Source organism: Chironomus tepperi, unplaced genomic scaffold, assembly GCF_022539635.2.
Source record: "Chironomus tepperi strain 1889 unplaced genomic scaffold, CSIRO-AGI_Ctep_v1 contig_456, whole genome shotgun sequence".
NCBI lineage: Eukaryota > Metazoa > Arthropoda > Insecta > Diptera > Chironomidae > Chironomus > Chironomus tepperi.
In genome coordinates this window covers 877,473-948,530 of record NW_027226578.1, presented here as the reverse complement: position 1 = coordinate 948,530, position 71,058 = coordinate 877,473, and the positions used below count along the sequence as shown (strand labels likewise).

At 33.8% G+C, this 71,058-nt stretch overlaps 5 protein-coding genes across 5 annotated transcripts; 3 read left to right on the top strand and 2 right to left on the bottom strand.

Annotated features, from left to right (window-relative positions):
* The first annotated feature begins 10,879 nt into the window (after positions 1-10,879).
* On the top strand, positions 10,880-30,703 carry LOC139098994 (putative receptor-type tyrosine-protein phosphatase mosPTP-1). Its single transcript, XM_070651386.1, has 13 exons — positions 10,880-11,039; positions 12,309-12,435; positions 12,638-12,761; positions 16,522-16,703; positions 17,367-17,396; positions 17,538-17,695; positions 17,978-18,046; positions 19,080-19,125; positions 24,283-24,489; positions 24,589-24,869; positions 26,244-26,360; positions 27,573-27,709; positions 27,901-30,703. The coding sequence occupies exons 1-13, from the start codon at positions 10,887-10,889 to the stop codon at positions 28,061-28,063; spliced, it is 1,794 nt and encodes a 597-aa protein (XP_070507487.1). The 5' UTR covers positions 10,880-10,886; the 3' UTR covers positions 28,064-30,703.
* A 675-nt stretch (positions 30,704-31,378) lies between these two features.
* On the bottom strand, positions 31,379-31,928 carry LOC139098961 (globin CTT-IV-like). The gene has a single exon (XM_070651352.1). It carries the CDS (start codon positions 31,895-31,897, stop codon positions 31,442-31,444), a length of 456 nt encoding a protein of 151 aa, XP_070507453.1. The 5' UTR covers positions 31,898-31,928; the 3' UTR covers positions 31,379-31,441.
* A 604-nt stretch (positions 31,929-32,532) lies between these two features.
* Positions 32,533-33,098, bottom strand: LOC139098992 (globin CTT-III). Its single transcript, XM_070651383.1, has one exon. The coding sequence runs from the start codon at positions 33,061-33,063 to the stop codon at positions 32,608-32,610; it is 456 nt and encodes a 151-aa protein (XP_070507484.1). The 5' UTR covers positions 33,064-33,098; the 3' UTR covers positions 32,533-32,607.
* A 2,972-nt stretch (positions 33,099-36,070) lies between these two features.
* On the top strand, positions 36,071-36,665 carry LOC139098972 (globin CTT-IV). Its single transcript, XM_070651362.1, has one exon. It carries the CDS (start codon positions 36,107-36,109, stop codon positions 36,560-36,562), a length of 456 nt encoding a protein of 151 aa, XP_070507463.1. The 5' UTR covers positions 36,071-36,106; the 3' UTR covers positions 36,563-36,665.
* A 1,019-nt stretch (positions 36,666-37,684) lies between these two features.
* LOC139098979 (globin CTT-E/E'-like) lies at positions 37,685-38,366 on the top strand. The gene has a single exon (XM_070651368.1). It carries the CDS (start codon positions 37,725-37,727, stop codon positions 38,181-38,183), a length of 459 nt encoding a protein of 152 aa, XP_070507469.1. The 5' UTR covers positions 37,685-37,724; the 3' UTR covers positions 38,184-38,366.
* Positions 38,367-71,058: the final 32,692 nt, after the last annotated feature.

Sequence of the window (71,058 nt, the reverse complement as noted above, 5' to 3'; positions counted from 1 at the left end):
TATTTTTTCTCGCTTTTATTTTGTTACTCTAGAAAAAAAATATTTTTATACTCACTCAATTGTCGACAAAAAAAATTCATCTGACGATGACGATGGTGAATACCTTAAAAATGAAAATAATATTTGTTACGCTGTTAAAGAATGAAAAACAAGTTCTTTTTGGAGTGAAATCTAGGAGCATTAAACTTTGAAAAAGGATCAAAATATATTTTTCATGGGGTTGTTTGGATGTTATGTGATGTGCTTTGGAGTACGTCAGAGCTGATGTCGTCTGGGGTTTTGTATGGAATGGTTCATTCAAGTTGACTTGTCTCAAAGTCCAGTAAGAGCGTTGAACTACAAAAAGGATGAACTTGGTATGAATTATTGAATCAGAGTTGGCAGGACTCCATTTTGAGTCCGGATTCCAATGGAGGCAAGCTCAAGGACTCAGAACTTCAATAGACACGAACTTTGCTGTTGAAATTAGGAGTTGAGTCCGACTCCTGGAGTCTTATCTACTCTATATTGAATATATTAAAATGAGAGAATGACCTCTCTAGCCCATATCATCACAAAATTCGTACAACCCCTCACAGCTAAAAAAAAGTCAACAAAAAATGTTTATGATGATGGGTTTGCATTGAATATTTCAAGAGAAAAATATACAAAATGATAATGGCATTTTATGATGGGTTATTTTTCTGAGAAGGTTAATAATAAGTCTGTGCACTATTCACAGGACAATATGAAGGTTAGTCCTGTCTACACTATTAATAGATCCTTTTACAGTTCAATTTAAATACTTTTCAATTAAGTCTCATAAATAAATATTTAAAAATGGATTTACCTTTAATCACATCACAATTTTTTACCTTTTATATCAAATAAAATCAATTCAAGCAGAAAATAATCGGTTAATGACTCAATGGCGTAAATCCATTAATATTGAAAAGGTTTAATTAAACATTTGGATTCAATGGGATGCTGAAAATTGGATTCAAAAAATCAGATTAACATCCACATCAATTTAAAATGTGAATGGAGATTTTTTACGTAAAAATATGGTTCCAATTTTCACCCACATTGGGTAAATAACTCTTTTTGGATCATTTAATAAGGTAGATAGGAGTTTGAGGCTAGGTTTGGCCAAGAATCGAAGATCTTCATTGTCTGCATCTTAAATTCGTTTTCGACTGTATCTTGTAGTTTTTCAAGGCTACAGACCTATATTATTGGACGAATCCTTCCTTTTGTCTTAATACATGATAAACGATGGACTAGGTAGTTGTTGCGTACCCAGAACCCTCAAACCAATCAATCCTCCTCCTTCTGATTACGTCCCTCATCAGTAGACTCTTATATTTCTAAAATTCATACTCATATTGTGCATCAAAATTGAAATCCTCTCAAAAATAGAACCGATTGACAACAATAAACATATTGTCACTAGAAACTTTTGAAGACTGTCGTCAAAACCGACTCCAAGGCAATAAAATCTCAAAAACATACCAAAATTTTATTGTTACAACAACCCATATCGAATATTTATGGCTTCAATGTTCTGTTGCCTTATGAAAAATCAGAAATATTTTGGCTTCTTCATTCAATGATTTCAAGAATAACGTTAAATGTTTGAAAACATAGATTTATCAATTTCATTTCACTCCGTTGAACCCCTTGGAAACATGACACATGGAAATATAAAATCGCGACAATTTTTCAAAATAAAATAAATTTGTTAAGATAAAAAAAATGCTTTCGATGTAAATTTTCAAACGTATTTATCAATCCAACCTAAACATTTTCTAAGTATACAACCATTAACCACAATTTAATATGCCTACACTTTTAAGTAGAATATGTGGGATCTATTGCGATACTAATGTATGTATGTATGTATGTTTCTGGAATGGGTTTAATGGATGAAGAATGATTCTATTTTGGTATTATTGGATGTATTAACCCGAGCGACATAGGTGAGGAAGGCTTCTTTAAGTAGAAAGTCACTCTAAGTAGCTGTCCTTTGCCATTTGTCAATACAAAGTGCTATATTGTCTCTACTAGTCTCTATAGTAAGTCTCATGGCTCATTTACTAACAGATGCGGTTTCTTTCTAATTGACAGCCATATGGTTAGCAGGTAGAAGTCATATGGATCTGTTTTACAGACATGGCTTCCAAATGGAGTTGGTTTCGACGTGGGATTGATAAATTAGCTTGAACGGGGCTTTAAATGATCCGTGGTTGAACTTTCTTCACTTCCCACTCAGAAAAGTCCTTAAACATCTACCAAGTAATGTTGTTTATCGCATTTCCATACATACTCAAGCACCAATCAAAATTCACAGCCTTTAAAGTATATTATTTTCAAATTATCTCCTCAAAATATATTCACTTAGTCAACAAAAGTCAAAACATTTATTTTATTTTTCTGCGTATGGAGGGATTCATCACATAAAAAAATTAACGAGTAACCCATCAAAAAAAAAAATATTTGAATATCAATTTCTTTATTTACTCACATAAATGCGGCAGCAAAAAAAATCCACATTTGATCGTTAAATTTTCTACGAAAAATCCACAAACAAATAAAAAATTTTCTAGACTCACTTTAATTTTAAAGCAACTCATTTTTCAGCTCTTGACATGATGAAATAAATCATGTGCGTCACACATTATAAATTCCTTCTTTCTTCATTCCTTTTTCCTTTTTAATCCGGCATTTCGGTAACATTGCTCGAGAACAGAAATGGAAACTTTTGCCATTTTTCTTTCATTTCTTCCGCTTACACGAGAAAAACGGAAAAAACGAAGAAAAATTCTCTTCACAGCTACGGTGGAGGCTTTTGTGAGGTGGCTTAATTGCAAAACGAAAAGAAAGTTTTCAACGCGATTGTTTTTTAAAATGGAACATAAAGATTTGTATCTGTGCTATGAATGTAAACACTTTTTACTGACTTGGTGGGCTGATTGGGGTTATATTGGGAGATAGGCCGTTGGAGCTGAAGTAGGTAGGGTTATTGAAGGAATAAGTAATTCTATTGTGAAATTCGCAACTTCTAATAGGCAATGAGACCAGCATTAGGTACCTTAGAGGTCTTTCTGCACCATGAGGTCGGCGTGACTCTGGCATCGTCCCTGATTCAGACAAATTCTGGCACCAAACCAGTGCCACGCCAGTATGTATCGACACATGGCTGTTGTTAGAGGAAATTTCTGTACCTTCCGATTTTTTAATGTCCAGATTAGTCCTCACATTGATAAATCTACGTGAGTGTGCCCTAATGACAACTGAACGACTGGTTGTAGCTTATATTTGCAGCGAAAAATGAAATGCTGTTGGAGTAGCTAGAGGAATCGACATTAGGAAGCATTATCCAGATTTTCGCTGCCTGAATATTGACATTAACAATTATCTGGTTTCTCACAAAACAATACCATGAGAACGCCATAAATCATAATTGATCTCTACATCCAACGTAATCATATCAACTGACACAATATTGTTTATTAATATTCTCAAACACTCCATCGTATCTTAAGCACCTACCATACTCATCCTAAGAGAAAAATCCTCTTTTTCTAGGTATTAAAAACCATAGTGTCATGAAAAATGAATTGAATACGTATAAGAGGATTTTGAGGTTTTATATCACTCCGTTTCTAGGCTCAAATGTACTTAGCACTAAAATGCGTTGCTATCCCCAAAATCTGAGCTTTTTATATCTTCTTCATTTAAAGAGTTTTTAATGATTTTTTTGTTCTGATTTGCCTCTTTGCACGCCTTAAATGTTCGTTGTATTTTTATCATGAGAGGCACACAGAAACAAAAAAAAATTAAATAAATTTAATGTGCTAAGAATAATTAGAATGAGACAGTGAATGAGGGATAAGCACAAAAAAAAGGGGTTAAATGGTAAAATCGCAATCTGAAAATTTCCGTAAATTAAACTCTTTTCTGATTTAATTAAGGCAATTCTAAACATTTAATTGTTAGATTTGAGGAAATAAGTAGTAAAGTATGAGCAAAATTGGGGAGGTTTAACTACCAATTTAAGAAATTAAAATAAATTAATTCTTTATTTAGGAAAGTTTTTCAATCGATTTTTTCATACCTTTGGCTGGATTTTATGGTGTTGAGAATTTAGACAGTAGATAGATAATTTGATTAGAGCTTTGAGGATTAAGCTTAACAGAGCAGTTCGTTGTAGCTGGTAGGAAAGTGTTACGTCGCTGAGTTGGCATCCAGAAGTGGAATAATGTCTGTTATTGACGACAACAAAGAGGAATTTAGATTCCTGCCAGCCAATTTTCACATAATAAATTGTCACTTGCCCACTTACTTTGCTGGCCGTTCAGATCAATTGTGATCCATAACTACCGTTCCATTGCTGACTACCGCTTGCCATTTTCTGATTACAAGTGCAATACTCTCTCGATCAAAAGCTTCTTTCCGCCCACATGATCCCTTGCCATTTTCAAAGTCAGACCTAAACACCTTACCTAATGGAGCTTCCACAAGTTTAATAGCCCATTCCTTCTTCATTAAACATTAGATGTTAGGATCTCAAATGAAACTAGACACTTCTTTCTTACTGTTCTGATTCTCTGACACAAGCTTACAAACAAAACTTTCTCAGAAATTCTTTTTTTAGATCAAGTTTCTTGAAGCAAGTCTTCCAAAAAAAGAAAAGAAATGAAAAAGAATTTGCCAAATTGAAATTCAAGAATTAAAAGAACAAGAATTAGATTTCTGTCAACAACAATAGGGTTGATTCATGGATGATGTTCTTTCTCCCACAAAACTAGTGTTTGGACAAGAACCGCAATCCTGAATATTAGGTAAGCAGACCTTCAGTTTAAGGCTTGTAGTTCGTCTAAGACCGCATTCTTAGAACTTTGAGGGTGCTGAAAACAAGCTATAGAACGACAACAAGTAGAACGACCTCAATTGAATACTCAATAGTCCAAAAGTCGTAACTTCAGTACTAATCCATTCCAAAACATCAAAAAAGAGCACTCAAGTTGAAATTCATAACCTTCGATGAATTTCATTGCTAAAAATAAAAACTTAAAAGTAAAGGTCAAGTGTCCCTTTTTTTGTCGCAATCAATATAAATCAGCATTACAAAGTCAGAACAGAAGTATTAAAAAATTCTTTTACGTTATTCAATCTTGTTGGATTTCTCTTTGTGATTTATAAGAATATTTTTTATGATATTTGAGCATTTTTGTTGCTTACAGATGCGATTATAATGTCAGATTTTGTTATAAACGACTTTGTTGGAAATTTATTAAAATTATTAAATCGCCTCTGTTAAGCCCAGATGGCACACGTCGTAGAAAAGGCCAAAAAAAAGTGATTCTAGCACGGACCGTGTTTCACCGTATTCGGATTCAAATATTCGAAAAAAATTACATAATAAAAATCCGCCTACAACAAGTCACAACATCTTTGTCTCTCTGAAAGTCACAATAAAATATGGAAAAAAATACATTTTTATATACCCTTGAACCTTCTTAGAATATTTGCATACCTTTATGATTTTTTATTGTAGATGTATTTTTATTACTTAAAAATGGAAGCCCACAAAACATGAAAAAAAAAAATATGCCACAAGTCAAAAGGCAAATTCATCCTTCCGAGAAATTTTTTTGACTAATGCTGTTAATGTCATTAGAATTGGTAGCCAAAAAAATTTTATTTTCTATTCAATTAAGAAGGGTTGAATGTTTAGGAATTTGTCAAATCAGATGGAAAATATTTGGTTAACAGGGAAAAGGTAGGACGATTTGATTTTGCATCATTTAAAGATTTATGGAAATTTTAGATGAATAAATTCTCAGCTTGTTATGCTTGAGGGGGGCATTTGGCTAGGATGTAATTCGACAAATCGGTCTTTTGACGCTCTTAGGAAGGATTAAGGCAGTGATGGACAACCCTTTTTTTCGCGATACACCTTAGTGACAAGCCTCGACCGATGCCGTCATGTGACCCACAAATTGTTTTTTGACACACAGATTGTCCAAAACTGGTTGAAAACCTAAGGACCGCGGCACATTTATAGAATTATCATGAACTGAAGATCGTGTTTGGCTTTTGGTCGAGATTTACAACCAAGGTATGCTGTGGAAAAAAGAATGTCCACAACTGGATTAACCACCCTGCCCCATCCACCCTTAAAAGCATTCCGTGAATCTATTTTTGGATTTTCAAGTCTTTTTCTGTAATCCCGGCGTATTTCGCAACATCATCCGACAATATGCTTCTATTTACTTTAAAAATCCCATTCAGCTTTACATCCAAAAACGTTCATGGTTGATAAAAAAATGCCTCCTTATATAGGCAAAGCACAAAAGCTCCAAAACTCAAATTTTTGCTTATTCGTTCTCGAAACTCAATTATTTTTAGAACAATAATCCTCCATATTTTTTTGGTCTATATAACAAGATTAGCTGAACAAACAGAAATGAACATTAATTAAAAAATTTCGCCAACTTCAAAATTTTTGGAAGCAACAAAAGTTTCTAATTCCAAAACTCTTTTTAATTTCAATTAATTTTGCTAATTCAAAAGTTCCAGAAAAAAATCACAAAAACAAACAGCAATAGAAGCAATAAATGGATTACAAAAAGTACGGCAAAAAATCCCTCATTTGTTTTTCTTTTTAAAATTTTTTTGTTCCTTTCTTGTGCCTTTCTTTTCATTCTCATTTCATTAAAGTACTAATGAATGGAATCATAAATTTCAAATGTTATGCAAATAAACCTGTCAAAAATCAAGGTAGAATGTTGTTCGCATCTATGTTTGAGGAGTTGCTTGATACAAATAACAATATTTTTTCCCTTTTTATGTTCCTCTTCCTGTGAATTGAGGAAGTTGCCAAGTCTTAAGCAAATAAATTGTTAAATGTGGATGAATTTGACGCAGGAAATTGTGTTTTTTGGGGGATAGGATAAGGGGTCGTTGGCAGTTGTTGTCCGGTTTTTTGAGTTGCGGATGGAATTTAAAGCTGTATGAGAATCAAGAAAGTTGAAGGTTTGCTCCAAAAGTCCCATAATTAAGGGTTTTAGATTCCGGACATTGTGGGTTTGGGGAAACCGTAGCCTGACTCGGTTGCTGACCAAATGTCAAGTTCGAGTTGATTGCCGGGATAGGGAACCAAAGGAACTAAACCTCCTTGACATGATCAACCGCTAACCCCTCCTTAAATACACCCCTCAAGTGACTAAACCATTCCAAAACATCCCAATTCCGTCCTCAGAACTCATATCCACAATCTGATACACATCACTTCCAAACAATCCCCCATTACATATTGACTAAGCCTAAGCTCTTTAACCTTGACAACTGACGAATTCCATATTGTTATTATATCCATCAAAACCATCATACACCCATCGCACTGACAGCTCCCAAGTCAGTAAGTCAGTCAGCCAGTCATATTAAAATTCACATGTTATCATTTTTTTCCTCTTTCAAATCCTGTCATGGGAATGCTTTATCATTGTCACAGCCGAGCAAAAAAAAATGAAAATATCATATAATAAAAAATTTATGTTAGGAAAAATGGATGGAATATCATCGTAGAGTACACAAACAAGTTCGAGAATGGAAATGAACGGAATTAACAGTTCTCATCAGCATTTTGATGATATCGCTAATTTACTTTCCACTTTTCATACTGAAAGTTGCTCCTATGAGAAGTTCCTTAAAGCAATAAAGCTTATTTGAAGTACAATATTAATATTAGCAAAGCTAACAACTCGATGATTGTGCTGGTGTGAATGCTGTACTTTAAGAATAAAAATTTGATTAAAAATATTCCTTGTTGGCGTGAAATAAGCATTCAGAAACACAAGAGTAGTATGGAGATGAATCTTGATTTTTTGGGCTTATAGCGCATTGCTGCATAATTGAATTCCTAATGGTATTAGGTATATTTTAGAATAAACTGTTTATGAAGTTGTCCCTTATTATGGTCAGTTGTGCTAAAAACAGCATGAGAAAATCTCACACAAAGCTTGGCAGGGTTGAAATGCAGTCGTTTTTGGAATAAAGATTGACATAAAGCAAAGAACTTGAAGAAGACTCGATTTTTGTATGAAAATGTCGACGTCACTCGGCTCGGCTTTATCTACAACTCAAGTAGACATCAACACGGAAGGTATAGGGCGTAGAAACGGCTGAATATGCAGCCTCAGACTAGCGTGATCTTGACTCCAGACTAGATTCGATGATATCCGGCCTCAGAAACTATTCTTGCATGTCAAGCTTAATTAAGGCAAAACAATTCAAATTGTTCCCAAAATTCTTTGCAGTTTGAGTTACTGTCAATTAGATTAGACTTTGCCATCCTTAAATGTCTCATCTTTAAGAATTTGTCGACACAGATACATCAGTGACCTATTTCTTGAACGATACCTGGATTATACCCTCCCCAGAAATCCATAATTCATTAGACCACGTCTTCCAACAACTCTGCTGCCTGCTCCACATAAAAACCCAATGAAACATGAGCAAGCTCTTTCATACAGATTAAGCTTTTTTGTTGTTAAGTAGCTTTTCATAGACTACACCTTGAAATTCTCTCACTTCAATATTATTATTCTTCTTTTTTTTGTTGTATCCATGAGTATAACCATGAAATGCAATTTGTGCTGATACTGCTGATGTTATCCATTCTGTAGGAGGTAGAAGCTTAATGAAATGATAATGACGTAAGGAAAAAGTTTTCTTTTTTGAAGTGAAAGAATTAAGGAATGTGAAAGGTGGGGAATGGAAAAAAATTTTTATGCTCCTTCACATTTTATTTTGAGTACCTGTAAATTGGGTTGTGAGGAGATGTGTGTGTTGCGAATTGTGAGGATGAGTTGAAGTAAATTGTAGTGAAAATTTTGTCATTAATTTATTAATTTGTTGTGTGTGAATGATAAGGTAAGGTATGCTTGATTGTGCAATGTGTCAGTCTTGTGTTTGGTGCAAGTTTGATGGTAATTTGTGGCTTTTGAGATGCTATAGAGATATTGAGTTTAATTATGATGTTATTTGTGACACCTAATGTGGCATTAGTGGCATCAAGGTCAATTACAAGACGTAAAGTGCAGGTTTTAACGATGAATCCACCTAAATGCGACATAGACGCTTTTAAGGCTATTCAGAGGGAGAAGGACGGGGTCGCTGGTTGATGCCCCCCTACGTCCCTGTTTTCTGGTATCAGGCTTCTACAAGAACAGAATTTGCATGATTTTTTGCATAAATTTCACATTTTAATCTCCAAAAACATTACTTTACATGACATCTTACAAAAAGACTAAGCTCTGACAGATTAAAAAATTGTTAGAATTTCTAAAAAAAATTCTTAATAAATTTCAACAAGCATTAAACTAAGCTGAAACAATTTTGAATCTAAATTCAAAACTTATTCAAGAAAATATTTCATTTAAATCCGAAAAATCTCTGCAGAAAATGAAGACAATACAATGTTAAGATTAAAATACACAAAAGCCCTTTCTACATAAAAATTAAACTCTTTTGAAAGAAGCAAAATAAAAACTTTTTTTTTATATTCTTGAATGCCATGAAAGCTCTCCAATTCATATTTATGCAAAAGACAGCGCTCATGTGAGCACACATGTTGTCGAAAGATTTTTTTCTGAAATAAGAATCATGAATAGAAAAAAAAATTCAACTTGAACAAACAAAAGAAAAAATTCAAAAAGCTTAAAAAATCTTATATTTGTTTGGCTAACGATGAAGAACAAGCAAGTTGAGAATGAAGCTTGAAAGAAGTTCTGGAGGCGTATTGTTAAAGGTTATCTTAAAATTTTCATTAAATTGAGTTAATTCAAGAGCCTTTCTAATAAGAAGTTGATTAAAATGGACACTTTTGACTCTTATTCCTAAACTCAGATGTCTCATCTGAAGTCTGACAATTGTATGGACTAATATGGTCGAACACGATCGGGATTGTAGTGAAATTCTACAAACAGCCTGGAATTTTCGATTGCAAATCGATGGACGTGGGTCCAAGTTCCTTTTGGAATCTGTTCGACGTAGTTATACCACGGAAAACATATGGCACATGGCCGAATTTCATTGAATCAATCTAGGAAAAGAGAATCATTCTGACCTGGGATCAGATTTTTGTCCATTTTTACGCCGTGTGCCTTTTGGGTACTATTCTGTTAAATATCCTATAACGACGACTTGTCATAAAAATTAGCTCAATTCTGTAAATTCAGTTTTACATTAACTTCCACAATTCAATGAAATATTAAACTGACGTTTGCATTATCGCATTAAACCCTCCCCCATTTTGTCTACCTAACTGAACATCACACCAATAAAAACACAAAAATAGCAATAAAGTCAATCAGACAGCACATCAAATCACCAGACATCCAATTAATTAATCAGTCCAACAATTAATTATAATTGCTATTTAACTCACACTTCAGTCAATAAATCGAAACAGTCAATCAATTAATTAAGTCAACCTGATATACAGACAGCCAGACAAATCACTGGACAAACTCGTTAACCAGTCAGTCATGTAGAAAGAAAAAATTAATAAGAAAAACACATTGTTCGAATATAAAAAAAAAAATCTTTAAATAATGTTATTCAATAAGCACAAAAATTTTCTGAATCAGCAAGCAATTTTGATTCCTCTTGAAGGGAAATGATGACTGTCTTCAACAGAATCTCAAATTATATTTATTTATAAAGCATTTCATGGAGCAAAAAAAGAAGGAAAACGAGAGAAATACAAACACAATTTATATTTAGTGTTTGCGATAAGCAGCATCAACCATGCCAACCCAGAACTCTCATTTACACTTTATGCTGATGCTAATACTTCTGTTTTTATGCTGTTTATTTTAGATGAAGAAAACATACCTATGAAGCAAATCTCTGTTACGGCGGGATATAATCTTACATTACCGTGTCCGGGAGTAAATGAGCACTCGCTAATCGACACACTTGTATGGAAGAAATCTCAGCAGACAATATTAAAGTTTGTAAATGGATTGCCAATGGTTCATAACCAAAAAGTGAGTAGACTTAAGATTTTCGTTGTAAAATGATAGATTTTGATTGAAATGAGCAGGGAAATGTACAAAATTTCTCAAGTTAAGCACATCTTCTTGACTATTGAAACCGAAGAGGACACCGTATTCACTAGGACATCGCTGCATCGCCTCATTTACAGTAAGATGCAAAGTTCCTCTAACAGCACCATGACGGAAGATTTTTACCCATTTTTAAGGCAAATAGTGTGTTTTGCCGATTGTCTCTCCTGGATTTATTCAAAAGATCATGTAAAATTCATTTCGAATTGCTGCGAGGGGAGACGGTCAACTGCTAATTTTTTTTTAAATGTTGACTTTTTAACCTCCTGTTAAAGGGGCGTAGGTGAATTTAGAGAAGCGTATAGGGATGAAGAGAGACGTATAGTAGTATAGAGGGTGCATAGAGGAGGTAGAGGAACGTTGAAGCACGTAGAGAGACGTAGAAAGATATAGAGGGACGTAAAGGGATGTAGAGGGATGTATAAGGACGTAGAGGAGCATATAAAGGCGTAGAGCAGCGTATAAGAACTCAGAGAGACGTAGAGCGTAACATAATAAGTGAACAATCCCAAAGCATGTTATCCCTCTTTAAGTAATTTAACAAGGTGAAAACTTTAAACGATGAGAAAAAATTTCGATAAAAAACGAAGAAAAATGAGGTAAATTTTTTTGAGATCTTGAAGAATGATATGGCAATGTGATGGGGGTTGAAATGTTAAATTGTGCTTCTCTTAACGAAGATTGAAAAGTTGAATTTTATTCCTGGAACATCCATTAAAACATAGCTGTAGGATAATATAAATTGTAATATTTTATTAAAATATTTCTAAGAAAAATTTCAATAAAAATTAAAATCAACGTTGATGACGAGGTTGAACGTTCTAAGTGATTGAAGGTTGATAGCTTGGCATCTGATTAGTAGAAAAATTGAAAAATATCTTGAAGCTAAAGTTCTATAAATGACACATTTTGCAATTGAACCTCAAAAACCCAAAACGACAAAATTTTCTACAAACAAACCCCAAGAGGCAGCATCAATACCATCCCAAAAATAGATTGTCATGTCTGTCAATAATCACTACAAATAAATGATTCTCAAGTAGATTTACCTGCTCAATTCAATACTTTATCCTCATTTATCTTTAATCTCTGAACTTTATCAAACAAACAAACAAGACAGAAAGAAATAAAGGAAAAATCAATGATACTTGATCCAACTGACATAGAAACACCTTATTTATTTCATTACAGATAAGCCTGTTGACTGATAATTATAGTTTATATTTCAACAAAACCGTATCAACAGATACGGGTGAATATAGTTGTATTATAAATGATAGACACAGTCCTGAGTCAATAATTGACCTACTGATTCAAGGTAAACACTTGAAATGAACGATTTATTTACTAAAGAATAGAGTTTGCTTTACTGCTATGCTTTTACGTCCATTGTGTATTATCCAACTCTTGCTATCATCATCACATACATACAATAAATGGACACAAAGCACGCAGTTAAGGAATTCTGTTGTATTGATAGCATTTCTAATGCTTATTCTTTTTTTCTTTTATGTTTACAGACGTACCTGCTCCACCAGAACGTCCATTAATCACGTATTTTACATCTCGTCAAGTGAATTTATCGTGGGCTCATTTACAAGACTCAAGAAACGATCCTGTCATAGATTTCATCATACAGATAAGGTAACATTTATTACCATTCCATTTATACTTCCATATACAAGCCAACACGGGCACATAACAAGGCAAAATTGCTATCATTATTTCTGTTTAATTACCTTTCCATTCTTCCTCTATTTCTCCTCATTCAAATAATAATAATAATCATTATAATTATTACAGCTAGTAAATAATGTTGTTGTTTGTTGCCCGTCCGTTTTACGAAATAATTTTTCTTTTTCTCACTTTGCCTACATTTATGTTTTACTGACGAGTCTGGCGAAGGAAGCGAGTTTTTTGTATTTTGTTTTTCGTATCCTGATATGATTAAAAATGTGTAATGAAATGTGCGTTAAAAAGTTTTTTTTTGTACGTTTAAAGGGGAAATTTTTATGAGTGATGTGATCCCTGCTGAGTCTTTTTTGTGTCATGCACTTTTTACGACATGGTAATTAGAGATTCTTATCATGGAGTTTTTGGTGTAATTTTTTTAAAAGTTGGCTTTAATGAAAGATTGGGACTGTTGATAGCTAGACAGGGATAGCTTATGATTTAGAGCAGTGGTAAGCAACCTGTGTGTTGCGACACATCTTGATGCCTAGCTGCAAACCGAAGAGAACATCGCATGCGGTTAATGGCACTTGCAGGAAATGTTGATGGCACTCTAGAGTGCCGTGGCACACAGTTTGAACAACACTTTAATTGGATTGGATTTAAATTCGAAAGTATGTCATATATGGCACTAGAGACAGCAAAAAAGCACCTAAATCCGACTAGACTTGAGACTTGGAATCAAGCCTGGGTGGTTTAGTCAAAGCTCTTACTACTACGCTAATGCTGCTTTTCCGCTGTCATCCTAGATCCAAATAATCTCAACAAAATCATCATTCAAAAAGCCCAAAAGACTTCAGAATCACTCAACTACCATTATATCATAACAAGTCCTTTATTCCTAGTGCTGATTGTTTCCAAGCAAAAAAAAATGAAAATCCTCTCTAAAAATCACAAAGCTACTTTGGGACATTTCATAATTCTACTGTTTATCTACATTGTAGCCATAATAATTCCTTTTATTCATCCATAGCTGCAGACCACTTTTACAAAAGGATTATTGTTGCACCTAGCCAACAACAAAGTTTCATTCATTCCATAAAAAAAGCATAAAAATAAGCTTAAAATAGGAGGAAATAAAAAGAATCACTTAATACATTCGTGACAAAAGACTTGAAATAACAAAGAGCAGGCGAGGAATAATCACGAGTGAAAAAAAAGGAATTTAAATTTTTTATATCCGTCATATTTCTCATTTTTCTCTCATTTGACATCATTTGTGCATTGCCTTTATTACGTAAATATTTTAATTGCTCAATAAAAGAAGCAAAAAAAAAAAAGCAGTACGAGGAATGAATGAAAAGTGTTTTCTTTCCATTTCCTTTCTTTTCTCTTGCTCATTGCTATACAAATAATTTAATATAACACACGCATTAAATTTTATAAGTGCGTACGCATGACAGGATCATTAGCGAGTGATGTGAATATGTGTTATATGTGCGGTATAATTTTCATGCATAAAGTGTCGAATGTGGTTGGGAATGTAAATTGAGGATTTCTTCATGTTGAGGTCAACTTTAGTTTTGATGTAAGATTCGGAAGTACTTGAACTGTCTGAATGTCTGGGTGACTTAGACACCACAAAGACACAACATAGACACGGCATAGACACGACATAGACACGACATAGACACCACATAGACACGACATAGACACGACATAGACCCGACATAGACACGTCATAGACACGACGTATGCACTACATAGACTGTCTATGTACTTAGACAGGACATATACAAGAAACTATGACCAAGAAATGCGCCATGTCCCTCAAAACCCTGCCAAGCCTCGCACCTGACATAACTTCTACAACTTCTTCTGATGCTGTTGTATGTATGTTTGATAGCGAAGGTCGCGCTTCATAAATACAATACCTCTTCTGCCATGTCCTTTCTATACCTTTCTCATTTTCATTTCTATACCTTTTCTGAATGAATGAGGTGATGTTGGATGAGGAAGAAGCAAAGACGGCTTTTGTACCGTACCTACTTTCATAACACTCGAATGTGCTTTTTGCCTTTTTCTTCATATTTTTTTCTCAATTTCCACACCACCTCACACGTTCTCGCAGTTTTTTATGGTTCACATATAATTTATGATTTATGCGTTTTTCGGCTGTTTACTTCAGCAGGGGCACCAGAAAATAAAGATATTAAGAGAGATTTTTCATTAGACTTTTGTTCCTTTTCACCTTTTCATTCCACTTCCTCCTTTTTTGTTGGCAGTTTTCCACTTTTCTCGTCGTCATTCATTATAAATTGACTACTTGCCTTTAATACAGGCACACTTATTATGTAGTTATACTGAATAAGCTGAATAATGTCAAGAAGATAATTTTATTTAATTTTCGCATTTGAGGATTTAAATTCTTAAGATGAAAAGACTTTAGAGGGTGCTGGAGGCAATGGTGTCTATAGACAGGCTTATTTAGAGTCGTCAGCACACACAAGGGCGTAGACAGCTCGACCTACTCCCCCTAAACTAGTCCCTGGTGCATCACTGGATACCCTAACTGCAAGTAACTTTTTCCAGGCTCACAGCACCTGAAAAATTCAGCTTCAAACACTTCCAATGCAAAATTTGGAATGTTTTGGTGATTGTAAACATTGAGTGATGCAATTTAGGGTTATTCGATTTTGATATCACTTTTTTGGAAACAAGCTGTAATGTGATGATTCAGAGGATGAAGTCGAGTTGAGCTTTGCATCTCGAGTGACAGAAATGGACAAGGATTCACTATTTAGCTTTAAATGGTATGTTAGACCACTTTTATGGATATAAAATGGAAGCTGCCACTTTATTGAATTTAAATGTATGGTATAGGGCATCTACATTAAGGCAGCCCCTATATAAAGTCAGCTCCTTATTGATGTTAACAAGAGAGGTTTATCGGAGGCTTAAAAGCGCGATTAGGGAGTCTTCTTCATTTGTGCCGCTCGGATATGAAGTCGATTCGACTTTTCCATACAAACTCAATCCGACTTAGAGCTGTGAATATCCAAATAGTTTGATGGACGTCCATTACAGCCATTTTACCATCTCTTTGTTAACTAAACTTGATAAATGTAGACAACACTGGATTACAATTCAAAATACCCGACAATGAGCATTGACATTGATTTTCCAACTACCACATATCCTTATCAATCAGGTCACACGACTGTGCATTCCATTCATCATACCAATAGTGTCGAATATAATTTTGAAGCTTAATGCTCACACCCATATCGATAAAATGCGTTCATGTCTGCAAATTCATTACCAAAAAAACTGGCAAAAAACTCTCAAAAAATTTCACTTTCCCTTCCAAAAAGTGTTTTTTATCGAGACCGTAATCAACAGCAACAACAACAACAACATCTTTGGTTCTTATGGTTCTCAGAAAAATAAAGTTTTTTTTATGCTTATACGTTAAAAGATTACAGGAGTGATAACAGAACGACTGAAAAGTTTTAACGAAAATATAATTTATCAGTTTATGACCGCAAGCTCTTTTCCCTTTCCTATCCCTTTTTCTGTCCCTTTAACTCATACTTTTTTATTAGTAATGTCACAAAATCAATTTTCCATCCTCTGGCTTGTTTGACATGAAAAAATAATAACAATAATAATAAAATTCCATTTTTTGTGTGCCTTTTTCTTCTTCCTTTAAACTCTTAAAAAATAAAAAAAGGTTTGGTGAGAATGGTGCTTGGGATGAATGCCCAGAAGTTCACACAAACAGCAGTGAAGCATCATATGTTGTACGAGGTTTAAAGCCATTCACTGTTTATAGTTTTCGTATTCTAGCTGTAAATAAGTTAGGCGTTAGTTTACCATCAAAGGAATCGTATTACATTTGTACATTACGTGAAGGTATGTATAGGGAATTGAAGGTGTAATTGAGTCGTATTGGTTGACATATCCGGATAGCAATACAATATGAAGGGAATATGTTAATTAAAGGCTAAAAGTTTATTCTGCTTGATTGTTGACTTGCACGAGAGACTTGAAGCACTTTTGATTGTATAATGAATTGATTTTTCGTGTTTTTTGGTCTCTAATTAAGAAATGAAATAAGCAGAGCTGATATGATTGACTTTTGTAGTTTGTTGGAACTTTGGGGTGTTGCGACATTTATAAATGACGTCCAATTTTTAAGATTTAAAGCTATTTAAAGTGGTTTTGTGTGACAAACTAAGTCAGTCACTTATGAATCTTGACGACACTTGTGAATCCTGACGTCACTTGTCAATCAGCCCCAAAAATTTAAAATTTGTTCCATCTCCCCTAAAGTGCTTTTCATCATAATTTACCTTAAGTTTGCACTTTTCAATAAATAATTACATGATGTAGCAATCTTTTGTATATTTTACAAGGAATATATCCATTAATTAAACATCTCAATATGGATATGAGTATCTCATCTTATGACAATATAGTTTTACCATAACTACATAGCATCCCTTTCGTATCCTCAACTGATTCATACAAAGCAAATTATGTTAACAACGTTTCTATCATTTAATTAAATTACAGCACCAGTGGGCAAACCAACAACAACTGTAGGTGAGTGTCATTGTATTTATATATGGATATCGTAAAGTAATTATACGTATCTAAGGAAGCATAATCTCCTCTATTCAACTGCAGTGAAGAACAAAATTGTACTCAATCCACCCATTTTCTTATATTCTTATTCACTTATAGCACATAACACATCATCAACATCAGTGAGGATATCATGGAAGCCGCCTACACTCGACACAATACATGGCGAATTTCTCGGATATAGAATCACTTATCGTGCTCGTGACAAACAACCAGAAGATATTAAAGAGATTTATATAAGAGATAGTAGTGTTGAGGTATGCTTCTCACTTCCTCGCCTCTCGGGAGGGATTCTATGAACATAATATAATTAATTTGAGTTATGATTTTGTTTGCTGATACTTTTCTCTTCACATCTTTTGTGTCTCGATCCTTCGCTGCCTACACTTTTATTGAGTCGCGGCGTTGAGAATCGAAAAACAAAAGGAAGAAGCGAACCGCATTAGGAGAAAGTAAAGCAAAACAACAGAATTGACGACTCGAATGAATAAAATTTAATTTATTTTCGTTTTCCTTTTTCTTTCCTTCGGTCTATTTAGAGTCATGAAATAACAAATCTCGAGACATTTACACAATACTTGGTGTCGGTACAAGTCTTCAACCCTGAGGTATGTTTTGATTCGTATTTCTGTATAGGTTCTTTTTTTTGTCGTCTGTGATATACATCACGTAGATTTTTGCGGTTTTTGATTAACATTTGGGAAAATAAAGCGAGAATGAAATCTTATTGTTGAAGTACTTTTGTAGTTTGTGGTGTCGCAGAGTTGATGATGGATGGAACTTTAGAGAAGTACAATTTAATTACGTATTAATGAAGCAGTTGCCCGGTTTTAGCTATTTGAATGATCTGTCGATTCCATTTTCCCACAACAAAGTCTTGATGGGACTCGAACCCATTTCCTATGATTTTTAGTCACTTGCTTCTACCTGAGCTATCGGGGTTTTTTAAAGAGCGTTGCATAAAGCACACTTTAACCTTCTTCTCTATCCCGTACTCATTACACAGCTCTTGACATTCAGTTTCCACATTTTTTCATCTGTCAGATTGCCTTTCTGTCCGTTCATCCTTCTGTCTGACAGATTGTCGGTTTATCTGTCTTTGCGACTGTCTGGACATCAGTCTGACTGTCTTTTTGTCTGCCTGACTAACAGATAATCAATTCGTCCATCTGTCTGAACATCCTGTTCACTTGATTATTTGCATACTCGTCCCGACAGGCAAAGACACTACTTTTAGATACAGTCGTAGTACTTTTGTACCATGAAAGCATGTTTTTTGCATGTTAGGACAGTCTATCAGGCTGTACCTTAATGATTCCTTAAATTTGAGCTTTTTCTAGTTTTGATGACTTTCGATCAATTCCTAAATATTGACATTAGACTCAAAAATAACCAGTCCCAACTCTGCCACCCGTACGCTTATTTAACTTCCAACACATTAATTTCAATGTCTCATCATGAAAGTGAATAATTAATAGAAGAAGAAAATTAAATCTTTTTGATATTGTGTTGCCAAGCTTCATTCTCAATTTAAATTAATTTTTGATTGAAATGTGATTTATTTATTTTTTTACTTCTTATTCTTATTAAAAAGTTTCTTTATGAAAATTAAAATGATTTCTATTTTTATTAACAAAACAGGGTCCTGGGCCAGCAAGCACTGTACTCATTATGACTGATGAGGGCGGTAAGTGTCATAGTAACGTTACTTTGTAACATTTTTTAAAAAAAGCAGAATTTTTTTCATGTTGACGGTATAATTAAATTCTATTGTGAGTGGCATTTGTGTCACTGGCAATGGCAATGCTAACATTGTTGCTTTGTGAAATTGTTGAAGAAATTGAATTAAATTTACGACATTATTTTCTTAAATTAAATGAGAAAAGTCGTTGGCAATTGATGTAAGATTTACGGAGCTTGAGGAGTTCTGATGTCAGTTTTAAGGGCATTCAGCTGGGCTATTGGATGATCTTGTATCTGTACATCACTGCAGATACTTGTATGCAGAAACATAACTGGTCTATAGCCATCAAACGACCTCCAATTCTAAGTTGCACTTCATACAATAAGGAAGCTCAATCGACTCAAGTTGTTCATGACAGCCAGACTACTGATTGGATACGTCATTTATAAAGGACCCCAGAATCATCAATTAAGTTCTCAAAATTGACAGAACAATGCTGAACAAATAAATCTCTAGAAATTATCGACAGAATAGTAAACATCACTTCAATCGTGTTGGAACTAATGTTTCTGAAAATAATACCAAACTTGACATTAATAGCTTTAATCTTCTAGTTCTATTCCACTTAAGTAAATTTCCTGTGCGTTAATCTACCACTTGACATATAAAATTCATCACTTTCAGGGCTGTTTATGTTAAGATATGCGTGATATTATGACATGCTTGTATGTTATTTATTGCAAATGGTGAATATTTCTCTTTTTGCCTGTCAACTGTTCTGTACTGCTCCAATGACCTTAATAAATTCTCCTAAGAATTACAGCAATAATCGTTTCTGAATTTGACAAATGTTCTTATTTCTTATTTGACAGGCGAGAATAAATTTCTTGATATAGATTTTTTTTGTGTCAATTTTATTGATTTTTGTACTAACTTATGGAGATTAAAAGGAAGTTGACATGTTTATTTTTAGACAGGTCTGGTATTGATTCATATGTTTAGTGGGGAAATCAAAGTTTGGATGTAAATTTGGCATAATATTGATATGAAATGGGATGAATCAGCTAAGGCAGTGTTGTACATGCTGTGTGTTGCGGGGCACTATTGTTGTCCAAAGTGGGAGTCGTGGCACACTAGTGTTGTCCAAATTGTGCAACGTGGCACACTAGTGTTGTCCAAGCTGCAACAGGAATGATCTTCCTAGATGTGGAGAAAGCATTTGACAGAGTCTGGCATAACGGACTCTTGTTTAAAATGATCAAATTAGGGTTTCCACTACCACTTATAAAAACTGTAAGATCTTTCCTAAGTGAAAGAACTTTCTCAGTTTTTATTAAAGGTCAGTACTCAGAAACCAATGAAATCAAATTCGGAGTACCACAAGGAGCAGTGCTTTCACCAACTCTCTACAACATCTACACATATGATATTGTAAGAGAAACAACCAACAATATCGCACTCTTCGCAGATGATACTGCATTGTATCATTCTGCAGAAAACTCAGCCGATATTGTAACACATCTACAACACACTGGAAGAAAAGTACAACAATACATGAACAAATGGAAAATAAATCTCAACAAACAGAAGACTCAAGCCTTATTCATCACAAATAGGTACTCCAGGCAACTTCCAAGAGACAACATCAAATTCCTCAACGAAAACATCAAATGGGAAACCGAAGCTAAATATCTGGGAATGATAATCGACAAGAGAGTGACATTAAAGCAGCATGTAGAATATGTGACCAACAGAGCTCACACTGCACTAAGACTACTTTATCCCCTCATCAGCAGGAACTCACATCTCGACGTTCGAAACAAACTTCTCATCTACAAGCTAGCCGTGAGACCCATCTTCACATACGGCTGTCCAGCATTTGAACGGATGGCAAAAACACATCTACAAAAACTACAAGTACTACAAAACAAATTCTTGAGAATTGTTCTCAACAAAACAAGATATGAAAGGATATCAGATCTACATACTGAAGCAAAAATACCCTCTATTGAGGACTACGTCGGAAAGTTGCAAGCGAATTTCAACACTCGTCTTGCGTCGCGAAACACCGAATAAACCACAACATAAATTAAAGCAAAACAATTTCAAAATAAAATCAAAAACTAAGTGATTGAATGCGATAAGTCAGAATCCTTAAAAATTTAAATACAAATAAAATGTATCCAAACTTTGTACATAATTAAGTTAAAAATTTAATGAATAAAAAGTTTATTTTAAAAAAAAAAAAAAAAAAAAGTTGTCCAAGCTGCGCAACGTGTCACACTAGTGTTGTCCAAACTTAGGCTACTCTGGACAACAATGTACATCAGTGTGACCTAATCTACGAACGACCCATACACAAACCATCTTCTACCTTTCCAAATTCCTTGTCATTCATAATGAAATCTTCATAAAAAATTTAAAAAAATTTCCAAAAACAAAAATTCATCATTTAATCATAAAATCTAAGCTTGATCTAAGCACAATAAAGAACTTTTTCAATAAATATTTACAAGATAAAAGAATTTTAGGATCATTGAAATGAAAAAAGTTGTTCTTTTTTTTGTCTGATGAATGAAATTTTTCAATCCTTATAATTTAAAGTAAATTTTTTTTATTAAAAATTCATCCCCACGAGGTTCTTTTATGATTCAATGAATTTTTCGATATTCTCATTTTAAATTATTCAGTGGGTGAGAATATATATATACTTTGTGAGGGCAAATAAGGCAAGATTTTGAAGAAAAAAAAAATTGATGCAAGGCGGAATATTTAGATTCTAAATGTAGTCGACAATTTAAATAGAAAAATATTTAAATTTTATTGCAGATAACATTTATTTTTGTGTGCATTTATTATTCATACCTCAACCACGCGCAGATAAAAGGCAATCATTTAAATATGTGAAATTCATAATGTTACGTCTTAATAGTGAATTTAGATTATTTCAAAAGATCAAGTAGGAGACTTGGAATATTTCGGAATAGTCACAAATTGGTTATTTACTTACTTGCTTTGCCTGCTGTTCATATCAGTTGTAATATATGGCCTTTGGCAGATATCGTCAGAACTTGTCCCATTGCTGACTATAGTTTGCCAATTTCGAATATCAAACGATGCTTTGTCTGTAATCAGCATACTTCCATGAATTATTTGGCCGTTCTCATAATCTTTTATCAACAACAAAGTTAGACTTGAAGACCTGATTTAACGTTTAAGCTTCCGTACAGGTCTCCTAATAACATGTCAAGGCTATCGAATCCTGTTAAATCGATCAACTGATAAAAAATATGGCACCAGAATGACGTGACTCAGCTTGGGACTAGATTTTAGTTCGATTAACAGACTTTTGATATTTGGCTTATTCCTAATCAAGTTCTAGCGAATAAAGACACCTCCTTAAACTTCAGTTCTAGTGGGATTTGAACCTACACTCAGTTAGTTACATGTGAAGTCTTACTTACTGAGCTACTGGAGATTGCTAAGGAGTATGGCAAATTGCTCACTTAAATCTTTTCCAATTCCTCAAATCCTTTTTGTGTGGCTATTATTGTTGTATCTAGCAAATCCACCAATCTGGAACCTTAACATCAATAAATTACCATCCCCTGAAACACAACATGTCGGCATGTGCAAAAAAAAAGAAGTTTACAAACCTCAATAAAGTTTTTTTTTCATCTTCTTAAAGCTTTTCACATTTTTCATCCCATTCAAAGGCAATCATTCATTCGAGCGTATGTATGAAGATGAAAACATAAATTCTTATCATAATAACTCACTGAATTCATTTAAATATTCTCTTTATAGATGAGAAGATTCTCTTTATCGTCTTTTCATTCATAAAAAAAAGAGAAAGTCTTCTTTTAAAACTTTTTTTTTACGGAACATCAAATGGTGGAAAATTTCTCTTTTGTCAAAAGCTCACAGGTGTTCATTCTCATGTCTTAAAAAATAAGAAGACTCCTCTTTTTTTGTACTCAGTAATTTAATCGCTTGAATGAAATGGGAAATCAAATGAAAATATTTTGACGTGAAACTTTTTAAATGCAATTTAATATTGAGTTGTTGTAGATTGACGTCATCTGCCTGAGCTGGAAAGTAGGTTGATTCCATTTTTATACCAATTGTGGTTGGTAAGATGAGGGGAGCAAGATGAAATATTAATAGCAAAAATGCATAATAAAGTGCAATTAAGCTATATTTAATATTCATATAAAAGAACAGCATCAAAGGCTTTAGAGTCGCTGTTCAAGGATATAGACAAGAAATTTGTTGGGGCGTGCAAGGTAGGTGAAGTTTGGAATCTTAAAACTCACTCGTTTCTCTCTTTAAGAGCTGAAGTGACGTACATTCAACCATTAAGAATCTAAGTCACTCTCTCGGTATTTAAATTACTTTAATTAGTCACTTGCGGACTTAGAACTCAAGATCAAATAGAATCTGAGAGAAAAGGTACAATTTTGGATAACAGATCACGAGTGAAGAACTCACGTCTTAAGATTTTCGAACCAAAGCTATTAACACTGAGATATCAGAGGTTATTCGACTATCTTGACAAAGTGCCATATATCCCCTTCCTACTGCATGTCTAATTAAATATGCCATAGATTGATCATTACAAGAATCCAACTTCAACAATGAGTATCCCTGAAAGGCACACAGCCAAGAAATAACTAAAAATTTAGAGACAATCCAGATTGACTCTCACCAGATTCGGTGATATGATTTTTACTTATTCTACGCTACGGTACCTCCCAAGCTCAATGTCATTATTTGTCATGTGAATATTCAATTTATATTGCCCTTTTATTTTAAAATAAGCTTAGTTTATTTGTATCCTGAGTTCCATAAATATCGAATATAATTTTGAGTAAAATGCCAATTCTATTTTGGTACCAAACCTTCTTCAACACAAACACCCACGAGTGTCAACAACTCCCTTTAAATATTCAATATTTATTTAAGTAAAACGCGACAAGAACAAAAATTTTGTAAGCAAGACGGAAATAAAATTTAATGATTTATATAGCAACTGATGTTACAGTCAACATGAAAATGAAGTTCATAATTTAACCAAAAGTTAATCAATCATTTCTCTTCTTCCTTATTTTATATCCATCATACAATTTAATTCAATATCATCCATCCATCGTACTATAGTTCCATCAAAGCCACAAAACGTTCGAGTACTCGACATAACATCAACGACAATAAAAATATCATGGTACGAGCCAGAACGTCCGAATGGTGTCATTCATGCATATCGAGTGTACTATGTATTCCTAAATCAAACGCTCTTGCATCTGCCAATGCTCAAGAATGATGCTTCCGTTGGATCTCCATTTCATTATACATTAATTAATTTGAGTAAGTAATTTTCTCTTTGATTTTTATGAATGATATAGACATACTCAATAACATTAATGTCTAATGATGTCCAATTTCCCTATTTTTTTTTCTATATAGAACCATACACAGAATATAAGATAATAGTTATAGCATTTACACTCAAATATGATGGCGAACCATCAGATCCAGTGATACAACGAACAGACATTGCCGGACCGAGTGCACCGCAAATAATTAATTTAACATGCCATTCACAGGATGCGATCTTTTTGCAATGGCGACGACCGACGTCGTTCTATAATTCGATAGACTTTTATGTGATAAATTATAAAGAGAATTCATATAGCAACTATCAGCAAATACAACTTAATACATCGTCATCATATCCAGAAACGGCGGTATGAAAACTACAGACAAATTTTTTTATATATTTTATGCTGTACATTTTTATTTGAATAACTAATTTGATGATGCTTGCTTGGTGGTAGGAGGTTCAAGGGTGTGGGTAGAAATCTGAGCAGAGATATCGCCTCTTAGTGGTGATGATTTTATGCAGAAATTGCTCAATTCAACAAGTATATGATGCTGCTTAATTGAAGAACTGAAATATTATATTTAATTTCATGATAAAATATATATCATGACTGAAGTTTTTAATTTTATGTGCTGATAATGACATTGACGATGTCATTTACACTCGACGGAGGTTAAAAATTTTTAGAGCTTTTTGGATCCTTCATTTCATGAAGAAAAATACCTTTTTAGTGTGTAATTAGAACTTGAATGAGTATGCCTTAGTTGAGAGGAATTTGAACAGCCAAAAGTTTTATTTGATTACTGTTTTATGGTGGAGGTTTTGGTGATGGGTAGCTAGATGATCTTTGATTTTTGAAGATTGTAGGCTGATATTGTAATTTTAGGTTTTAGAAGTTGTCTCAAGTGATTCAATAAGGTTCAACTTCTCTGATTTTGCAAATCTCTTTAAAAATTGGGGCAAGTTCAGAAATAATCGAATATTCGTGAGCGATACCGAGACCGGGACTGATACCAAGACTGGGACCAATAGCAAGACAGGGACCAGTACCGAGACAGGGACCAGTACCGAGACAGGGACCAATACCGAGACAGGGACCAATATCGAGACAGGGACCAATACCGAGACAGGGACCAATACTGAGACAGGGACCAATACCGAGACCGATGCCGAGACCGAGACAGGGACCGGGTTTGAAACCGAGCTTCCGAGGAAATGCATCAAAGTCTTAACCTTGATCTCCACAAAAAAGTTTGAACTACCCTGCTTCAAACCATTCAAAATTCAACTCAATACCTTTAAATCCCAAACAATCAGCCATCCTACAACCTTCAATATACAGCGAATAAAAAAGAATCTCTCAAATTTCCACTTTCAATCTCCTTTTTCTCACCCGCCAACATCACCTTTTGAGCTTTGCACCTTATCCTTTTGTAATTATGTACCGTTTCGTAACATGATGTTACATCCAATGAAAAAAAAGGAGACGAAATGATGTCATAAAAGCCTTTTTTTAACTGAAAGAGATGAAAAACCTCTGTTACATAACCATTTACATCATTATAAAGCATATACGATAAAATTTCATGATTAAAGTAAAATTTTTATTTTCCAGTTTAGTTCACTTTAATATTGAATGCAGCATTTCAGTCATCCAGTCGGTAGCTTTTATATTAAATTGATTTTTTTCTTTCTTTTTTTCTCTTTCCATGCTACTTCTTCATGTCTTGATGTACAGATAATTATTCAAAATCTCACAACATACAACGTCTACACAGTAAATGTGCAAGCAGCAAGCTCGAGTATCATCAATCCACGTCGCATACTGCTCGGATCACATTCAGCATCTCGTAAAGTAAGCCATACATATGTACAACAGGAGTATGAATTCCTCATTCATCTGCAAGAATTTCAGCTCATGTGCCTGTGTGTGCGAAAAAGCATTAATTTTAATTTTTTATACGACTACTACTGCCGGTATACATCGAGTCTAGATGTGTTTTTTTTTATTCCATACTCATGCTATTCATAGCCTTGTTTTTTGTGTGCACTGAGCTGTATACGCTATATGATGGCATGATTTTTATTAATTAATGTTTCTTATTGTCGCGAGCGCTGTAAAAAAGGCACTTTTAAAAATGATGTCGGGGATTTTGGGAATAAATCAAATGTCAGTCGCTTGTTCTATAGCAATTTTGCTCTCATTTTTGTATTTCAACAATTGGACGACAAAAAGGACGTGTCGAAAGCTTAATGATTTATTTTTTTTTTTTGTTGTGTTTTATTGTTGCTGAATAAATGAGGGGGAAAAATATGCCGACAGCGGAGAGAGGAAAAGTTAAAGGCATGTTGAAATGAGGAGGGACAATTATTTTGAGCTATAGTTTTTTTTTGTGGATCAAGTGCGTGTGACTCGTTTTTATGGGTCAATTTTAGTTGAGGGATTTTAGGCAAATAGCTGAGGTTGAGGGATGTTTACAGCTGGATTTTAGGGACTTAATTTTAAATTCCAGTGTTATGAGCTTTTGAGATCAAGTCTAAGAACCTTGCTGAGTGCTTAAGAGAAGGATAACGTCTTGTGAGGCATTAGATCAGGGCCTTGTTAGGGACACAAGTTAAATTCTAGCAATTTGAGAATTGTTGCTAAATAATAAGGATTGGACCCGCAGACTGTGCCCATCAGATCCATATTTAGGTTCCATTGGACCTTAAGTAATGATTGAACGACCTCATAGCAGACATTACTTAAGAACAGCCCCCTGCCTACCACATTCAAAGCATTCCTTTTGATCTCTTGTTTGATTCATCACAAGCTCATAAGCTTCCATTTGCTTATATACCACAAATCAATCCAATTAAGAATTTCCATTTATTTAGTCATAAAAGTCATAAATTCTATACCAAATGAGACCTAAAGAGCACATTGAGATGAAATTAATTTCTAAAAGCTTGTCTCATGCTGGCATCTAATGAGCACCACACAGGTCACATCGTAATCAACATTAACAGTTTTAATACACTTATCGTTCCTAATCTAATTGCAATTCTCACTTATTCTCGTACACAGATAACATTGCAACCGAATTGCGAAACAATTCAGCCATTATTGAGGCAATCAACGAGTGAATATGACATTCCTATCCTAGCAGCAATTGTGGGTAGCTTTGGCTTCATATTTTTCGTGCTGTTAATTATCCTATGGAGGTATGTAGACGTAGACATAACAGTTACTAAAAGTTTATATTAATGTTCATTTTCTGTGTATCAAATTGATGCTCATAAATCAACACTTAATAAACTCATTGTGTCAACTTTTCCATATGTCTATTCCCATCCATATATGCCTTGTGTATATTCAATAATGCCTACTTTTTTGGTCCATATATAATCAACAGAAAATGTTGCAGTACATCCAACTATCGAGAGCCATCATCTCCTCAGCAAACAAATCAGCCACAGACTGTTATTATCAATTGGGAGGCAAATGGCGTTGAGAAAAATGAGACAATTCATACTAATGGCGGACTTAATGGATATAATCATTCGAAAAATGTGTAGCATAACCCGTTTCTGTAGATTAGTCATTAGGATCTTTTTTTATATGTATTTTTATTTGGAGACGCAATATGTCGATTTAATTTGAGAATTTGAAGATTTTGTTTTGATGTGATAAAGGGCTGACTTTGATGTTCATGTGCATTAAAGTGACAGAAGTCCTCAAAGGTTTCTGAATATAAGGATTTCATTTGTTGTGAGGGTCATGGGTACTCGGTTTGACAGCAAACTTTTATAGATTAGAATTCAATACAAAATTGTGAGTTATTTATGTATGAATGGGGAACAGAGTTGGTATGCTGGTACTAGCCATTGTAACGAGCATTAGGTAACGGCCACAGTGGACAGAAGAAGAGAATGGACAATTGTTTTCGAACTCTGGTGGAAAATTGTTGGGCTCGTCCAAAAACTACAGAATCAAGCTTGAAGTCTGCTCGGATTTTGAATAATTTTAGGTCGAATTTAGTCGACTCGGTTTCTTACTTGCTATAGAAATACCACTACGGTACCTAAAAGCGGTCTCTTGGTCAGCATATATGCTGCCGTCAGGTCATCGATGTCATCTAGTTAAGTAGACGGATAGATGGACGAATAGACAATTGGATGGACAAAGGGTTGAAAAATAAGGAATACAGGTACATAGATGAACAAATGGACCACTTCATAAGAAAAATTCACCCAAAAAACACCAAAACCAACAGCTAGGTTGCAAAATAATCCCATTAATCCATTATTTCAAGCATAAAATCCCTCCTCATGCAATGAATTATCCATAAAAAATTTCAATGATTTTAAAATCTTTAAATCTCAAATTAAAAAGACATAAATATAACTCACATACGAGAGCACAAAATCGAGTCTGTTGATATTCACATTCCTCCATCCAATCCTTGATTTCTCTCTGTACATACCGATGTACATACAATTTTTTTTTTTGTAAATATAAAATGACGTAAAAAAGACATTGTGTAAATATGTTTTTTTTTTGTTTCTCACTCACTCTCTCATTAAATGGATGTAAACGCGGTAGAATGAAAACATTTAAAGCGTCGTCGTCGCTTTAACGAACCGTTAAAATGTGAAATAATGTGTGCATTATTAATAATATGGAATATGGAGTCATCACATGTAAAACAACATTTTTTATTCTAGATTGCAAGCATGATTGTGTGTTTTGTGGGGGGTAAAATGAACAAAAAAAAAAAGACAGAAAGTGATGATGATTATAAAGACATAACATAACGATTTTGCCGCCAATTAGACAGCTCAATGAATATGTAAACATAATTAGGCTTTTATGGAGTGCTGAACATTGCATTTCCACATGAAAAACTTTTTCATACTATCCTCTTATTACATTTACAATCATAATTACATATTTTAGCGCGTACAATTTCACACAACAAAAAAATAAAGCCTGAACAACCCCAATATCCACCCACACACAATTTCTCTTTCCATAAACCTTAAATACTTGATACAATCAAGTTCTTCAAATCAGCGGCATTTTGATGTGCTTTAAGTGTTTAACAAAATAAGTGAAAAAAAGAAACGTGAGCGAAGAGATTCAATTCTATTAATTTTCTATGCTTTTCATTTTTTATACAAATATTGATTTTTTCCATCACAATTGCTTCATTCCTCTTCAATTTCTTTCCATTTTGTGTCGAAATTTTCTTGTTTTTTCAGAGTTGGGGCGGGATTTATGGGAATTTTGAATGATTTGATGGATCAGGATTTCAATTATTTTGGGGTTTTTACAAAACTGAGGGTCTGAATGAAGCCTGCAGCCTCGGGCGACGTATAAGGTACAACTGTAAACCATATACTCAAATTTTATGTTATGGACAAAATTTGACGTCAACTCGGATTTTGACCCAAGTTGACTCGATTCCAAACAAAATTCGACGTAACTTGACAAGAGAAATAGAATTTTATGTCATAATATCCCTTACCAGAATAGAAAGAATCCGATAATTCTACTCGGTAAAAAATCCGAATTTTAGCGAATTTTTTACCGAATCAAACAACAAGTCAGGGTCACTCTAGACTGAAATGATTTATGTTGAGGGTGTCGGGGTAAGGTTTGACTGGGACCGAAGGGAAGCTTGGTTTAAGTCTCGACATCGGGAACCCTTATGTGGGTGTAAATGCCGACTTGAACTATTCGGGCTAATGACGCCCTTTTAGATAATTTGTAAAAAAAACCGAATTGCATGATTACAAAAATCAATGATAATCCTTTTAAGTCAAAGGATCATTACACCCCATCCATGACAGCCCCAACTCTGTAAAAATATTCTTGTCGATCCAACAGCTTTTCCTCGTTATTATTTCGATACCTATTTCTCTTATTTTTCCCCCCTCCTATCTCATACCACACCTCTTTTCCTACTAATAGACGAAAAATCATTTCCTATTCTTAAAATATCCCCCAATCCTGAATAATGATGAAAAAAAAATCGGAAGAAAGAAACTCAATCAAAAACATATTTTTTAGGAAGACATAAAAAAGTTTTTTTGTGAAAATGAAGCAAAAAAGAGAAAGAAAGAAAAAGAAATGATTTGTAAATGCTCAGAAGAACACAAAAAACGAGAAATAAATATATTGAATTCCTTTTTTTATTCTGTAAATAAAACAAATGATGGAAATCTATTGATAGATGAACTCATAATGGACTTTTAATTGAATATGTCAATTTTTATTCTATTTTCAGGTTTTTCAGAAGGTTTAGGGACAGTGGTGGGCAACCTGCGTGATGTGGCACATTCGAAAATTTCCATTGAACCGCCTGCCATGTCTATTTTTAGTCAATGCTTACCATTAGGTGTACCTTGACCCAAAAAAGGTTGTCCACCACTGATTTTGGCTAAAGACTTTGTCTCTTCATGAAATATTGATAAGATTGATAATTAAGTGATTTTTTTGCTGAGGGAGGGATTAAAGTTTATATTTGTCAATTTCTTTCTGTGCCTTATGGAATAAAATGAATTTTTGATGACTTTTTCAAAGATTATTTAATGAATTTTTGCTAAGATTGAACAAATGTTGATTTAGGAACAACTTGACAACTTCATCCAATTTATGAATGAATGTAAAGTAATTGAAATGTCGCTTCTGGGTTGCTATGACAAAAAGTTCAATTTAGAACAAAAGATGTTAAGGAACATTCGTACATAAGTACGATTTCTGACACTTTCTCTGAAATTTTCAAAACTTTACATCTTAAAGCTTCATACTCATTAATTTTTGAGTTTTATAATCAACCATAGCTGAATGCCGTCCTGAAATTCCAAATATTAAGTTAAAAGTCTCAATTATTTCAATTATTTAAACAGGTACAGTTGAATTTTATTGAGTCAGTTTAAAGATTTCAAAATTTACATCTTGGCGAAGACCATTCCGAAGAAAGCATCAAGAGTTGCGCCCCATGCAGCTTCAGCTCCAGCGAAATCGGTGTGAGCCTTCATGTAGCTAACGAAAGCTGAACGGAAGTTGTTCAATTGAGCGTGTGTAGCTCCACGTGGCTTGTGTGAGGCAACGAATGTGTTGACATCTCCTTCAATGTTTGGCAAGTCTGAGATGATCTTTGAGAAGAATCCGACGATTTTGTTTGCATGAGTAGCAAATTCAGCTGATCCCTTGATTGATTCGAGGTCCTTTCCAGCGAATTGTGAGAATTTGTCTTGGATTGATGAATCGGCTTTGAAGACGGCATAGAGGATGCCAACTGAATCTCCCTTAACACCAGCGAATGATGATTGGACTGTGCTGATTTGGTCAGCAGTCAAGGCTGAGGCAGCGGCGAAGCACAAGGCAAGAACGATGAATTTCATTTTGATTGATTTGTGAAGCTACAACTTTGAAATAAATTGAAGAACTGATTTATTCTTCTAATTGTCACTCTATTTATACTTAGAAGTTGTTTACCAAAATAGACCCGATCTTTTCTGATAATGCACGCACCAAAAATATTCTAAAAATATACAAATGATCATGCTTAATTTGATTATCTATGACGAGTGGGCATTCAGGCTCGTTTCTTGATTGATAATTGATATTAAAAAGAAGAAGTTGTTTAATCTTGTTGATGGTATAAGCTATAGTCAAGTGCTTTGTTATTACATGCTGAACAATTGCAATTAAGAGTTCAATTTGTAGTCTAGTTACTAAATTCCTTCGAGAAGATGCACGAGGGTCTAATGTCGCATCTATAGTTCGTCAACAGCTGGATCTGTCTTTAGATAACTTCAGCCAGCTCCTAATTCCCATCACTTTTGCATCGTTGCATTTAGACTATATTTACTTACATATTAGGGTTTTTTATAGACTGTAACATTTCGCCTGATTGGTATTGAATGTCTTGTAAGTACCCCTAAATGTATACATCCTGTAAACCCTTCCCCAAGACTTCAATTTACCAAATGCCTGGAAATAGCGTTCTTATCATAAAAATCATAAAAAAATCAGATTAAATTGCAAAAATGGATAGAATTTTATTTCCTAATTATTTGAGTTATTCCGATATCACTGTTATTAAGTTGATTTACATTTGGGCGAAGATCATGTTGAAGAATGTATCAAGAGTTGCACCCCATGCAGCTTCAGCTCCAGCATAGTCGGTGTGAGCCTTCATGTAGCTGACGAATCCAGCACGGAAGTTGTTCAATTGAGCGTGTGTAACTCCACGTGGTTTGTGTGATGAGACGAATGTGTTGACATCTCCTTCAATGTTTGGCAAGTCTGAAATGATCTTTGAGAAGAATCCGACAATTCTGTTGGCATGAGTTTCGAATGGAGCTGTTCCCTTGATTGAGTCGAGGTCCTTTCCAGCGAATTGTGTGAATTTAGCCATGATTGATGGATCAGCTTTGAAGACGGAGTAGAGGATGCCAACAGCATCTCCCTTAACGCCATCGAATGATGCTTGGACTGTGCTGATTTGATCAGGTGTCAAGGCTGATGCAGCGGCGAAGCACAAGGCAAGAATGAGGAATTTCATTTTGATTGGTTTGTGAAGTTACAACTTTGATTCAAATGCGAATGCAAACTGAATTGTTCTCAAAATTGCATCTCCTTTTATACTCAAAAATTTAAGATGCTCATTTGCAGATGATGATAAGGTTTTGCAATATTCATTCAAAAAAAGTTCCATTATTCAACGGTCATGTGAGTATGCATTGATTAAAGTTCAGTATACTTGCAGATTAAATGATTCTTCATATGTTCTAATCTCCATGTCCTTCGTCACATACAATATTATTATCAGTCAAATATTCTGACCCGCATATGCTCGTGTATGGTACCTTACGTATTCGAATAGAAACATATGGCAGAGCATTTGTTTATACAGCTGGTTTTAATTATTATAAAATATTTCATAACCGAAATTGATAAGGAAACTTTGTTGCTGATTTGAATGGGCATAAGTATGACATGATTCAGTGGATTATCGGAATGGTCTTTGATGCTTGAGATATCTATATTGATATGGATATTAAGAGGCTGACAGCGTCAAGAACATCTTATCATTTTCTATAAGATTCAGCATATTGTCTTTTAAAAACTATATTTAGAGCTACTTATGATAAGAACAAATGGGAATCTACTTGATTATTATAATTAGGATTGCCTGAACTTGTCATATTCTCATTGTTTACTATCAAATTTAAAAGCATGAAAAATGACGTAGTTTAATTGTTTAAAGTGTCTAGTTTTTTAGACATGATGATGGGCACGACTATATGCTTATACTTAGAATAATTTTGATGAGATAAAGATTTTGTTGGGATTTTCATTTCAATGATGATTAGCCGGCGGTCATGCATATCACATCATTTGACTAAATTGATATAATTCAGCTGTATTGGCATTATTAGCATTTCCTAATCCGATTGGCATAATCGATCAGAAATCCGGCAACAGATTGGTATGTTTCTGACTAGAGACTAGATTCTTTTCAAATCCGACGGCATGGTAGAGTCACGCTGGTCTAGTGTTGGATTTTGGATCGATTAACAGACTTGTGCTATTCAAATACTCTAATAAGGAGCTTAAAGGGATCTCTTTGTCTGTTAGGGGTAATAGTGGTACCGTAATACCATCAATGCATAATATCTGCTCGTGATCATAGTCATTAATTTCCTCAAACTCTAGGTTAACCTCTCTATCTAAAGCAAAGAAAACGTAGAATTAAACCACCAACTAGCAACAATTCACCATCATCATCATCATCTGCTCTTATGATAAGGTAAACAAATATTCAATCATAACAAGAAATGCTACCGTTGACAATGTCTTATCACTTATAATACTCTAAAAATAAATTTACTGCATTATGTTGAGTTCAAAAGTAAGATTCTATTCTTTGTACTTGTAGAAAGTCACGTAATCATATTTTTTTTTGTAAGAATCATTTTCAGCCTTCATAACTTATTGCTATGTAGTTTAAGTCACTGACTGTATGCGATGACAACAAATAATTTCTTAATTTGTTGTTTACTGTTGTTAATTTATATTTGTGGGGATTATCATTGGGTACAATAAATTTGACCCATGGGACAATTACATGAAATTTATTGAATAACAAGTTACATAATTGCTGATAATTTGCATCAGCAGGGATGATATTTATTGTGCCAAAAATTTACAGTTACTTATTTTTTTGGGAATAATTAAAAAAGTCCATTTTTAAGCATCCATAACAGCATCAACTTACTTTAAATCTAATGCAAGTTTGTTGCTCTCTATCTCATGATCGCAAGCTGCTTGCATCGCATGAACATCAATTTTTTTATATAATTTCGAACATTATCCCAATTTGTCTGTAAAAAATGTACATTAAAAGGCCATTGAGGGGGCAAATCTTATCTGCAGCAATACTGCACACGTTTTTTTGAATGTACATCCTATACGTCAGTCAATAACATGAAGAAAGTTGAATAATGAATCGATGATAAGGCATTTGGAGAGATTATGTAAGGATTTATTGATGGATGCAAATATTGATGCTAGATATTCAGCTTCTAAGGCTGAAAATAGCATCGACGTTCTCATTTCAAAGTCAAGGTCATATGAAGGAATCACACAACATACAGCAATAAAACTATTCCCTTCTGTCCCGAAATATGCACGTCACCATTCACCAATACATCTGCTATTGATGGGAATTTTGAAATTCGTTATTTTCATTCTTCTTCGTGTTTATTTTTAGAAACTCAAAGTCGTTTCTTGAATTTCAGCCCGTATACGGCCGTATGAAATTTATGAATGATTGGATTTTACCCAAAAAACTAGAAATTTTTTAATATTAATTTTCGTTACTAACTTACTTATTTTGCTGGCCTTACAGATCAATTATGATCCATGACCTTCCTCAGATAAAGCTTAAAGCTGGCTCTATCGTTGGCTTTCGTCTGCCAATTACCAATCCACAATTCAATATCAATTTTCTATACTTGATCTGAATAATACAAGTCCATAGGTTAATCGATCCAAAATCCCGCACAATGGCATGATGCCGGCACTCTCATGTCAGAGCACTCTCATGCTGGCACCAGGTTAACGTGCCTCTAAGATAATGCCGGATTTAAATCGAATCTGGATCCAAATCAAAGTCAAATCGTCTTATAGCCAGATTATTAATCATTAAACCAATTTGAGCTATTCGAAAGACTAAGTTCATATTTATTTTTGGATATAATGTGGGATATTAAACTAATTTATTCACCATAGTATGTACTTTAAAATTGCGATTGCAACAATCGAGATAATTCCAATTTAAATGATTTTAAAACAAAACAAATAAAAATTCTGGTATACTTTTAATCGGAATTATAAACAAAACACATAAGCTAATCAGAGTCAACTTGAAATTTTTGAATGTTATCAATTATGTACATGCATTCCAATTTTATTATGAATACAATTAAACATCTGCATATGAGCATCTCAATTTTTCGAGTATAAAAGGTGAAGTAATTTTGAGAACAATTCAGTTTGCATTCGCATTTGAATCAAAGTTGTAACTTCACAAACCAATCAAAATGAAATTCCTCGTTCTTGCCTTGTGCTTCGCCGCTGCCTCAGCCTTGACAGCTGACCAAATCAGCACAGTCCAATCATCATTCGATGGAGTTAAGGGAGACTCAGTTGGCATCCTCTACTCAGTCTTCAAAGCTGATCCATCAATCATGGCTAAATTCACACAATTCGCTGGAAAGGACCTCGACTCAATCAAGGGATCAGCTGAATTCGCTGCTCATGCCAACAAAATCGTCGGATTCTTCTCAAAGATCATTTCAGACTTGCCAAACATTGAAGGAGATGTCAACACATTCGTCTCATCACACAAACCACGTGGAGTTACACACGATCAATTGAACAACTTCCGTGCTGGATTCGTCAGCTACATGAAGGCTCACACCGATTATGCTGGAGCTGAAGGTGCATGGGGTGCAACTCTTGATACATTCTTCAACATGGTCTTCGCCAAGATGTAAATCTGGTTAAATCATACATTTATATTATAAAATGACATCACATTGACTAAGCTCGGAAAACTTTAGGAAATAAAACCTGTTCCATTTTTAAAGCAAAAAGAAACCTACCTTGTTTATTTATTTAGTATCTCATCTACGTTTTCAGAAGTTGCAAAATAGATTTTCAGGAGTTTATTGACTTTTTCTAATCATCATGTCCTTGACATCGTAAACAACAGCATCTCACATTTAAATGAGATTAATAAAAGCTGCTCAAACTGTCGAAAATAAGTAGCGCAACTTTTGAGCATAAATTGAGAGCTGATTCATCAAAGATCATTTAAGATCTTCCATGAGCCTCACACAAGCTATTTGAAGCTACATACGCTCAATCGAACAATTTCTGTTAGTATCATGAAGACTCATACCGACTTTATTGAAGATGAAACTGAATGTGCCCCATTCTTGATGATTTATTCGAAGCCACCTTCTCTAAGATGCAAAACTATTGAATATCAGTGATTTTTATCAATATTGTCTTAATTTATGACCAAGTTTCATGATTTGAATGACATCCTGAATGAAAATGTTAAGAATCTAAGTTTATTTGCTTCCAGACTTCAGATTTCATTGATAATGTTCAATTTTGTGAGCATACCCATAATCATATTCGTTGTCTGTTCAGGATTGACACTGTGATAGCATTCGAAGGATAGCAATTGTTACAGCTGGAGAACTTAGTATAATGAGCATAATGATATCAAGTTAGTCAAATTCTATCAAAAATTGAAGCATAAAGTATAACTTTCATTTTAAAATTATTTAGGCATTTTATTGCGTTCTACAAATTATTATGGGGTGTATAGCTTGTGTGACTTGTATGTGTTGCGTAAATACACTCACGCATAGTATAGTATAATATTTACATCTGTAGATGTTGGCATATGATTTCATCTGTATTGGTGATCATGTCTCTTTCCCTCAAACATATGATCAACATAAACACATCCCAGACTTTGTTGGTAAACAAAAAAAAACATCTAAACAACATGTTTCGGTACCAATACAGTAAGAACATATCCAAAATTTTGAGTATAAATAGAGATGGATTTTCTAGATCAAATCAGTTCTTGTTTGAATTTGAATCTGTAACTTCACAAAGTACACCACTAAAAAAATCATCATGAAATTCATCATTCTTGCATTGTGTGTAGCTGCTGCCTCAGCATTGTCAGCCGATCAAATCAGCCTTGTGCAATCATCATACGCTAAGGTTAAGGGACACTCAGTTGACATTCTCTATGCCACTTTCAAGGCTGATCCATCGATCCAAGACAAGTTCCCACAATTCGTTGGTAAGGATCTCGAAGCCATCAAAGGAAGTGCTGAATTCGCAGCTCATGCTGGCAGAATTGTCGGATTCTTCAGTGGTGTCATCGATGACTTGCCAAACATTGGACCACATGTTGATGCCTTGGTTGCCACACACAAGCCTCGTGGAGTTACACATGCACAATTCAACAACTTCCGTGCTGCTTTCACTACATATCTTAAGGGACATGTTGACTACAATGCCGAACTTGAAGCTGCATGGGGTGCAACTTTAGATGCCTTCTATGGAGCTGTCTTCGCTAAGATGTAAACGGAAATAGAACGGATCACAATTGAAAAGACTGCATAAAAAATTCAAGTAAAAATTTAAATTTAAAACTTTCTACTATACTCATTGCCTTTCTTAAAGTAACTTCTCATTAATTTTTTAACTTTTGTAATGACTTGATACATTTCAAATAAATAAAAAATTCATTTTTATAACAAAAAAGAACTGCATATTGTGCTACTTTTTGGATATTTACAGCAAAATGATTACATTTTACAGCATTTTTCAATTAAATTGTGTCAAAACAAGCATCTCTTTATGCTCTATTTTTGACAATTTCTGAATTTTACTAGTTTTGATATTTAATAATTTTATTATTTTGCTAGAGTTCTATTTATAGTCACAGTTATTTACGAATGAAGCGTGAAGAGTAAATTGAAAATTATGAGGGCTTTAAATGCATAGTTCCACCGACATATCTATTTGTCTATTCATATATTGAGTGTTTCTGAAAATATGTAACTCTAGTTGACATGCACTATGTCTCTAGATAAATCTTTCACTATGTTGGGTCCAGAGCAGTTGGTAAGATAGTCGGATTTAACTCCCTAGTAATGTCTAATATTCGTTAAAATCTAATTGAAAGCTAGTTGTAACCTAGGATCTGATACCCAGCTGACTCTCTGTTATGGAGTGATGGAGAAACCGAAGACTGACTCCGAAACTGATCGACTATCAACAAGATAGTTTCTCTTAGCATCCTCACTCACTACTAAATGCATAGCTAGCAACCAAACTTCATGTCAAGATATGTCCTAAAAAGAATAGATGAATTCTATTCAAACAACCCTACAGGAAAGGGTGGCAGCCCAAAAATCAGGATAGAAATTTTGAAGTTCACAACATACCATCTCCAAACCCAACAAGTTCAAAAAAGGAACTATGTTCTCTACTCTAAATTTTGAGTCTTTGTCAACTTTTGTTATCCTAGAATATTTTACAAAATTCAGATTAAACTTGACATAACTATGCACCCCCATCTCCATACCCTAGCGATACTTAACTTTCAAATGACTCCGCCAAAATGCAGCCATGATCATAAAAAGGACGTAAAATTCTACTGCGTAAAAACTGTAAATTTATATTTATTTTAGTTCACATGCACCCTTCTCATTTCCATCAGATGCTTTGTACATTAAAATTTTAAAAATATTTTTATTTTTCTCATGTTGTTAGAAAGGATCTGCTGCAGGTAGGGGATTTTTTCTGTATTCCTATTTGTTGATTTCATCAGCTGATATGTCCTCCAACATATGTTTTTGTTATGATATTTTGAACATGAATATGCTGTACATTATGATAAATTTGTATTTAAAGGATGTGTTTTATGAGTAGAATTTTGGAAATTAATTAGGTTTTTTGAGTATGACATAAGGACTGATGTTGACTGAGTATTGAAAAATGCAATGTTTCACACTTTTAGTCATGTTTAATTGGTAATTGGCACTGAACAGCCAGTAATATAGCCAATTTTAGAGTATTCCCATCCAAAAGTCAGTATAGTATCTGATTAGCTCAAATATAGTCCTAAGTCGATATCAAACGAACGCTTAGCATCTTCAAATTGACTTCTTTGTTCAACCTGTCTTATTTGATGATCTAAATTTGCTGTAGAAGCTGAAGATCTAAGAGTTCCCTTAATTCTCAAATAAGAACTAACTGCGTCATTTCAGACAAATTTACCCATTCACAACAACCATGAGTCAGTCACATGATCATCAAAAACAGTCAGATAATTCATCTAAAAATAGAACCTGCCATCCGCTGGGGTACCATTCCCTTAAAAAGATAATGCCATCATCATACAATTGCATTATTTCTGTATTATATAACAACACAGAACGAAAGGAAGAAAGAAGAAAGAAGAAGAACCTGCAATAAATTTAAACAGGAATATCATGTTCTTTAAAATCAGTTCTGCCTGAAATTAACAAATGCATACAAACACAAATAAATGTGAGAAGCACGCAAAAGTCACGTACGCACTGATGACGATGCTGTGTATTTTTGGGGTTTTAAAAAATTTGTTATATCGAAAGATTTAAGGTACGATACATTGCAATTTATTTACATCCTTTTTACCTGCATGTGGTGATAACAGCTTATATGATGAGCCTTTAAGGATTCATCAAGATTTTTATATATACTTGGTAATAAATTCATAAAAATTATTTACGACCAATGCAATTTGTGTGAACAATTGTGGGATAAAGCCAGTAAAAATTGAGGATGAAGAGATTGTAAAACTGTGAATGGCTTTTGAATGAATAATGTGAATTTCAAGGCAGTTTAAAAAATTAATGGAAACATAATGGTTAGTTGATGTCTAGTTATTAATATTGACAATTGCCAAAGAGCAGCCAGCGATAGAGTCAGTTTTAGACGTCAACTGAGATAACAATAGATAGTTTACCTGTACGGCCAGTGAAGTAATGCAGTCAATGTCCAGTTCTAACGTAGTCCAGTCCACTCGGCAGTTATTGTCCCATTTAATATATCGAAATTCATGTAAAATTATTCACAAATAATCCATAAGCTCTGTAAAATTCATCAAAGAGACAATGAAATCAGTAACCAAGCAACAAACATATCAAAAGCCGGAATCCTTAAAACTTTGAAACAGAAAGATGCACTTTTAAATAATTTAAATGCAAAGAAAGAATAACTTCTTAAAATAAACATCAAAGAGACAAAGAGACAATGGTGGCCGATCAGCCCAAATTATGGAAACCAGTAAAGTAGCTCCCATGTATCGTTCAATTGACAATTTTCATGTCTGATACAGATTAGGGTCTGCTTATTCCAGAAGAAGACAATCTCAAATCACTGATTTATTCAAATGCATGCAGACTGAGTTACTGAAAGTAGCTCATGAATGAACTCAAAGCAATAAATATCTAAAGTACTTCTGTGCATCAAAAAAAGTCATTTTTAGATGAAAAATTGCAAAATTTAATATCAAAAAGCAATAAAGTCACTTTTAATTGAGTAAAAAGCAATATTTGCAAGTTTGAGAATTAATCGCTACTTCATAAAGTTTAGTACTTAAAAAGCAATTTTAAAATCATTAAACACAATTTTTCATTCATGTACGATAAAAGGAAGTCCACTTCTAAAAAAATTTATTCCACTGCCAGCAACGACAAATGTGTGAAATTAAATAAAAAATTCAACTTGCTGTTAAAAATGAGAGAAAAAAAATAAAAAAATTTAATGCAAATTAATTGTCCGACAATAAATTAAAAAAAAAATTGTCAAGGGAGGGTTTGGGACACTGGATAGACATTCGAGTTGGGGATAAAAATTGTGAAAATAAAAAACAATTAAATAAATTTGTTCACCATTTAAACGACATGTGCAATTAAGCAATTAAAAATGTGCATTGCATTATTTATCATTGTGAGATTTTTTTATTATTTGTTGCTGTTCCAATTGATGTCCTTCTTTTTATGAAATTTCTCCAAAAGGAGGCTGCATAACAATGAGAACCAAACAAATGTGTAAATGTGCGATTTTACGTATTGATTTTTAGGACTATTAATGTCAATCGTTCAACTGTTCATTTATTCAATTGCATGATAAAACATTGGTGCTTTTGAGGCGGCTATTAATTACCAGTTGTGACACATTTTTTTTATATGCTGTCTGATTGAACTGTTGTTTTCTGGGGAACAAAAAAGCGATCTAGTGTAAATAATTTTTTTTGTGTGATTTAAGCTTGTAAAATTACAATTCAATGTGGTCAATTGATTCGCTGGAATTGGCAGTCATTTGAAGTTGGATCAGCAGGATGAGAAAATGGAGATTTTACTTGATTTTAGCATCGAGACTAATTTGGGAAAATCTGGGTTCACACTAGCTCCACTAGTCATAGAGCTCTTGAGCAACTTTTAATTCCAAAGTTCAAGCAATAATGCAGATCTAGTATTGAGAACGTTCACCCATTTCAACTGATTAGCTTCAGCATTGATGGTCACTGAGAGTTCCTATATGGCTCAGCAAAGTTTCCTAAGAAGATAGTTTGACTTATTTTCTAGTTATTTTCTAAATCAACAGTCGACTTGAAACATTTACTCCGGACCGTGCTGTTAAATTTGCCATTGATCGAATTTAAGTTAAGCTAAAAGCCAGCCATTTTGTCAAGTAATCCGAGTCGAGTTCTCTAAAATTATCACAGTTTGTCGCTCAATTATTGATACCCAAATCTTCATTCCACAATTTTGAGACCAAAAATATCAATCTACAACTCTAATGCTTAATATTAAAAAAATTCATTCTACATATAATATCCAATAAGAATTCTATTATGTCTTTTAATACTTTCTTTCCTGCCATTTCGTTTTCCTTCTCAACTCAATTTTAATGCCAACACAAACATATACACAAAAAATTGGTGTATTGTAATGAGAACTTTAGGGATGTTGTTATAGACAGCAACACAATCAAATTTTGTATCGCTATACATTCACATCTATTTTGATGGACTTTGGACTTTTGTCCCAATTCGTTGAGTGCTTCAAAGACTGAAGAATTAAAACACACAACAAATTTTGAATCCTCTTTCACATCCATTAACTTTACAGCCATTCCAATTTAATATTTAGTTATTACAGCTCATTTTTCATTACATTTCGTGCATGTAAAACTCATTTTTCTGAGAGTACCATTTAACACCTTTGCATATTCCCACACATTTGCTAAAAATAAAGCAAGAAATTTACTTCAAAAGCTTTAAATAACGTTTGATATCTCAGAACTAGCAGTAAGATTTCAATCAACATGCAAAGTACAAAGAAGAAAAAAATGAATAAAATAATCAACATGAAACAAAAGCTCATTTCCACATGACTTTAAATGAATAATCAATTCGTGATAGTATCATTGAAATGTACAAATAAGAAGAATTTGAAAATTAGGGTGTAGAGTTAGAGTTATTGTTGGCTTTGAGCGCATTTATTCGAGTTTAAGGATTGTGTTTCATATGGACTAGTATTATATTGACAAAAAGACACTGCCGAACAGCACAAGTCGATTATTTGATTCAAATTTTTGTACTAGGCTGACACGACTCTGTCATGGTTCCGAATCCAATTGGACAATTTGGCTAAAGTTCCGGATTGAATGTCATTACTCAACTGAAGCCTTAGTTATTAACTGGATATTAAGTATATCAACTTGCCCATTTAGGATAGGATCCATGACATAATTAGAACTGAGGATCACTTGATTACTTAATAACGTAGGGTTCTTGTAATGCGTTGTCTAACTTCATGTATCGCAAGGCTGAAGACACTGTGATCAAAATCATTCATACATTCCTTTATACTTTCTTGTTTTCTTCAATGGCTTGACATAGCATCAACTTGCGATCCGTAATTTTAGTTATTCGCCAGCTTACTAATTGTCCATCCAAAGAAAAATAGTGTCTTTATCAACAGCTTCTTTCCAGAAATTCTTTAGTCGTCTAAGTTAAAAATTAAAAATTTCTATTCTGGGGTTTGGCGATAAGCAACATGTCTACATTTTCCGCATTTAGGATGAACAGCTTTGATATTTTCAGCTGAACCTTATAACTCGTCAAATTCTCAATACCTGCAGTTAGATGAACAACCCCTATGTCAAGAAATACTAAATTTATTGATTATAATGGGCACCCAGTCAGTCAATTCACAACCAACAAGACCCTTTATTGTCAAAAAACAAAAACTCCACTAACAAAATGCTGAATTAATTTATTTCATAAAGCTCACGTTTCGATATGAGCATGTACATTTCGCCTCCCTACATACAACAACAAAAACAAAAAATATATTTTTTTTATAATAAAAAATTGCACAATTGTTTCATTTCATGCAAATGTGGAAAATGAAAACATTTCACATCATAGCAACTATAAAAATTAATTTCCCTTCTTTCCTTTACTGACAGTTGTTTATTGCAAAATATTTTTTATCATCATCAACTATGCAAATGTGTTTAAAGAGCTTTTTACCTCAAAAAATAAAAAATCATCCCCTCGATTGCTCATTCTCACAATTTATAAAAGTGCTGTGGGGGTAGAGGGCAGGTGCACCCATTCCAATTCATATCTACAAAAATATGTGTGAATTTTGAGAATTTTTTTTTCAAAAAAAATCAGAATATGAATCTGGAGAAACTTTTATGGTGCCCTTTTGCAGTCGAAAATAGAGCCAATTTCACTCAACTGTAAAATTTGCAGTTTAATGCCTTTTCGAAAAAAAAACTTTTTTTTTCACTTCTGCTCATTCGAATACGAGAAAAAAATTTTATTTTGAAGTTTATGAACAAATGGTACCCGAAGAGTAAAGTTTGAATCAAGTGATGGTAAATTTTAGGGATGAAAATTATGATTGAGTTTATGGGGGATAGAAAAGTTCATGGGGTTATGTCATGAAGAGGGGTTACGTCATGAAAAGAATCCTCAAATTTGTCTAAAAAAGTGATTGATATGAAGGATATGATGAACATTTTTGAGGGATATTTGAGAGTTCAAGAGGTCTGACTAATTTTTTTTTAAATTTTTTGTTAGTTCTTAAAATTATTCAGGATATCCACAAGGAACATAAACGAAGGAGGGTCCACCACGTCGTGTTCAAAGCTGGTCTGCAGCTTTTTTATTAACATCAAATGGAAGTCGTCTCCCTCTGACATTTTGAGGGTTAAATCTCAGCCATATGGAAGGCCACATAAAGGCAGTATTTGAGACAGCAAAACTGCCTTTATGTGACGTCCATTTGCAATTGCATTCCATTCTTCGGAGATTTTGGAAGTCATCCCTATTCCCTTCAGTTTTGGAACAATTTCTTCATTTTGTCAGTGTTTTTCGGGACAAAAACCTCAAAATTTCCCAAATTCTTGCGTTTCATACTAAAACTCCCGTAAAAACCTTATGGCATCCTCCTTGCCGTCCTTAAAACCAACTCTAATTGCTCCCTTAGATAAAGTTGTCTACAGGCGTTCTTTAAACGCGGCAATGGGTTTCCGTGCGACCCAGCCAATGATGAAAGAAGTAAGTAAGTAATTGCTCCCTTAACCTTGTGACTTTACAGCACTGCCCTTAAATTACCCAATCTCAAGTCTTCAAAGTTCTCCATCATTGATTTCCATCTTGTCTTTCTTAACTGCTTTTCTTTTATTTTTTTTTTCACCCTCGATTCCTCCTTAATATATGGCTACACATTTAAACATTTCTACATATATAAGATAAAAAGCAAAGCTTCAGGGATACGTAGCGATGGAAAAGCGATTTCACTTACTTGCACATAGCTAATGGCATCATGAAAGACGGGAATAAGAAAAGTAAAGTTTTTTTTTCTGTAAAGTCAAACTCGTTAAATTTGTTGCTGAAAAATGTGTATTTGCTATATCTAAATTCTAATAATACTCGTGACAGATAAAAGTTTTTTTTTCAAATTTCATAGCTTAAAAAAAGTTCAAACGGAAGGGAAAAAGTTTTTCTTGTTAAAAAAAATAATTCTGGTTCTGATAATTTAAGGAAATTGTTAAATTATTCTTATTAAATTTATTTATAGAAATGTACATAAGTGCTGCAGAATCAAACGCAAAAAATGTGGAATTGAATGGGGTGGGAAAATTAATGAAGGAACTTTGAATATTTTAATGAAACATTTCTATGCAACAGTAAATGTCTGAGCTTCTTGGAATGTATGAAATTGATACATAAATTAATTTATGTTATGCGACTTTTTTTCTCGCCTTGCTTGAGAGCTTTTAATTCAATTAAATGCTGTGTCATTTTTATTTGAAAAAGTTTTGGATTGGAGATGAGTTTTTAGGGGAGTTTGGAGATGACGTCACATGAAAATTAGATTTTATTACGATAAATTACCATTTAAAGCAGACTTTAAGAGATCAAAATGATGAATTTGAGGAGAATTATTTATGCTGACCATAGAATGGCAGGTCGATGTATCCCAAGGTGTACACTACATTCCCGAGCATTACAAGATTCAGTTTGACAGCCACTTGTATGCTAAATGGTCCTCCAAGTTCAATAGGATCCCATCGTCTACTTTGTGTCATTCGAGATCTGATATATAGGAATATAGCCAGAAGTTGGGCGAGCCATGCTCCCGACTTGGAGCCTAGGTTGCTACAAAATGCTTTCCATTTGACTCTATAAACAGCTGTATCACAGAGCTTGTACAAATTCTCAGTTTTGATATCTAACTGGGATTCCTACAGCAATAGGGACAGTTATAGGCAACATCTGGTAAAGGCCATATATTACAATTGATCTGTACGGCTAGGGAAGTAAATATGTAAGTATTCCATAGCAACAAGCCTTGAAATCAGGCATTTTAACAACATCTTCCTCGTATAACATAAAATCGACAATATTCAGCATCTTGAAATTCCCGAAACTTCTCAGTCATCTACTAAGCTGTTAAGCTGTCACACCCAAACATATGTGCCACAATTTAAAATTCTACTTTGATTTCCTTCAATTTACTTCATGAGCATTTAAAGACATACACACTCACACAAGAAAACATCAAAGCATATTTCAGGTTCACGTAAAATTCACAGACTGTTGCCTTCAATCTTTTGTAGTTTAACGTCTTCTTTAAGTATCAAAATCCTTCTGATGCTCAAAGCATGGATATTAAGACAGAGCTATACTGATGTGTAGGTAGGAAAAATATGTCATTTACACGAGACTTTTTGCTAAACGAGCCTTAAATGATGCTGAATAATAAAAAGCAATGTCCCCCGGATAGTCTTAGTCTTGAAATGTTTACAAGGTTTCAATGTTGTAGACAGTAGGAATAATAAGAGGTCAGACACGCACTGGCAAAAGTATATTAATTTTAAAGACTGAAAATGTGTTGATTTCTTTTTGGAAGCCTTAATTTTCCATCCTTTCAGCAATTACAGCGGAGCAAAAAAAATGTTGAAAAATTTCCTCATTGTTCCTCGCAACTTCACGAGTTGTAAAAAACATTCGCAATACTAAAAATTTTTTTTAAAAAAAGCCATAAAATATTTCTCAGTTTTAAAAGCTTTTGCCATAGCAGCAAATCTCGTTTTATTTCTTTTGTTTAGACTGAAAAATGTTTTAATACCTGCAAATTTTTTAATGGGTAAAGCTCTTGCTGAAATAAATAATGAAGACTGGGTGGTGAAAATTGGAGACTGAGGGATGAGACTGGAGGAAAACATGACGGTGAAAAATATTTATGAATTAAGACAGGGTTGGTGGTTCGGGGAATTGAAGGTGAAATTGAATTAACATTTAAATGATATATGTGGGATTGCACAGTATTTTGGGAGTACACAGTGGTCTGAAGACACATAGTAGTGTCTGGTTGCACAGTAGTATGGCGATGCACAGTTTTGTGTCCCGAGTAATACCGAGACCAATTGTCCGGCTGTAAACTGCATTATTCTGTATAAAAATGGGTCAAAATCAGCCGTCCTGGCATCGTCAGGTTAACTTTTCCCTAGTGGTGGCTTAGCGCAACGTTAGCATGCAGCATGCAGGTGGAAATAACCGGCGAAAGCCTTTCGAGTCAAGGTTCCCTCAAGTGACCGCTTTCACAGGATGCCAGCTTCCGCCGATAGCCTCTTCTACAAGTGAACAGATTTCTGTAGATGGCCCCTGGGGTTCCCTGACAGCCTCCTCCGGAAGGTGGACTAATAAGCGACAAAACCTAACTTTTGTCAACTCTACTGTACCAAACACATTGTGCAGATCGGGTGCCTTCCAAAAAAATTCTCTCCCCCAAAAAAAAAATCCAGCTAAAACTAAACATAAAGGAAGTGATAAACGGAAAAGAAATATTTTAATGACATCCCATTAGATTCTATAGCATCCCTCATTGTACATACTTCTTTTTTGTTTACAAAAGAAACAACCAGAAGTGAGAGCAAAAAAAAAATCTTACAAATTTGCCAAGTGCTGATGGCTGGTCGTGATACAGATAACGACAAAGAATAAGTATGGATGAAAAAATTCCTTCCATATCCACAGAAAAAAAGCCAAAAAAAGAAATCCACAGCTACAGTCCATGATCTCTTCCTCGTTTCGTGTCTGCCTTTTTATGCTGCTATTGTTTGTGAATACATAAAGTGAATGGAAATTATTCAGTACGAGAATGGAATTAAACAAGAGGATAAGGATGGAAAGTAGAAGCCAAACAAAAGAGCATGTCTCATAACCGCGAAATTTTTATGTAAATTCTGTTCCTTTCCTTCTCTTGTGAAAAACACGACACGACACAAAAAAAAAAGTCAGACACCGAATCCTCTATGGATATACCGAGATAAAAAAAAAGAAGTTTAAATTGGGAGTGAAAATTAAATATAACAATTTTTTGCTTCTGCCACCCAGCATAAAGCTTACTTCTTTGCCTTAAAGCAGTGGTGGACAACCTGCGTGATGCGGTACTCTAGCATGCCTCCAAAATTGCCATGAAATGTATGCCAAGTATGCAATTTCAGGCTTATCACTAAGATGGGCCCCCAAAAAAATAAAAAGTTGCCCACGCCTGCCTTAAAATCTGAAACTCGATTTCTGTTTGATCTTGATAATGAGCCATGAGTCTCTCTCACAGCTTTGTTCCATACCCAATGTTGATTTTTAATTTAATCTTATTGGATTTACATAAGCTGTTGTATAAAGTTTTTTTAAATTGAATTAAATTACGTATTGATGAAGTTTGACATTGACTTTCACGGATTGACACTTTTACTTCCATCATGCTAATTTCATTCACAGGATAAAGTTTCAAAATTGGTTTAAAATAAAATATAAAAAAAAAGTTTGAAGCTTGTGGGTTTTGAATAAACCCTTCTGGTGTGAATTTTTTAATGAAATGGAAGTTGAGGTATTATTGTTAATTTTACGTGTAAAATTTTTAAATGAATTAAGGGTGAGAATGTGTTTGGATTTTGTGTCAAATGTGGGAATGTGTAAGGCATTTCGGAATTTTAAAGGAATTTTACATGTAAGCAATGGTTTCGACAGGATTATAGGTAACCAGTCAAGATTTAGACAGCTTTTTAAAAATTATAAAAAATTGTATGATTTACTGATGGGTGTCATGGTCTTACAATCGACATTCAGGGGCACATTCAGGGAGGGGATGAGGTTTGGGGTCAAAATCGCTTCTTTTTTTCAATCTTCAAAATTTAGAGAACATTTGGGATTATTTTTATGAAGTACCCCAGCAAATTGAACATTTTTGGGGAACTGACCCCAAACCTCCCTCCCCTCCCTCTCGAATACACCCCTACCACCATCAACACATCCTCATCCTCCTCAAATCACAAAAAATTTCCAAGAATTCTCCCATAAAACTTTCTCGTCTTAAAACAGACACAGTTTTTTTTTGCTATCCAGCAGCGATGAAGCTTTAAATCACCCACATGCCAGAACACCCACGCAAATTTTCCCATAACCACCGAAAATGAAAATCATGGGTTTCCAGAAACACCACTTGTAAATGTATGTGGTGGTTCTGGAATGTAGTGAGTTTCATAAACACCACATGTATTTCCAAGTGGTGGATAAAATCACACGTGTGATTTTAAACACCACATACATTTGTACGTGGTGTTTCTGAAATCACGTGTGTTTCAAATCACCCACAAAATTTGGTCTGTGGGTGATTTGGGAACTAATGAATTTTTCATGAAGTACAAAATTACAAATTTCAATACAAAATTTCATTGAAATTTTAAAGTTTTCTTTAAAAAATTTTTTTATTTTTGTTACAAGCCTAGATTTTTAATAAAAAATCAGAAATTAAATTTTTGATTTAATAGAGTGATTTATTGTGTTATAAGGCTTTTTACTGGTTATTTTTAAAAACTTTTATAAAATTAGTCTATATGTCGAAAGTATTTAAGCATAATTACTTACTTAGCTAACATATATATAAATTTTGATCCATGGCCTACCTCAAACGACACCTAAAGCTGGCTCTATCACTCTTTCTGCCAATTATAAATACGAAATGCAATACTGCCTCTATCGACAGATTCCTTCTAGTTCTTCCACTAACTCTTTTACGATCAAGAATATCGGATTTATAGATCGTATTTAATGGAGCTTTTACAGGTCTTATAATAACATGTTCAGCCATCAAAGCCTCCTATATTTATACTGGTCACCTTCTCTCTTGGTTCCAAAGATACTTCTAAGGAACCTCTTCTCAAAAACTCCTTTTGCACTCTCGTTTCCATGACTCTGAACCATTGCGCTACTTAGCGGATTAAATTATTATACATGATTAATTTGGCATGTCTTGAGGTTCTTCTCGACGTTAGTAGATGTCTAACTAAATAGTATATTAGCTGGGCTACCAATATCCTTCGCTTAAGCTACAGTATTGTGTCAAAGTTATTGCTAATAATGATTCCAAAGCAGACAAAGTCGTTGACCACTTGGGATTTCTTACAACCAATAACTAGATGCGATCTCACAAGCTCCCTTAATGTCTTCGTTGCAGCAACCAATCTTATTGGCTTCTCGTAACTTTCTGAATGTGAAACTTTACTTTACCTTAGAGGAGTGATTAGTCAAATGTCTATGCTTACTTATTTACTGGAACTATGCTCCTACTTAGAGCCTAGGTTATTATAAAAGGACTTCCATCTGACTCTATTCCTGGCCTCATCACAAAGCTTGTACAAATTCTCTGTTTTTGACATCTAATTATGTATTCCCGTCATAACATTCCCGCACTGTTCTACGCCAAGTTGCTTTTGGAGCATCAGGTCGCCTTTTCCCCAGGCTGAGAACATCCATACAAATATCGCTAAATACCGCCATACCCATACAAATACCGCAGTATTTCATATAAATATCATCGATACCGCCTAGTTTTTGAGCTTGGCTTTTTCCTTGTGTATTCCACCAGTATTCCATCCTTGTGTATATGCTTAAATACTTTCGACATATAGACTAATTTTATAAAAGTTTTTAAAAATAACCAGTAAAAAGCCTTATAACACAATAAATCACTCTATTAAATCAAAAATTTAATTTCTGATTTTTTATTAAAAATCTAGGCTTGTAACAAAAATAAAAAAATTTTTTAAAGAAAACTTTAAAATTTCAATGAAATTTTGTATTGAAATTTGTAATTTTGTACTTCATGAAAAATTCATTAGTTCCCAAATCACCCACAGACCAAATTTTGTGGGTGATTTGAAACACACGTGATTTCAGAAACACCACGTACAAATGTATGTGGTGTTTAAAATCACACGTGTGATTTTATCCACCACTTGGAAATACATGTGGTGTTTATGAAACTCACTACATTCCAGAACCACCACATACATTTACAAGTGGTGTTTCTGGAAACCCATGATTTTCATTTTCGGTGGTTATGGGAAAATTTGCGTGGGTGTTCTGGCATGTGGGTGATTTAAAGCTTCATCCCAGCAGCAGGTGATTCCATTAAGGCATAATGGTAGTCATGGATTACAAGTCCCTTAAATTGATCTCATTATGTTTACGTTGAGGATGTAAATTTCCCTGCTGAAGATTTCTAGAACAATTTCTTTATCAATATTTTTTATCTTGAATTTCTGACAAAATGACCCAAAAAATTAATTTTTATTCATATTGGGGAGTAGGGGGACGTTCGGTTGTTATGTAACGCTCTTATGAGGGCGAGTGGGAGGTCGGGATTAGGGATTGCTACAAGAAAATTCAAATAATGATAAAATCCATTTTCTTACTTATTGAAGATAAGATGGGGTTTTGGGGTCAAAAAGTCGATTCCCCACATGTTCCCTAATAACTGAACAACCCCCATAAATACTCAATTGTCCTTTATTTCATTCTATCCCATAGATTCATTTCTATTCATAGAAATGAAAGTCATTTGTAGGTAGACATCTACCCTAAAAAACAGCAACATATTACACAATTTTGTTTAAATAACGAAAGCAGGCATAAAAATTCTTATGCACGAGAAATAGAAAATCGTCCAGATGAGCTCAAAACACAGTGAAAAATTCAAATCACGCACAGTTTTATGAAAACAAAAAAAAAAGAAAGGATAAAGCGGAAAAAAGGGAAAATTATAGTAGGAACCTTTCCTTAAAGATGAAGAAACATATACACATGCATAGAGTGGAACATACAACTACATGTGCATATAGATGATCTTAATATTCTCTAGAAACGTTCAACATAGAAGCATTGAAGGAATTCCAATGATATATCACGCAATTGTGTAAAAAGAAGGAAATATTTAAGGCATACGTAGGTAACGATGCTTAAAGAAGTGTGTGTGCCGTTAAAATTATGAAAGCAGCTTAAAGCTTCCTTCACCGACGACGACGGCAAGAAGTGAAAAAAACATTTTGAATTACATTCATAATACGTCACGAAAATTCTGCTCGAGTACCTAAAGCAGCACAAGAAGCAGCAAGAAGAGAAATTTGTTAAAAAAAATTATTTTTTTACTCTCGAATCTCATCAATTTTTTTCCTCATTGCTTCTTGTTCCTGCAATTTTTTTTCTCCTCTTTTTTGCTTCGTCTTGCACGCAGCACGTCTCTGATCCTGACATTAATTCGATGAAATTTGTTTTAAAGACATTGTTACTTCTGTGTGCTCAAGCAATGAGCTTGACTCGAGAAAATGAGATAAATTAAATTTTTTTTTTTATCTTTGTTCCTCTTTCCGTACTCTTTCGCGTTAAATGTTGTTCGGTGGAAATGATTTTGATGAGTTGAGTTTTATTTTTTGTATGACTTTTTGTCTGACTTGTTGACATTAGCTGGTAATTGACATAAGCTGAGTTTCAATGTTGTGATGATATTATTTTTTTGAGTTCTAAAATTAAATTTGTGTTACTGAATATTGTGATCTTCACTTTTAGTACAGGGATCTTGTCTTACTCTTTACGCCTTGAAGTTAGGCTAAGAGCGTTGTTGCTGTATGTCGTACTTTTGAATGATTTTAAATCATCATTCATTTTAGATTTTGTTTTCTTCAATTTTTAAGTGCTAGGATCTAATAGTTAGGTACGCAGAAGTAGATGACCTTTTCTGGGTCACTGCATACCTCAGTTCTGGAACAACCTCCTCCCATTAGGTCCTAGACTCTCAATAAGTCAAAGATCCTCCCATTAAGTCACAGACCCTCTCATTAAGTCATAGACCATCCAATTAAGTCATAAACCTTCCATTTAGTCATAGAACTCATTAAGTCATAGAACCCATCAAAAAATGCGTCAAAACACTCAAAAACTTACCAAAATTTTCCATCCATCACCTTCTTCTTCTTCTTCATTTTATGCCTTATGTAACGATGAAAATTTTACCTCCTTTCTCACTTTATTCTCGACAGAAGCTTCAAAGAGCACAAAAGAAAAAAGCTTTTTGTTAGTAAGCAGTTGAAAAAGTTGTGAAGCAAATGACTCCAATTTCAGGCATGATGAATCAAAGTAAAGATGAGTAACTTAACATTTCTATTCCCCGTCTATGTGTGCAAGTATATTTGAGCTCACACAATATACCGTGTATCGTGTGATGAGCAAAAAACTTTTTTTTTGTGCTATCATGAATGCTGCTGTATACTGTTCATGCATACTTTGAAATTGAAACGATATAGAGAACTCGTGCTTCCTTTTCCATGTCTTTTGAAATGTTGTTGATGAATAAAGGTTTAACAAACAAGATACTTTGTTGTACTTGTTTTTGCTATATTTGTATTTCTTATTGTAGTTAATCCTATTTTGGAAAAATTTTATTTTTGGATTTTAAATACCGTTTTAATGATACTTTTTTCTCGGATTTATGCTGTTCATTGTGAATGATTTCATGTTATTTCCAAAAAAAAAGGCTTTTGAAGAGATTGAAATGTTCTAGGAAAATATTAAAAATTATATTTAGCAATTTTTGATTTTAAGCTACAAGCAAGCTACAAGTTTAATGTTTTTCGATGAGGGTTCACTTGAATATGCTAGAATTTACCCAATTCAGAGCTTCCTAGAAAGCACACGTAGTAAAAATGATCAAAAATCAATTAATGTCGACTTGACTCTGGTTTGGGACCGAATTTCATCGAATCTAGCTTGAGACCTGAGTCACACTGGCATGGAACTGGATTCTTAGTATTTTCTACCCCTTGTGACTTCCGAGGTTAGCAGCAATAATAGAGGCATGTCATTTAAACTCTGTTTTAATTCTAAGGACGAAAAGTGATGCCGTGATGCAATGAATGTTTAGTTCTAAGTACGATGGATGTCTAAACAAAAAGCAATATGATGACATCAATCGTCCTTCTAACTAAAGTAAGTCAGTATATCAGAAAAAAATACACACAATTTATCCCAGGCTGAGAAACTCCGCGGTAATACCGCGGTATCCATACAAATACCGCTAAATACCGCAAAATACCGCGGTATTCCATATAAATACCGCTAAATACCGCAAAATACCGCGGTATTCCATATAAATACCGCCAAATACCGCGGTATTTCATATAAATACCGCCGATCATTTATAACTCAAACACTTAAATAGAAAATTGTGAAAATTCTATTTTCACTTTGGAAAAAGTCTAATTTCACCTTAGTTTTCTCAATCCTAAGTGAATAAACCTCGGAAAAGTCGAATTTTTCCTCATATTTCTTATTTTTGTAAAAAAATCTCTCGGAATAGTCGAATTTTGTCCCAATTTTCCTAAATTATAATGAAAATTTCTTGAAAATGTCAAACTTTGCCTTAATTTTTGTATATTATGATAAAAATTCCTCGGAAAAGTCGAACATTGCCTCAATTTTCCTATATTATGGTAAAAATTCTTCGGAAAATCCAAATTTTGTCTAAATTTTTCAATATTATGTCGAAAAACACTCAAAAAAAAAATTTTGCCTCAATTTTCCAATTTTTTTGGTAAAAATTCTTTAAAAAATCAAAATTTTGCCTCAATTTTCCTGTATTATGTCTAAAAACTCTCAAAAAATCCTAGTTTTACCTAAATTTTCCTATATTGTGGTGAATATCTCTCTGAAAAGTCGAATTTTGCCTCAATTTTCCTTTATTATGATGAAAAACTCTTAGAAAATACAAATGTTGTCTCAATTTTCCAATATTATGTCAAAAAACACTCCAAAAAGCCAAGTTTTGTCTCAATTTTCCTACATTATGTCGAAAAACACTCGGAAAAGTCCAAATTTGCCTCAATTTTCCTATAGTATGATGAAAAACTCTTGAAAAATCTAAATTTTGTCTCAATTTTCCTACATTATGTCGAAAAACACTCGGAAAAGTCCAAATTTGCCTCAATTTTCCTATATTATGATGAAAAACTCTTTGAAAATCCAAATTTTGTCTCAATTTTCCTTTATTATGTCGAAAAACACTCGGAAAAGCCAAGTTTTACCACAATTTTCCTATATTATGGTGAAAATTTCTCGGAAAAGTCGAATTTTGCCTCAATTTTCTCATGTTAAGGCGAAAAACATTTGGAAAACTTTAATTTCCTTTCAATTTTCCAAAATTAGTGTGAAAACCCCTCAAAAAAGCAAAGTTTCGCTTCAACTATTCAATATTAGGGTTCAAAACTCTCGGGAATGACTATTTTCGTATAAATTTTCTTTTACCAGGGTGAAAAACTACCGGAAAATACTATTTTCCATCTCGGTTTTCCCATATTAAAAAGATAAAACCTTATAAAATGCGATACCGCCAAATACCGCGAAATACCGCAAAATACCGCGAAATACCGCCAAATACCGCGGTATTTCATATAAATACCGCCGATACCGCCTAGTTTCTCAGCCTGGAATTTATCGATAACTCCTAAAACAAACGAATCTTTTGAAGCATTTGCTTCCATGACAACCAAAAATTTAAATCCAACAAAACCTTATGACGTAAACTTGAAAATTACCTTCTAAGAATAATTCCTGAGAACATACTAAGCCTCAATGTAGGAAGTAGAAGGAGGAAAAAAATTAATATTATTTTCCAAGAAGCAATTTAAAGCCGTCATCATGTTGATATAAGCGCATCCTGAAATAATACTTAAACATCACGTTTAATAATTTTATATAAATTCATCTGATCAGATTGGTGCTTATTGAACTGTAAGAAATAGGAACTGATTGCTTCCGAGAATTATGAAATATTGAATATTAAGTATACGTATTAATGATTGATTCCTCGTGGCAATATATCTTATAAAATACACTTTAATATTCATAAAAGTTTCTTCCTCAAAAACTTTCACATTCAGCCTACATATTCCCACATTTACTCTAAAAGTTCAATTTACAATTTTCAGGTCTTCTTTTACAAACTCTAAAGTAAATTAATTTAGACATCAAAAAACTTTTTAGCAAAGATTAATTAAACATTCAAAAGTTTCTCTACCTTTCCTTTTTTCCTCATCCTCAGCACACAAAAAAAAAGTATGCAGCAAGTAAAATTGCTTACGACAAAGAAGTTAGGATACAGAAAATTGACTTCATGCATATTGCAATATATTCTTCTGTCAATATCATTTTCATAAGACGACAGAAAAGTTTTTTTTTTCTTACTTATGCGAAAGTTTATTCCTTAATTTAACAGCATCTACACAGTATCGTAGTCAATTTTGCTTCTTCCATACTTTTTTTCTGTACATATATTAATATCTGTCATAATTTGACTTCACCTTACATATGCAAGCTCAAGATGGAGATGGAATAATTTTTTTTAAAACTTTTACTTTGTTGAGCGTTGATGGAAAATTGCACAAATATGAAAAAGTTTATGCTGTTCAGTAAAAAGAGCACATTGACATCCTCACAACAGGAAGAAAAAAAAGTCAGAAGCATGATATACGCCCTTTAACTTTTTGTGCCTTTTTAACGAACTTTATATTCTCTGAATGTGAAATTCACACATCAAAATGAACCCAGTCAATTGCATTCCTGATAGTAAATCAAGTTTCGACAGCTCGATTGTTCCATTTTATGAAGAAAAAAAAAATAAAACAGCGCTTGACATAGGATCATTTGAAGGCGAGAATTGTAAGTTTTATGTGTATATTGAAGTATTACTGGCTGTGAAGTGTTGAAATTTTTTTCTTTTTTTGAAATGGAAGCTGGTGGAAGTTTTGATGGGGTTGGTAACTTTTTGGTATTTTTGTAAACATTCTGAGAATTGTGGGTGCAGATATGAGTGGTTGCGGATCATTGACATGTAGTCGGATGCGGTAAAATCACTCGGGACATTATTCTGCCGTCTGCATTCCCAGAATCGACTCACATTCCCATAAAAATGGGTCGAAATCAGCTATCACGGTGTCATTCGGGCAGCTTTGCTTCGTACCATTAATACGGCTACCTTCCGGTGTGAGGGTACCTAGCGAACACACTATGCTGTTTAATAGTTCCAAAACTCCTCAAATCTTCCAATCCTTGACTTTTTACTGCCACTGAGCAGTATCGATTTTCACTTTAACATTTCATTTTTCATTTTTTCATTTCTTATTTCCAGCGTATGTGCCTGCATTCACACATGAACATATATTTATGTACATAAAGGCATAGCAAAAATTCAGCTCCGTATTTGACTTATTGTTTGATGAAGAAGGAAAAAGAGAGAGAAAGCCATCAAAGCTGTGTATTTCATAGACTCCAATATTATTCCCTGATAGCATATTTTCCTCCCTCAAATCATGCATTTTTCATAGCCAGACTAGTTAGGAGCAAAATAAAAAAGGCAGAAAAATGGAAGCGAAAAATATTGAAAAAGAATGAAATTTTTTTATTGAAATCGTAAATAAAAACGAACTTTATTCCTCATAGCAAAGGAAAGAGTCAACAGCAAGCAGGATAAAAAATGAATTTCATTTGAATTTCAAACTTTTTCTCGAACTGTCATTGCTCATCTTTCCATTTTTTGCTTCTATATCTCACTCAATAACGATGTTATTTTTCTAGATTTGTTCTTCATAAAAATATATGCAGTCGGAATCAAGTCGGAATATATTTTTAAATTGGATGAATTTATCCTTCTTGTTTTTTTGTTTAAATTGAACAAAAGACATGAGCTTGACAGTAAATCATGCTTACTAATGTCATATTATTGCCATATAAATGCATTGAATCTCTCTGGACCCTCTGCACTCTCTCAAAACTTTTCTGTACCCTCTCTGGACTCTCTGCATACTCTCAAATCTTTTCTGTACCCTCTCTGGACTCTCTGGACTCTCTCAAAGCTTCTCTGTACCCTCTTTGGACTCTCTGGACTCTCTGTGCTCTCTCAAACTTTTCTGTACCCTTTCTGGACTCTCTGCACTCTCTTAAACCTTTCTGTGTCCTCCCTGGACTCTCTGGACTCTTTCAAACCTGTTCTGTACCCTCTTTGGACTCTCTGCACCCTCTTAAAGTGGTTAAAGTGAGCTTTGAAGGAAAACAGAAAATGTTTAACTGCTTTAACTTCTCAAAATTTCACAGATTCTCAAATATCCTCAAGCTTAAGGCTAAATCTAAATATATCTCAGCTGTTCAATATTCAAATCATCCTCACTTAAAGTTTACATTTTTACAATAACGAACAAAACAATATTTTTATACCATCAACAATGTGTAAACTTTTCTATTTCTATAGACTTTTTTTTCTCACAATCTCTTCCTCTTCCGTAAATCCCCTGTAAAAAAAGGACGAAGGAAAATCTCCAATGTCTTCATAAAGTTTTCATCTTCCTCTTCTCATTTTATTTAATTTCCGTCAAAAATTGATTTCACCATACTTTTTTTTGTTATGAAATTGCCTTAAGGAAATGTACATGGTGGATGTTCTTAAGTGATGTCAATTTGATTTATATGAAAAAGATCAGAAGCTTTGGTTTTTGAGGAGTACTCAAATGTACTCTTACTAAGCTCTTAGGAGCTAAAATGCGGATTTTTAGAACTCCATCTGCTATTTCCATTGTAGATCCTCCATCCCTATCTATAAAACGGACGTAATAAGTAAACGATCCCTTATACTTCCTTTTTAAACAATCTCACTCGAGCGACTCTATTTACAAAGTTGCTAGAGCACTAGTTACATTAACGTGTTGACGTCAAAACATCAAAATCACTTGAAGGTATCCTGTCGACACCATGTTTCTTGATTTTGACTAAGCAACTTTAACCTCTGTTAAATTTGCCAGAAGAGCATGTTGCTTAGAGGAAGCGTAGATAAGCAAACGTATTGTGGCTTACTTACTTACTTACTTACTTCCCTGGCCGTACAGATCAACTGCGATCCATGGCCTCCCTCAGATGTCGCCTAAAATTGGTTCTATCGCCGGCTGCCGAATTTGACTCCATGCCAGAGTTACTCTAGTATGGGAACTCGATTTTTGGCATTTAAAATTTCCATATGCCGTTAGATTGCACCACGGTCCGCACAATGTAGACCAACGTTTTGTCCCATCAGATCCCCAGTCGCCATACATTTCTACTCCGAAAACCTTTCGAGTCACTTGATCTCTCTTTAGATTACCGTAAAGTTTCCTTTCCACAGGGGATAGCCCCAGAGGACTTATGATGGAGATGGTGCCTTTAGGGCAACTTTACGTGATTATGACGTCCTAACGTCAGCAGATTGACTTAACAGTACAAAAACATCTGTTTTGTGCCACTAAAATTCACGATTTTAGTCAAGTTTCTTTCTAGTAAGAGTAACAAAGCTAACATCATCTCCTAACATCCCATCTAAGAAAATATATGTTGTATGTATACAAAGTGTAAAGAAGAGAAGAATGATGCTCGAGATGATGGCCTGTAAAGAAGTTTATTCTTCTTCCTTTTTCTTCATCCTCTGTTATGTTTATTGAATGGAATCATTATTAAATTGATACTTGTAAAATTGCAATTGAAAACTTTCTACTTTTTTTTTTATCTCCAATATTTGTTTGTCGGTTGGCTTAAACCATAATAATACTAAAAATAAACGAGTATAACAGGAACAAGAAGAAGAAATTCAATAGAAAAAGTTTTAAAGTCACGTAAATTGAGATTAATGAGAGTATTTTTCATTCTATGTACTTCCTCATTCATGCCCGTCTGCAATAAACAGTTACAAATTTTCTTCTGTTACTGGAAAGGAAGAAAACTTTAAGTTTATCGTAAATAAAGGTGAGATCCTGCAAAAGTTGATTAAAAATTTACTCAAGTTTGAAAATGAAATGAAGAAAAATTATAAATTTATAAACTTTGGAGCAATTTTGGGAAGCATTAAGTTGCAGTTTATTTTGTTTACAAGTCAACAATGAATGCAATCAGATGAATGCTGGCTGGATGCTTGTTATGATGTATAATTTAATGTGAATTTGAGTCTAGACTAGGAAGCTGAAGTAACAAAAGGATCATAAGTCTTCTGATTTGTTTGAAAAAGATGTGATGACTTTGTAATAACTGAAGGATTGAAGTTAAATGACGTTGATAGTCTAGAGCGGAGGAGATTCCAGGAACTAAAGCCTTATAGCCTTCTGCAGTATAATTGCGATATTAAGGTTAGCCTTTGCATCCGTCTGGGGTGTAGTCTGGAAGGTCTAGCGAGGAGCTTTCTTTGAATGTTTGGTTCGAGAGGTTTATGATTTTTATGAGCAGATTGAAGAGTTTCGAAGGAAGTTAAGTGGTTTGTCCTTTAAAATCCTCCAACCTTCCCTGGATATACCCTTGAAATACGCCAATTCTCAGCCTTTACAACAAACTGGAATCAATTTTTATTAGACTCAAGAATCAAATAGAGTCAAAAGTAAAGAAGCTTAGAATTTACAAATTCCATCAATTTAGAGACTGATCTTTTGACTTTTGACTTGTTGACCTCCCTTGTTGACATATCAAAAAGAATATAATAGGTCAACAGCGCCTTGACGACATCATTAAGATTAAGTGATCATGACGATAACTCATATCCGAGTGACACAAATGAAGTAAGCTTCCAAATGAACTTTGAAGGCTCAGCTAAACCTATTATATTAACGGCAATGGCTTCTATTTGACATGCATACGACTGCTATTTGCCATTTAGCCTTCATATAGAGCCGGTTTCTATTTGATGCTAATACAAAGGTTACCCAGAGCATTTAATGTTCATGACAGCGATTTCTTCATCTGTGCCTCTCGGGACAAAAAGCATTTCCCATAACATTCTAAAAACTCACAAACTATTTCAAAACTCCTTGAAACTATCGCTAATTATTCCATGACAGCATCAAGGATCGTTTCATCTTTATGTTGACTGAATATTTTCAAAACTTTTTCATCATCTCTCAATATTAACAACTCTCCAAGTTCCTTTCCATTAAAGTCTCACCAACAAAATTAAAAATTATTCAAGAACTCTTCAAAAAACAGAAAAAAAAACTTAAATAAGGCTAATAAGAATAATTCAAGTGGGGTAAAAGAGAGCGAATGGAATAAAATGTCAAGTGAATTCGCACGACTGTAAGTAATTCATGAAAGTAGCTTGGTTGTAAAAAATAATGAGGTTCATAATATTTTTTATATAAAGTATTCTTCATGATGTGAGCCACTTAACCTGGAAAGAAATTTGTTGCGATTTAATGATTCCTTTAATGGGTTGAAATTGAGTCGCGAAGCATTTTTTTGTGTTATTTTTGGATGAAGAATGTCGATCGTTAAGTATTGGAATGTCTTCAATTTAAGAAATATCCCGTGCAAAATCTTGGTATACCCTGATTCAGGGGTGGGCAACATGTGTGACGCGACACAAATTAATGGAAAGCCTTGTCCGAAACCTCGACATGTTCATGGCATTTCTAATCATTTTTGACGGTTCACATAGTGTGTCGTGGCAAAAGTTATCCACCACTGCCCTTCCTCATAATTCAATTGAATATTTGCTCTAGAATTTTTAAAGTTATGCTTCCATTTTACCTTCGATTTCCTCAATTATCTACAATTTCTTGCTCCTATTTCATATCCATCGTCAATCCTTACAAAGTTCCACAGTTAACTACGTAAATTATTTTCCTCATATTGTTACTTCTGCAATTCCATTTTACATGTTACTTACATGACAATTCCTTTCCGTTTACAAATGCATTATTATCTTTTGTTTAAACACAAAAAGAAGAAGTATGTTTTTTATGTCATCGACTTGAGCAAGTTCGAAGGAACTGCTTTTTGTAACAACACAAACGATGTCATTATTATTTGTAAATAATGTTGGGAAATGTTTGGCTGATTAAAGTCGGAAGTTGTTGTCTTTTCTAAAATAATTGAGCTTTAGTTTGAGGAAATTATGAAGGAATTGAGGAACAGCTTTAAACTGTCCAAATGGCGATCAGATTGAAATAGATCACAAAATATCAAACAACAGGAGGGGTTGCTGGTGTCTACTAATGTACAAAGAGAGGCGGAGGAGGTATTCAGGTCATTGAGATCAAGAGGAGCGCTTAATTAGTGAACAGTTAATCCCAAAAGCACGTGTTGCAGACATGGCCGTAAATCCCATCCCTGGCTGACATGCCTCCACCTTGAGGCCAGAATTCATCGAATCCGGCCTGTGGCTATAGTCACGCTAAATCCTAGTCATTTCTACGCCTTCTTCAAAATCCTTCAATTTGACATTTTACAAAACAACAAAAAGCACATCCAAGAATCCCAATTAATTAAAGAAAACATTTAGAAGTCAAACTGTCAAAGTGTGGGCAACTTATAAAACTGTTGCATTAGCTATTGATCATTGAATGGAAAATTAAATTGAAATTCTTCGATGAAACAATTCGGAAAAAAGACGGAAGTCGCCCACAATCAAACATTGCGGAATGTTAAAATGAGGGATGTAAAAAAAGACTAAAAAGCTGAACCTTTTTTCCGTTTTATTTAAGGTGGAATCCGGGTTATTTGAAAATAGCACAGGGGTAGTGTTTAGGGAATATTTTAATATTAAAGCATCTTGCATCCTTAAAAATAAGAGAGACATTTTAAAACGAAAGTTACGAGTCACGACAGGAAGATTTCATGTCCCCCTGATTTGCACACGAGAGAATGTTTTTGATATTTTATGCCGAAAGTTTTGAGTAAACCTTTTTAAGGGAAACAAAAATGTAAAATTCGCATCAAGAAATAAAATTAGATGGAAAAATAGCTTAGAGGTAAAAAATAATAAATAAAGGCTATAAAAGTTAAGTAAGCTCCATCATTCTTCCTACATCCGTTTTCAGTCATTCGAGCATCCTCACAATGATGCTGTTTAAATACATATTGTGTCATTTTCAGAGTTGGGGAATGAGTGAATGGGTCTATAAGTCTGTAAATGGTGACATATGATGTAGAGTCTAGGTTGCTACTAGAAAAGCATCAGGTTACTCATGATGCCTCTCCGTCTTGTGGTCATCACGGTGACAAAGCGACGCTCTAGCCACTTCATTATGTATAGCAACTAATTGGTGACTTGTCAGGGTCTCGTTTGTTCTGGGTTAATTCTGAGAATGCAAGTTGGCAAGCATCTATGGATCTCTACAAGTCAAAAAATGCCTCCAAAACTGAAGGTTTTGTCATTTCTACAACGATAATCTGAGATTATTGAAGGGAACCTCAAAACAAAAGCAACTGACATCATTGCATCTAAGACTATCTCTAACAGATGATATGACAGCAGGTTGCAACAGCATCTCACAACTCTGTCATCATTTAAAGGTACGACTAGCAAAAAAACTGGGAGATGGAAAGGAAATTTTTGTAAGGCTTAAAAAGTCAATTAAACCTAAGCATTGCTAACTTTTTAATGCCAAAAATGTCAAACTTTTCTCCTATTTCTTCTCTCATGAGACTTTTAAAGATCGTTAAAACTTTCTAGCGCTTGCAAGAAAATCCCTTTCTCAAGTGTAGGAACAGCATCAGCAACAAATTTCTGAAATATTTATGTTATCTATATAAGACAGTGAAAGCATAGAAATATCGACCAAAATCCATTTAATTCCTCGAAAATTATTAAAATTTATTAAATTAATTGTCCGCCTGAGACATAGAATCATATACACAGAAGGCTAAAAGGAAAAATTGATTTATGTCGAGACATTGAGACCATATTTCTTATAGACGGAATGAGAAAGGCGAACGGAAGTGGTTCTAACAAGCATCAGTTATAAATGAAAAGCAATTAATCATTGGATGAAATGAAAAACTTTCTTTCTACTTCTTCAACCACTGGCTTTTCCATGTTTCTTAGTGCTTTTCCTACATACTACTCTGTGTGTGTCGAGCAAGAGAGAGAGAGAGAAGCAAAAAAAAGTTTTCATTGAACATCGACATGCTGCTTACTAAATATTCTGAGGATAAAAAAAACTTTTTTCTTTTGTGTATGTCTTGTGGATCGTTTGCGGAATATTTAATTGCTAAACACTCATTCGGAATTATTGGTACATAAATAAATAACTGATGGTGTGAAGTATAGTTGCTGGAGATTATGGATAGGGGGATTAAGTATAGTTGTAGTTTTGAAACATGTTTCTAGTTGAATACAATTTTAATGCTCTTGTTTGACTAAGATCTTGTTATAGCCTCAATTTGATGTAATACTTTCGAGGTATAAACTGCTCTCCTCTAATTGCTGATTTAATTATGGGAAGATTTGGTTATTTGATTATACCCGAAAAGCACAGTATGTAGAAATGTTCGAAAATCCGTCCTCAAGTCGACTTTACTCTAGTCTAAGGCCAGATTAATCGAAATTCGGACCCAGAACCTTGTGCATCTAATTTGGTGCCTAATTCTCAAATTTAGATCGATTTCCCAACTTAACAGCATTTAGGTCAAGATTACCATCCAATGTACCCCAACTACCTCCCATACCTGATGTATACCTAATGGGAAATCATCATCAGCACAACAATCACTCGCAGTTTGCCAGAAAAAATAACCCAAATTGATTTTTTAACTCTACATAACATTGGCAGACAGAACCACCTTTATTTTTGGGCAGTTCCCAATCTCTTGCTCATTTTCTATCCTCTCTTGTAGAGCTGTCATAATTAATCATTATGATGATTGTATATTTTTGTGTGAAAATGAAATAAAATGCTGAAAATGGCCTATTATTGTATTTTCATTGAGAAATGATATTATGGCTCTCTTTTCCTGTATCCCTCTGCTTAATGATTTATGCAAGTGATATTGCGAAAATGAAAACGTGTGGAATTAATGCACAAAAAATTCAATTTTAATTGAAAATGAGGATGCTGAACTTTTTCAATAACAGAAATGATAATATTTGTGTAGATTTCAATTTCTTTTTAATGGATGGGGGGCGCCGGAAATGAGATTTTGAATTATGCTGTATTAGTTTTGCGTGATAAAGCTTTATTTATGTGAAATCAGGTCGATGTTATTGAATGGATGGATTTTAAGTTGAAAATATTGTTAATTACATTTCTAGTTTATAAAATCAAGTTGTGCTGCTTCATGACTAGTTAAAAATAGATTTTAAGGTTAAATTAACCTTTTGATGTATTTAAAATGTTTGGAAATTCCATGAAAAATTTGATTCATTATGTGAAAATCTTTGATGAATTCTGAATGAAAAATGGAAGCTCATAATTCAGAACAAGTGTTCCTTACGTAGGTGTTTTAAATTTATTCATTTTTCTTCCTAGAAGTATCGAAAATTCATCAACTTATACAAATGTGTTCTCAAAATTCGAATGTTTTTCAAGTTCAGAAGGCAATATTAATATTTCCCAGAAGATCTCAAAATTCTCAATATATTCTGGGCTATTATTGAATTTTAATTATAGATATCATAAAATAGATTCTGAATCTATTTATGAGGGGGAGAAAATTGTAGTTGGGTTAGTAGGATGTGAAGAAATTGTGGAAATGAAATTTGTTGATTTTTCAACAATAAATCCTATTACTGGTGTCTAGGATCAACCCCTCCTTAAAAGCGTTACGTAGCAAATGAGCGGGCGAAAGGTATAACTTACTTACTTGCTTCAGTAGCAAGGGCGCACATGGGTCATTTCCCCATTCAAAGATCATCAAAAGCTCTTTATGCTGCTGCTAGTGATATGAATTTTTTCAGAATTTTTTAACCCCAGACACTAGCTTAACATAATGAAAATATCACTAAAAGCATAAAAATCAAGTTGCATCTATGCATGCATTTTACAATGCAAAATGAAGCTTTTCTGTAAATTCCATCCTGTCAAATTGAAAAACACCAAGAATCTCCTCACACCCCAAAACCATGTGCATGCACAAGAAAAAGCAATTCAATCTCAAACACATCGGGAATGAAATTTCTTTTACATTTTTATGCTTGTTCTGCTCACAATCATTCGACTCCTCTTCTCCGTCACGAATGAATCAAATTTCCTTTTCATTCGTAATCAGCTCAATATCAATCTCCTTATTTTCATCGTTTTGAGTGTAATACAATATCACACCAAGAATGAGAAAACAAAAACAATAAAATGGAAGTAAGAAGAACAGACAAGAAACTTTTCTTATGTTTGGATCTTCCATCTTCATTTCACGAGCAATAAAATTTGTTGATGGTCATTTCGTATTTCGCATAACATCTGCTTTTACAACTTTTTTTTTTTCTCTCCACATTTGTACCAATAGTCGGACTCGAAATTTCAGTCTCATTTAAGGAACAAATTTTTATCACAGAACGCGAAACAATAAAAAAAATTGTTTGTACAAAAAATATACAATTTAATTTACTTAGCTAATCAAGATGATGGCAATTGAAAGCATTTTTTATGGGTTTTACTTTCACAAAATGAAAATGAAGATGACGTACGATGTGGGATGTGGGTAGCTGAGGACGATGGAGAAAAAAGAATTGTGGATGAAAATCAAAATGAAGAGATTTATGGAATTATTATACAGTTCATTATTTTCATCTTTTGCACGAATATGTATGTTATGGTCGTGTTTGTAACGATTGTGACTATGAAGAGGATATCCTGATTTAAATGTGATGTGGCTTTATTTTTTGAATATTTTTGAGAGGATTGATAGTAAATTTTAGGAAAATAGTTTGAAATATTAGGATTTTGGACGTAATTTAGATGCTAAGAGAAACGGTTGAAAAATTTCATGTTTTAGCTTAAAATGGATGAAAATCAGCCGTTATGGTTTCGTCAGAATACTCTTCAATCATTTCTGTTGACTAAGCGGTGCCCTAATGACTACTTAATGCAGCTCTAGTATCATCTACACATTGATAAATGCAGCAAAACTTCAAACCAGAACTCAAAGTCAAGATCACTTGAGATGAGTATAATTTAGTCGAGTTCAAGATTTATATGAAGTTGAGTCGACTTAAATCAACTTTTATACAAAATTTGAGTCGACATCAAGCTTTAGTAGCCCATATACTAGATCATGGTTTACATTTCAATTTAAATAAATTTAGATGAGCTTTTAGTTTAGAGCTTTCAATAAGATGTTGTGGGATAATCTGTCAAATATAAAATATGGATTTTTGAGATGAAGATATTCTGGTACACATCTTAGGATGGTCTCAATCTTGAGAATATTTTGAAATCGAGATATTAGGATCCATCAGTCTTCAGACAGAAATTAGATCCTAAAGCATTAAATCGAGCAGCATAACTCGCCCTAATGACATTGTGACGGCTTTTTTGACCCATTTTGATAGTGAGCAATGAAATATGCCGTTTCGTGCTATTCGAGTAAGAGTCATAGTAAGTCATAGAGTTATTTCAATAAATTCATAATTAACACCAATTCCTAATCCATAATTCATTACAAAACTGATAAAAATCTCCTCCAAAAAAAATCAATGTTCTCACCTAATTCACAGTTTTAATACATCACATTCAAATTCTCAGTTGACTAGTTCCAACTCCAAAAAAAAAAATATATATTTTATTCATCAAAATAAATTAATTTCTACCAAGAATGAAATAAAAATCAAAATGAACAAAAAATAACAAGCATGACATGAGAATTGAAAGGTGTGTTCGACATCACGTGTCCATTTTGCTTTCCGTATAAACCACAAGCCATGAGTCAAGCTATACATCAAACGACAAAGAATTCCACAAAAGCCTTCAATTATGAATATTAATACAATAAATGCCATGATATTGTGAACTGAATTGAAATGAATATGGGGGCCAATTTACAATGAGGTTGACGGCCCGACCCATTATCATCATCATCAATATGATCTCCAAACCTACAATTTTTTTTTTTCATGCCAATTATTTTTTCACAGATATACATGAAAAGCTTATACTCGGATCAAAAAGACAAAAGGAGAGAATCGGTCATGCATTCATGTGAAATTAATGTGGTGAAAGCACATCTTTTGATGATGAGTTGCAGAAAAAGCGTTTAAATGGAATGGATTGGTAAGATTAAAGAATGGAGTGTGAGGTGAGGGACTTTAATGAATATGAAGCTTCACTGAATTATGTGCTTTAAGGAAATGAAGGAAAGAAATTTTTCTCGTCTTTTGAAATGAAAGAAAATAAAAACTTTTTTCTTTATGACGTGATGCATATACATGTGAGATTGAGGAAAATATGATGATGATGTAAGTTGTAAAGGTTGAATTTAAGGAAGATGCAAGTGGGGACTAAACGCATTTTGAAATATTTTCTAGCAGGCAAAGAACGAGTTCTTAAGAGCAGAGTTAGCTAAAAAAATCCTCACAGACATGGTCAACTAGAATATTAATGCAGAGTATGTAGGGTTTCTGATGCCGTTAACGGAAAACGGAAAACGGTCCGTTTTTCGAAAAATAAAAACGGAAAACGGCCGTTTTTTGCTAGTCGTTTTTCCGTTTTTTAATATGACTTTTTCTCTGAATTTTTGGAAAATTTTCAATAATTTTTCTAATTTTTCGACTCAAAAAAATTTTTAAATATATAATATTCGTCAATTTTTTGGCTTGCGGTATACTTTTAGAAGTAAAATTTCATGTACATATCTTGGCAAATCAAAAGGACTTCAATTTGAATGCAACGTATTGTTTCCCTTCCACTAAAAAAAACGGACCCGTTAACGGCCGTTTTTCAGAAAAAAACGGAAACGGCCGTTTTTCAGAAACCCTAAGAGTATGCTTTAACAAACTTTTCATTTACTTCGCTAGACTGACGAATAAATAGTGGATCAATCAGATGGTGAATGAAGCTGACTTTCTCTTGCAATTTCCAACCGTGAGATCTGCTCATTTCGCCTTTCTTTGTGCATTTGAGGAATTAAAGAAGCTGTCAATCGGATTTGATGTGAGCAGAACAGGTTGTAAGGTTAGGCCGATAGGGATAGCATTGCATTTTATGTTGCCAACGATAGAACTAGTTTAATAAGATGTCTAAGTGAATTCAGGGATCCCAATTGATCTACACGACCTTCAAATTAAAGTAAGTAAGCAGAACAATCTACAACATTCATCAAACAAGTGCATTAGCAAGCGATTCCCGTGGCATCAAATGACACATAATCATTAATTCTTCTAACTCCATCCCTTCCAAAACTCCTACCCTCTAAAAAGTCACTTAAGCTTTCAAAAGTAACTTTTAAAAACATTTGTAAAGCATTCAATCTACAAAAATGGCCTCCCACAAACAGCCAAAATATGAACAACAGCACCATTTATCTGCTCTAAAAAATTCCCACGTTAAGAATTCACTGCATTCCATCTACAAAATATTTTTTTCAACGATGAGAATATAAAAAGAGAAGAAAAACTTAGAAAATGTGCAGATGTGAAGTGAAAATTATGATTTTTTAATTTTTCCTAAGTGAAAATTTTTTACGAAGATTTGAAAAATAAAAAAAGATTTTCCAAGACGAAAAAAAAGGAAAAAAAAACTTTCAAGAAAAATTAAATTTAAACTTTTCATGATGAAAATTTATGATGTAAACAGGAAAATAAATTGCATAAAATGTTGTTTACAATCAAGAATATATTCTGGGAAAAATAAGAATCCAAAGAAAAAGGATCTTGTTAGAAGTTTGAGTAATTTTGAACGATAATTAGAGCGAGAATCAAACTTTTGCATGGAAATATGAGCACAAAATGAGTTTCTTGAAAGAATTTAATGTTGGATAGCATTCAGAATTTACTAAAACCTGAGGAGACAAGGTGCATGCTCTTGAGTATGCTTTCCAAGTTCATTACTCATTATCAAGCAATCAAATTCTGGAATTTTTGCAAAAAATGCTCTAATCTGCTAGAATTAGGGTTCGAATAGCTATTCCTACCTCCTCCTACCTTTTCCGACCTCCTCGTACCTCCTCCTACCTCCTCGTACCTCCTCGTACCTCCTCCTACCTCCTGCTACCTCGTCCTACTTCGTCCTAACTCCTCTTTGACTCCATACGAGTCGAGTTCGAGCTCTGGCCACCGATGGTAGGTATAAACACAGCGGACTTCCCCAATTTGCAGTCGGAAAATTTCCAACACTATTCCAAACTTCCTTATTAACCTAATTAGTTGTGTAATGAAACTAGAAATTCAATCCGACAAGCAGCATTTGAAAAATAAAAACTTGTTCCTCAAACTTCAAAATTTTTTCCTTTTTTAAAGGTTTCCACTCTCAAAACTCATCCAATACACAAAAGGAGAAGCATTATAATAATTTTCGGTATGTTGGGAAAGTTTTCAGCTGTTTAAATTAAGCACAGAAAATATATAGTTCCATCCGAAGATGATTACAGTTGAATGTTTAATGTGAAAGCACATTAACTGTTTCGATATATGAAGACTGAGCATGATTATTCCTGACGATATATTCAACTGTTTCAATGTCTCCATTATTTGATATGTTTACGAGCTGTTTATTCTTGAAGGAACTGAATATAATAATAATAATATGAATCTGTATTCGTACGGTGCTATCACGG

What these genes read in the sequence shown, in the direction of transcription:
- LOC139098994 (XM_070651386.1), top strand. Translation starts at nt 10,887, where the DNA reads ATGAAGCAAATCTCTGTTACGGCGGGATATAATCTTACATTACCGTGT. An exon ending in CAATGGTTCATAACCAAAAA is followed by an intron (nt 11,040 to 12,308) that starts GTGAGTAGACTT and finishes ATTTCATTACAG; the next exon opens with ATAAGCCTGTTGACTGATAA. An exon ending in TTATACATTAATTAATTTGA is followed by an intron (nt 24,490 to 24,588) that starts GTAAGTAATTTT and finishes TTTTCTATATAG; the next exon opens with AACCATACACAGAATATAAG.
- LOC139098961 (XM_070651352.1), bottom strand. Translation starts at nt 31,897, where the DNA reads ATGAAATTCATCGTTCTTGCCTTGTGCTTCGCCGCTGCCTCAGCCTTG.
- LOC139098992 (XM_070651383.1), bottom strand. Translation starts at nt 33,063, where the DNA reads ATGAAATTCCTCATTCTTGCCTTGTGCTTCGCCGCTGCATCAGCCTTG.
- LOC139098972 (XM_070651362.1), top strand. Translation starts at nt 36,107, where the DNA reads ATGAAATTCCTCGTTCTTGCCTTGTGCTTCGCCGCTGCCTCAGCCTTG.
- LOC139098979 (XM_070651368.1), top strand. Translation starts at nt 37,725, where the DNA reads ATGAAATTCATCATTCTTGCATTGTGTGTAGCTGCTGCCTCAGCATTG.